Here is a 65,192-nt window from a genome sequence, read left to right as displayed (position 1 = left end):
TACAGAAGTGATGCACGAAACATCTCTGCAGCTGACTCCGTACAAACTTCTTTTTTTAAGTTTGTCTTCAGCAACTGCTCATTCCATGAGAGAATCCCTGTGGCTTTACTGTCAGGAGGGCTTAACAAACAGTGCAAGTTGCGCTGTCTTCTTTAATACCCACCCTCACGGAGAAAACAAATGAAATTTCTCTAATGTTCCCCAGCCCTGTTCGCGTTTCATTTTCCATTTAAAAATAGTTTGCCTGCACAGACCTGCATACTAAAATGAGGAAAAGCTGCAACATCAGTCACATATTGAATGCAATTCTGTGTGCGGCAGTGTGTGTGTGTGTAATTGACTATGACTGTGCATACTGCAGATTCTGTGACTCCATGATTCACCATAATAGTGCACACAAACTGAACGCTGTGGGATGATACAGCTCAGCATGCTTTGTTCCATTACAGTGGGTAAAGAGGAAAAAAATGTGGTCCAGCACATTTGTGCTCACTTGCATTAGCTGTGTATGCTCTTGCAGTGACACGAAAGGATAATTATAAAACTGATCATTGGTTTAATAAATAATGCATATTTTTTCCTTGGTTCATATTGACTTTGTGACATATTTTGACAGCTAAATGGACAACGTGCATCCAATTTGAATGTTAATCTAAAAGCCTGCAGCATGTAATGTTATCTGCATTACTTTATATAAATTAGGGAGTAGCATGGCCAATAATGCCATAAAAAAAAATGCACACAAGCTTACTCAGCTATGAGTAAATCATATATAGTGTAAATCAGTCCTTGAAAACCGCTGCCACTTGCTTATGTTTTTTGTTAGGCTCAGTTGATTTAATGCATATTCTCCTCACTGTTCCCACCAGCCATCCATGAAAGAATATTTTCTGACCCAAGAGACAGCAGTGGTGTAATCAATACACCTAATAATAGGTTAACAAAATACTTCTTTTTTTCCTCAATGTCTTGTGCAAAGGTTTTTGTAAACATGACAGAGCTCTGATGTGGTGATGAGTAATTGTGTTAATACTATTTTAAAATGAAATTCATATGTTCACCACTTGGTGGCAGCACTCTGCCATGTATTAGCAGTGATTCAGTAGAACAAGACATATACCCAGCTTTGAGTCCTCAGACCTTCCAAATGTTGAGATTGTTTAGGTAAAGTTTTGCAGAGCCCAGTCTTATTTCCTGATAAAGTTTACAAGGTTTGGATGGTCCGCTGCTGCCATTGATAACTAATATATCTCTGCAGATCAGGTATACAAGAAGCTTTAATCATATTACCCCAATGGTATGTACTCAAAGTGTTGGTGTAATTATTCCAAATCAATTTCAATTATTAAGTTGTGAACATGTTTACGAAGTTTTCTTCAGGAACTTAACATTTATACTGTTCTGCCATGCAGTGTCTGCAGTAGAGCACAAACATGCCAAAACTACAAGTAATTCAATCTTTCGATATTTAACAATTTTTTTTGTTTGTTTCAAGTTGAATCCTCCTTTTGTACAATCATACACGTTTGTGTGATTTTGATATGAAATGTGACGTCTGCAACAAACTGATAATAGTTGTCTGTGATTGTAGTGCAGTCAAAGGTTTCAAGCAGAAATTTGAAACAGTATTTGTGTGCATGCTTGTGTTCATATCGCCTGATTGCTAACAGCCAATCAGTTCACACATCACTGCAACTTTGCATCAACTTATCAACTGTTTCTGAATGTGTGATGTGTACATCAAATTGCTATTTCATGAGGTTAAAACACTGCTGTCTTAACTCCTGTAACTAAACTGACAGCCCACTATCCACATATCACTCATGCCCTTGAATCAATACAACTTCACAATGTATTATATTTATTTAATAACCATTTTTCTCAACGTTGCTGTGACATATTGAGATATAATTTTCAGTGTTATATTGAGTTATATATACATTAATGTCTTATTATTGTAATTTATTCTTTATTTAATAAAAGCACATTCCCATTTTTTTGAAAGAGTTGTTTTCATTAATGTCTCAACAATTAACATATGATAAACATTTATATAAGTAGGTTTGGTTTTTCATTTCTGAACTTACATGACACTCAGAAATCTCAAAGTCAAGAGCAACAAGGAAGGTTGTGGTGGAGGCTTTTATTATTGAGCGTAATATCTGATTACTGTAATGCCAACAAATAGTGGACAGTTTCGGTTTGATTTAATCAAACCTGAATCATCAATGAACTATTAAACCACTACAGACTGCACTGTTCTCATCCTACTGCTGAACTGCGTCCTTCAACCTCTGCTTCACAGTGTATGTCTGGAGGGCAGTCCCAGTAGCTGATTGTGTGATGAGCCGTGGTCTTAATAAAACAGACACTGTATACACAGATTCAAACTCAAACCCAATGAGCTAAACTCTCAGTGGTAGAAATGTCTCACAGCTGTACATATGGACATACCTGCAGGCATGTCTTAAATATTGTGGCATGTTAGGGGCTGAATAGGTGGAGTTTCCCAGAATGCCGTGGGACAATGTGGCCATGAGCCAAAGGAAGTTGTGTTTAAATGTGTTTTAAATTACTCACGTTACCTATTATGCAGTGATTAATGTTCGTTTACTTCATAATGGTTGTAATGGGTTGCGGTAAATGTTGGGACGTATTGCACCATGAGTTAAGTTGTGCACATGTTTAGTGACCTCCCGCCTGTGTAGCTATAAGAGGGTTGAGCAAGGAAGCAACTATGGGTAAGTACATAACATTTCCTATTTCAGCTTTTATCTCTCTACTTCTTCTGTGTTAGCAAATTGTCACAGTTGGCTACACTGGTGGCTGAAGTGGAATACTGGACTGCAGCCATGATGAAAGAGATAGAAGAACTTATCACACGCCTGCACGCTATTGAGGGTACCTGCCCACAGAGGACTGACCTCCTGCCCACTATGATGATGCATCCTGGGAAAAGCATAGCCAGCCTGTCTGGTGGAGCCAGAGGTGGGAGATCGTTGGCGATAGATAGCCAGCTTTCCTATATTGACATCAGCAACAAGGGACAGCACTGCCATTCCCTCAAAATTGGTGATGGCCCACACACCTCTACCCCTGCTGACAGCCAGTGACAGCGTCACCCTTGACAACGCGCTGCCAGCCCCACTAGTGCCACCAGACGGCTCCCGATGAGCTGGGATGAAGCTGCCACGTTATAATGGGGAGGAGCCACCACATACTTGCATCATTCAAGTACATCTGGCCGCTCAATGTAACTCCTGGTCAGCAGAGGAGACAGCAGTACAAGCTGCCCTCGCAGACTTCCAACCACAAGAGCGATTCAACTGGCCTAGTACTGAGAGATCGATATAGCATTGTGTTGTCTGCAGTGCTTATGCTGGTGATGCCCAGGACAAGCTGGACAGCTGCCAGAGGTGAGGTATTAAGAGTTTGGGCGCCTACACTGCAGATCTCCATCATTATGCACAGTAGGGGTATCCCACCTTTGACACTGCAGCACAGGAAGAGCTCACTCTCCAAGCCCTCTTCCCGAGGCTCCAGCCATAACGATCCCAAGAACGCATCCGCCTGTACACACCAAAAACCTTGGTTGAGGCCCTTACTGAAGCAAAGCGGGTTGAGCCTGTACTGGTCAAAAGTGACTGCCCTCCCAGCACAAGACACCAGGTATGCCAAACAGACTATGAGGGAAGCGAAGATGAAGCAGCATTCCACCAAGTCACCAGTGCACCTCAACGACAACCACAACAGGGAGCTGGAATAGATGCCTGCCAGTCTACAGAGGGATGTTATTGATGCAGAGAGCCAGTCCACATCACAATTCACTGCCCAGCACCAGCCTCAAGAAACCCAGTGCCTCAGCCATCAACAAACTAGAGCAGGGTGGCACAACGGGGGATCAGCGACCCATAACCATCTCCTCCCCCTTGCCAAGTCACAGCTGCGACTCATTCATTTACGCCATGCCAATGGACCGTATGTGGATCTCAACCTTAACGGCACTCCATTCAGAGCCCTGGTGGACACTGGGTCCAACATCTCCCTAGTCTGCCCTGGAACCCTGCCTGGCACATGGCTCAAGACGATGGAGGCCAACCAAGCTCCCTATCACCACAGTTACTGGCGAACGCTCAAGAATGATAGGAGAAAAATTTCTCTGAGCAACTGTTGCTAACCACATTGTTGGCCACAAGTTTTGGTTAGTCAACATACAAGACCACTGCATTGTTGGGCTTAACCTGCTGGTCAAATGGAAAGCTATGGTGGATGTAGCCAGAGCTACACTCTACCTGAGTTTTGAAGCATAGCACTCCACAACACAGGTGAAGAAGGACTGTGGCTCACCTCACTGCCAGCCCAAGGGTCCTCCACCCCATCACCGACAACCAGTGGGTCCACGGTATCGTTACCACCACTCAAAGACAGTGGGTCCAACAGATCATTGTTGCTAACCTAACTTCAACTCCATCATCAGAGGGGCCTATTGCATCACAACCACCATCTGTAGGGTCCCCCACACAGCAGCCAGCAGCCGAAGGGGCCTCCACAGCATCACAGCAACCCCAGCCGCCATCCACTGAGACCAAGCAAGCTATCAATGACCTGTTCCGCAGGAGCTAGGGCCTGGAGGTGGAACAGAGACGCCAGCTCCAAGGGTTACTGACCTGTTCGCTGACAACCTTGCAGCCAGGGATGAGGACTGTACACACACCAGCTTAGTACATGCATCCCTTACCTGGCTCCTCAACTTCAAAGAACCTGAAGGGCAGCTGGCCCGGTGGCTGGAGGCACTACAGGACTACAACTTTGAGATTTGCCACTGAGTCAGCTGCCTTCAAACCAATGCAGACACGCTGTCTCACTGTCGCCCCTGTGAGGATGAGGAATGCCAGTACTGCCAGGGCATGGAAAAACACGTTGCCCCAACCCCAATGATAGCAGCTTTACGAGACACTGCAGCAGATGATGTTGACACTCCCCCAGACGGTAGCAGTAATGGCCCCCATGCATCACCCATGATCCACAATCACAGCTTTGAGACTATCAATCTGTCCTCTCTAATGTCTAGGGATAGGTGAGGGCAGGGCAACCACCAGCATGGCCAGCAGTATCACCCCTGGATGCTGAAACCAAGTGGTCCAGCATCACCAACCATGATGGCCCCCTCCATTGCTGCTGACAGGCCCCCGGGGGCAACTGTGACATCCTCACATTGCCTCAGTAAGGGCAGTAAAGTACCTATAGTACCACCTCCATTTCTGCTTGCAGGCCCTCGGAGGCAACTATGACATCCTCCAACTCATGGTGCCTCACCAGCTGTGCCCCAGAGTTCTCAAGCTTGTCCACAGGAGTCACCAAGACCCTTTAACGCCTCCGGTCCCAGTTCTACTGACCAGGGTGTCGCCAGGATATTGAGTTCTACATACACCAGTGTGACTCCTGCACTGCCCCGAAGGGGCTGACCTCCCACCTGTGTAGATCAGAGAGTTGTGTGAGAAGTTGTGCTATTGATACTAGGCTTGTGCTGATTTCCGGTTTAACCGGTTCGGTCCGGTTTAAGAGCTCCACCCGATTTATCCGGTTGACGTGAAATAAACCGGGTGGGGGTGGGGGGGTGAGCTTTTCACATCAGTGGCGTGTCAAGGGACTATATTCAACTTATCTTGCATTGTAACATGCATTATGACAACTTAATAAGGTTTATGTATGTTTTTAAATGAAGTGGAGGAGCCTACAAGTGTTTTGTTTAGTGTGTCTCAGAGGCTCCGCTCAGCTTTCTGCTGCTGCCGCAAGAGAAGTGTCCGTCTGCTTCTTCTTCTTCTTCTTCTTCTTCTTGTGTAACCTTGTGTGTATTGGCGGTTAATATGGCATTATCGCCACCTAGTGGATTGGAAGCGCATTACACCTATAATGGGCTTTTATTGGGAAAAATAGCTCAAATGCGACCCCGAGTGGTAAAATTAGGTATATAATTCGATATATCGGTTCGGTTAGATATTTGGCTTTAAATCAAACCGGTTGGAAAATTTCCAAACCAGCACAAGCCTAATTGATACATAAAGAGCACTTCCTGGTTGAGAGTTCATCTCTCTGCTGTCCTCTTGTTAGCAAGAGTCCCCAGCTCGCTACAATATATAAAACCACAAGTTTTCACAAACTGTGAGGTTACTAACTGGTGTAAAGGAATATGGACTTTTTAAATCCATAAACGAAATATTGATCTGTGCTTGACCACAGGTGTCTATGAATTTTACTGTTTGGATGCAAAAACTCCCTTTCTATTAAGTACCATTTTGATTTAAATTAAATGCAATGCACTAAAACAACCCTCTGCTTTGTCTGTAATGACAATATGGTCCATATTTTTGCAGGCAATTCAGGTGACTACTTCTTAACCTTTAAACAGTTTTCAATGCAGTTGATCAATACATTCTTAAGGCAAAGGTCAACTGTTGCAGCGGACAGCAAACTTGCACGTTTGTTCTGTGCATGCATGAAAGTAAATAACTCTCCATACCAGCAGGCAGCGGTCGTCTGTATCTGTCATTCAAAAAGGGAAACGAGAAGACTGACAAGACGGGTGCAAGATTCTACTTAGTTAGCCAGTTATCCCATTAACAACACAACCCGATATTGAAAGAACAAATTTAATTTACTGTGAACTAGTGAACAACAACATTTTTTTCTAGTGAGCTCGATGGCTTAAAAAATAATCTTAAAGTTTGTTTCGATGTCACGCCCTCTTGACTTTAGCTGTTTGGCTGCTTTCTTTACTTCCGTTTCTATTCTCGTGCACCAAGTTGAAGTGCATATATTACTGATCTGCAGGGTTGCTGAATCTCCTGAAAAAAATGCCAGTGAGGGCAGAATAGTACTGATGGTACTGAGCACAACACAAAACTAGGGCAACAGATGCTCACTAGCCCTTTTTACACAGCAATCACGCAATAGAGCCGCTACGCAATCCCTTCTTTATGCCACCTTTGCATTTTTACACAGCTAAATGACTGCAGCATAATGCCGCTTCTGTGTGTGATTATAAATAGCATGCTAGCATTGCAGAATCATAGAGACATGACGGGCGTGACATCTAACACATCAGCGCTGGCTTCTGGTGTGACATATAACATACGCATTGGCAGAGCTTTACAAACAATAACAATGGCAATGTCAATAAGAATCATTTACCACCTACGTTATATGGTGGCTGATCTCGTTCTCTGCTCGGAGGGTAAGAGCTTCCGGCCTCATTGTCATTGCCAAACCCTGTTCCTTTTTCCTACACCTAACCACGTGCGCTTTTGTTGCCTAAGGAAAAAAAATGCCAGTCCGCGGTGTTGTACCAACGTAGTGTGTTTATTTTGAAAGAGACTGTATGTAAATGTTAAATTTTTCTGTGAAAATGAAAGTGTATCTTGAAAGAGGAGAACCTGACACAGTGTCCAAGAACATCAACAACCACGTACCCAGGGTACCTTCCAAGTCATATGTGAATGTAGAAAGTCCATGACCAAAATGTCAATATGTGGTGAGGTCGGAGTGAGAATGTGTTGGGCTCAGAGACAAGACAGCTCTGTCCCTCCATTCTGTGATCGTTCCTTTTACACAGAACTGTGAGGCGAAATTAGGGTGCAATATTCCCACCTTGAACAGGCAGTGTAAAACGTGCTACTGGCAGTCCAATATTGACCAATGGACAACCATCAGCTTACTGTGTCAGAGCTCTAACAGTATGGACATGCCCCTGTGGGTTTTATATCTGTCAGAATAGATTTTTTCTTGTATCAGTAATTAACTGCTTCTCTGTCTTGTGGTGTGCCACAGGGTTCCATCTTGGGTCCTATACATTTGTCTACAAATACATGCTTTTCTTTGGACAGTTTATTAGACACTTTATTAAAGGTCATTATTATCGAGCTATGACCTTTTATGATCATCACACTCAGTGTCCTTGAGTAATAAGCTACTATACTATTACAAAATAACCATACCGTCATATATAGTTAGCAGTCAGTGTGTGCCTAGTCAGTTCACAGCAGAAAATATATTAAACTTTTAATACTAAGAAATCTAATTTTGGCTTTTACTGTTTGTTTGTCCATCTTGAACAGGCAGTGTAAAACGTGCTACTGGCAGTCCAATATTGACCAATGGCCTACCATCAGCTTACTGTGTCAGAGCTCTAACAGTATGGGCATCCCCCTGTGGGTTTTATATCTGTCAGTATAGATTTTTTCTTCTATCAGTAATTAACTGCTTCTCTGTCTTGTGGTGTGCCACAGGGTTCCATCTTGGGTCTTATACATTTGTCTACAAATACATGCTTTTCTTTGGACAGTTTATTAGACACTTTATTAAAGGTCATTATTATCGAGCTATGACCTTTTATGATCATCACACTCAGTGTCCTTGAGTAATAAGCTACTATACTATTACAAAATAACCATACCGTCATATATAGTTAGCAGTCAGTGTGTGCCTAGTCAGTTCACAGCAGAAAATATATTAAACTTTTAATACTAAGAAATCTAATTTTGGCTTTTACTGTTTGTTTGTCCATCTTGAACAGGCAGTGTAAAACGTGCTACTGGCAGTCCAATATTGACCAATGGCCTACCATCAGCTTACTGTGTCAGAGCTCTAACAGTATGGGCATCCCCCTGTGGGTTTTATATCTGTCAGTATAGATTTTTTCTTCTATCAGTAATTAACTGCTTCTCTGTCTTGTGGTGTGCCACAGGGTTCCATCTTGGGTCTTATACATTTGTCTACAAATACATGCTTTTCTTTGGACAGTTTATTAGACACTTTATTAAAGGTCATTATTATCGAGCTATGACCTTTTATGATCATCACACTCAGTGTCCTTGAGTAATAAGCTACTATACTATTACAAAATAACCATACCGTCATATATAGTTAGCAGTCAGTGTGTGCCTAGTCAGTTCACAGCAGAAAATATATTGAACTTTTAATACTAAGAAATCTAATTTTGGCTTTTACTGTTTGTTTGTCCATCTTGAACAGGCAGTGTAAAACGTGCTACTGGCAGTCCGATATTGACCAATGGCCTACCATCAGCTTACTGTGTCAGAGCTCTAACAGTATGGGCATCCCCCTGTGGGTTTTATATCTTTGAGTTTGAACGATGCTGTGCTGTAGCCAATCACAATTGGGGGGGGGGGGGGGGGGGGGGTGCAGGTGTCCCCAGGAAATGTGTACCTACAGAAACAGCAAGCTCCGCGTCCATAGCAACCGCTCCACCCAAAATGTCGTGTCATCAACGTGAAAAAAATATTTTTCCAGCGGATGTCTTAGTTACAACATGATTGAGCAAACTGGAGTAGTTTCATGTCGTATCCGACAACGGGAGGCTTTTAACAGATGACGTCCTGATGTTAGCTTTGCTAACTGTCCCTGTCAGCTGCAGCCACTGCTGCTTTCTAGACATCGTGATTTCCCAAAACTGAATAAATACCACACATAGCAACACAAAACTGCTTTGCTAGCTCACTCATGTTGTAACTAAGATATCCACTGGAAAAAATATTTTATTCACGGACCGTTTATTGAGTTATTACCTTATTTTTATACAGTCTATGCTTATTACAGACACCGCTAACAGTTAGCCCAGCTAATCTACGATAACCATGTTAATTACAAAACACACAGAAATAGTAAAGTTTGTTCAATCATTGTGTTTATAGACTTAACAAACATCAGATTAGTCTACACGGTGATATAGTGACGTGATAAAATGTGATATATAGCTAAACTCTGCTGGTTTTCTACCTGAAGTATTTGTAAACAACACGGCGATTCCCTGGGGGCACCGCCGGATGTTAAGGGCGTGAGCCATTGCCGAGGCTCCTGCACTTCCGTTAGACAAAAAACTCCGGGCTGTGCCTCCAGAGGTGAGGAGGTCAGATGAGGAATCAAGCAAAAGACTGTTAAATCCAGAAAATGGTCAATAAATAACCTACAGTATGGTAAATATTATGTCAGTGGTATTCTCTTACCTGGTCTCTTGTAAGTTGATCAAGCTAATGAAGCTCAGCCTAAGTTCAATTAGGGAGACCTTTCTCATGCTCACCCTTTCACATTTCTCTCCATCCCACTCTCACTACTCCCTCTGATCAGCTGACTATGGGTGTTCACTCCTCTAATTATCCAATCACACTTTGCCATTCTCAGCCAATCAGGTGCCACTGCAAAATTTTAAATCTGCTCTCTCTTCTGCTGATGCCAGCCATCATTTTAGGTAGAAGCTTCACACCCTCCTCCTACCCCGGTCACCTCCAGGCATCGTATCCACAGTCCAGGACAAGCTCTCAAAGACTCATTCCTCTACTCATCCAGATCATCAACACTTTTCCACCTTCCTCTCATCTCATCTTCACCACCTCTACCACCACCAGCGTCTAGAACCTGGGGGGTTTCCCTATTCGACTATGGATTCATCACCCTCCTTAAATCAAACCATCTCTACGGGTTCTAATCGCCAAAGACTTTCCACTTTCCTATTCATATGTTCACATGTTAATAAATATTCTTTTGGGGCCCTTCCTACAGTGCACATATTTTTGGACAACAGACCTCAACATTGGTTCTTTCAGCAAAGGTCTTTTTGCCAAAAGTCAAATAACTCAACATCTCAGACGTCAGGCTTGGATGTTAGTTAGGATAAGGTAACTTACCTATCATTGCTCCAACACACCAATACAGCTTATTGTTTTGGTTAAATAGCTAATAATTATGTATCTCATATTGTTTTTCATAGTTATAAAAGTATGTTCATTTAGAAAACAACAGCTTAATAAAAAAAATCCTTGTTATGTGTGTTATATTTTTTTCTCTTAAAGTTTGTGAAAATCCCGTAAGCAGTATCTCAGATTTTGTATGTCGCTCACAGACTATAAAATTAAGTATGATATCATATTAGGTAAAATGTATTCACGCGATGCCTGAGTACGATTGACTCCCCTCTCCACTCCCCTGCCGCTCAGTTTTAACATTCAGGACTTTAAGCAGCAATGGTTGAAGAGACTAGTAGGATGTCTTTGCAGACTGGAGACTTTGACAAGGTAGCGTAACTACTTTGAATGGGCGCGGTAACTGTCAATCATAATTTTATTTGGCCAGTCAGAACTTTACAATCTGTCAATTAAAAATGGAATTCACCAATAGTAATGTGCCATGCCCCCACTCTTTATTGGGTAGAAGAAGCCCCTCGAATTTGACTGGCAGGACATTGCCCTGATCCAGGAGGAAGAGGAGAAGAAAATTGTAAAGATGAGAGGAGTAGTGGAACGCCCACTGAAGTCACCGCATTTGATGAGTTAATTGAGTAAATAAAAGAAAGGCAGAAGGTAGCCAAAGAGATAAGAGGATGTAACAAGGGGAACAAGAGAGGAAGATCGATGCAGATAGGGCCAAAGCTTAAGAGGCCAGAAGGAAGGCCATGGAGACGTTGGGCCAGACCAAACTGAGGCAGAGTGAGGATGGAGAGGAGTAGAGCAAACAGTGTAGAAGAAATGGCAATGACACAATTGCAATTTTGAGGGAGAGAAGTCAAACTGATAGGGTGGCAGCAGGTGGCCGAGATGATGCAAATTATGCAGCAACAGTATGTCCAAAAGCAGCTTACCCAAACCATGCTCCTTTAGCAGCAGTAGCAGTGTTGAGCATTACTTAGTCTGATTGGAAAAATTATCAAAGAAAAGTTGAGAGGAGAGATTTTGAGATGTTAAATGTTTTAATACTTTTAGTTGAATATTCAGTAATAAAGCAAATTATAATACTTGTATGGACATTGCTTTCTTTTTTTGTTAAGGTGAGAGCTTTGTACTATGTCACTGCTTGCGCTAGCATGTCTTCTTTCTCTAATCTATACAATTATGTGCCACTATCTTGCCATTGTATGACCGTATAGAATAAAATCATTTATTTTAACGCATTTGTGGGTTAAAGCTATAGCTCTGCAGCACTTGGTAGTCACAACATATGCACTTGACAGGGAGTGAATAACTAATGAAAAATGGTCCCAAATACTGTATGTGGAGGACCCAATTAAAATTTCTTTGATTTGTCTGATTGCCATACAGACAAGCAAGTGCATGTCTTAACAAAGCAGACACAATGTAGAGTTTACAGAACGCTACTCAACCCAATTCTTAAATGTCTAATACGATAAAACAACGAAGTAATGACATTTAAATATATACATATAAATATCCAAAAGGTGAAAGATCAACTTCACTGTGACATCATAATATTCTGCATAAAACACTTTTCTGGCCATTATGGCCAATGTTGTATCTCAGGAAGAGAAGGGGAGATACTTGGTTAGATACTGAATTGGTGACACTAATCTTGGGTGCCCACCTTGAAATTGCTAACTGTGTAGATCTGCCGTGCTGCCAGGGGGAAAATGTGTGTGAAGCATCCATGTTTTGACAGACAAACTGTAAGAGAAATTTGACTGGTGCGCAGAGGCATACAACCACAGGGAGGTTATTTCCTTTCGAGTCGCAGCAGAGCAGCAGAGTAGCTAGAGTGAGATTTCACTTATCACGTGACGGGAGTGATGGTGTGTTCAAACTGAATGTGAAGTGAATGTCGGCCTCATGTTAATCTCACTAATACAGTCACTGGAGTGTTTTTTGGTAGTATTGCGCAGCTGGCAAATATTTGCCTGTAATGGTTGTATCAACCAACCTACTAACGACTAACTTTGTAGTAAACTACAACCGATGGCTAGAATCAAGTGGTGTCATGTTAAACACAGAGACTCTGTGCTTTGAACCACTGTGAACCAATTATTTTATTATATTTTCCACAACAGTGCATGTTGTTTACCTTCCACAATGAAAGAGCAACTTCAATTACTCAAGGCATTTTTGTAAGAAGCAGCTCAACAAAATAGCTTACACAAGTCACAAATACATATTTTCAGAACTTATCATGTAGTCCTATGGCTTCACTAACTTTTTTTTCAAGCACTCTCCTTTATTGTTCTGTCTCTGCACAATACTGACATTGAGTCACAGAGCTCCGGTTGCCCACAGACAGTGACAATTAGTTTGTCTTTTATTTCCGATTCTCAGTATGCTGAGAAGAATCTCAACCATATCTCAATGCTGATAGGCTATCACGACACAGTGTCCACAGGAATTTCTTGTGGTGGAAATTTGCAACTTGTGCAAAAAGTGCAAATTTCGCATGTTTGTGTCATTCCTGTTGCCTGGTGCAAATTTGCATCTATTTGCATCTTTGTATTTATGTTGTATGTAATCAGGCCACGCAAAACGCTAGCTTTGCCTGTGAACACACCACAAGGGAAAGTTGACTGACAAGACAACGGCAAAGGATTTGGTTTCAAAATGAAAAGCAATGGTACCTATTTGGCAACAATTAGGGAAACGGAGTTGGATAATCTACTTCACCAAGAGGTTGGAGGTGTGTAACCTGTCATGTGCAGCTCTCTATCTAACAGTTCACTGTGGCTGCTCGTACTTGTTCCATTGCTCCCTGCATATTTCAAACTGATCTTCTGCCAGCAAATGCCAAAAATGATCATTGTCTTGTTTTGTAGGTGCATGTCTGATAGTTGTAACATACAATAACGTTTTTCACCAGTTAAATGCTTTTAATGTGAAGCTGCAGCAGTAAGAGGTTCAATTTGCATTAGCAGTGCCTTAACACAACACTCTACAGATACTGAGCATCATTGATGAATATTTTTCTTGTAAAATGTTCAGTATAATCAATAACACAGTCATATTATTAACTGGTAGAGAAATTGCCTGACAGTGGTACCCCTAGTCGCTGCCCAAATCACTGCATCACATTGCTGTAACGGCACAGAAGTTTCAGAGACTACTTAAAATACTTTTATTCTCAGGAAAGAATACAGAATAATTCACTCCTCTGAAGTAAACTTGCATGAATCTCTGGCATTAAACAATATTCATCAGTTCATCAACCCAGCAGTTTTTACAAAATGTCATAGGCCTTTGTAACCCACACTGTACAGGGTCATAAAAAGGTTGTGATAACAAAAAGGAAAAAAAGGTGTGAAAATTGGTCATAAATTGGTAGAAATGCAGAAGAATTGTTAACGAGGGAGGAAACCATGAGAGGGTAATGAAAGTCTCCTGGGAAAATCATGAGGTTGGCAAATATGTCTAGCTCATAGTTCATCTTGTGTTTTTTGTCGAGTATTTTTGTGTGTCACTGACAAAGAACATGGATAGAAGAAACATTTCACTATCAAGTAGCTGCTTGGAAGCATCCTGACACTAAAAATGGATCAATTTGTAAATATACGATATCTTCACTGTCATTGTTATGCCAAAGAAAGTCACACAAACACGAAACGATACGATTCCCACCACTGCCTCTAGATGTCACTAAACTAAGGACATCTGGACATTTTTTCTACTCGCATCTCAGATAAGTTCCTTATGGAGCTCTTGTCTTCATACACACACATCAGAGAAAATTTTGAAGAAAAAAAAATTGACAAGCAAGCACTTTACACCATGACTGGTCACTCAGTATTAACGGTGACAATATGTTCCAACGATTTTTCTCAAAAACAATATATAGATAATACAAAAATAAACCCTGTCAGTCATTACTTACAATCCACTAAAAGCAGACACAAACACCACCACTGCTGTGGTGGTGTTTGTGTCTGCAGAGCCCCTGCCCTCTGCCTGTATTTTCTTATTTTGCTGTTTTTGGGACATTTGTGGGTGTCACACTTTGGGCAGTGGTGTGAAGCCCCCAGCCAATGACAGCATGCAGGGTGTGAGGGTGGGACAAGGTAGGGACCAGGTACCAGATCATGAGCACACACCCAAGAGGAGCTATTGAGCCGGAGAGGAGGGGTCAACTTTGAATGTTGTGTTTTCAAACCGCAAAGGACAAATCCTGCTCTTTCTGCCGTAAACAAGTTAAATGTTACACTTTATATTTAAATCATTGAATTCCTCGAGCTGTATTTATTCTACGTTATTCATAATACTGTTACTTATTTGTTTTGTTTACGCACCCGTTCCGCTTTAGCTTTAGAGGTATGGAAATGTGTAATATACATCCCAACTGTATTTCTTTAATTTGTTATTGCACCTGCGACTTTTTTATTCTGATTTGTTTAAATCAATGATAATTAATAATAACACTTTTTTTCAAAGCTAAATTGCTGTGGCGGCAATAATTATAATAACAATCATTATTATTCTATATGTTTTTACCTATTTTCTTAAATCATATTTTGTGTGTAAGCATTTCAAGTATTATCCATCTAACTGGTGTTGAGTTATTTGTTTCAAGAATGGCTTTTATCTGTTTTTGCAAATGAACTCTGTTTACTGCTGCTGATCTGGGAGCTGAGGCTGTGCCTGCACTAGCTTCTTCTTGTATCCTCAGGGCGTTAAGGACCATAAACATCGCTCACCCATGTTTCAGACTTGCCACCCGTTAGCAAGTGTGCATTTTGACCAACAACACAATGAAAACCTGGTTGGTTATTAGTGGTACAGTTCATTGACACATCAACTTCAGACCTGGATTTTAAAATTCTGCCAGCCTGCCTTCAAAATGTCCAACCAGATGTTTTTATCGGTGTGAAAGGTATACCTGGATTACTGTGCAGGATTGTCCTTTCTGTTTGTAAACATGCTCATCAGCAAAAGTGAAAGTGAAAGCAGACCTCAGATTCAATTGTTTGGAGTTTCGCCTTGCTATATTTGCGTTTTTTCTGCATTGTATCTCTTGGATGCCTGCTGCTTACAGCACTGTGTCGCTACCTTTTTACAAAGCGCTGTACAGTACATAGTCATAAACACTCTCAACACAGAAGATAAAAGAAAATAGGAAAATACAAGAGGAGGGCAGAAAAAAAATACACTGTCAAACACTCGTAGTGGGTCGGAAGTGATGTTTGAGAGGGATTACTTCTGTATGAGTCTATAGATTGTTTTTTATGCAAAATACTGCATATCTTTAACATGTACATCAGATGGGCTGTGACTGAAACAGACTTGTGCAGTAGACCTTTGAGTAATAAACTGTGCATGGCGAGCAGAGGATGTTGAACAACCAAAAACTTTGGCGTGTCAACACGAGCCAAAGACAGCTGTTGTGTTCACTGTTGTGAGTTGGCATGGTTACAACATGAGGGAGTTCAGTGACCGTGCAGTGGGTTTTGGAGTCGGTTCAACTCTGAATATTGAGGGAATGTTTTAGCTTTTAATGGGATGGGGGGCAAACGTCCATATTACATATTTTGGGGCGGGCTTCAGCCCCCTGTCCCCAGAGGATTACGTGCTTGGGCGGCACATACACACCCTGTTAGATGTCAGTCTGCTAACCTCGCATTTTCAGCAGCTATTTTACAGCTGTGCAGTGGAGGTGGATCCTGGCCCTACTTGGACAGAGTCAGACAACATTCATAGAAAGTGGTCTCTTCATTAACTGTTGTCTCATCATTGTCCAAATTATTGTCCAATTTGTTATTTTGAACTATTGCGCCCTCAGTTGGCCTGATAAGGAACGCTTTGTTGTTTTCCTTTAGCTTTGCTTTTACTGAGAGTCTAAAGATCCTGGCACACCATGAGTGTCTGTGGCTAACTATAAACCGTTTTGTGGTGTGTCTGGCTCCTTTGGCGCTCATCTGCCCTCATCAGTGAGCTTTCTTGTTGAATTGGGGTTAAAGGCAGTCATTCTGTTAAGCATGGCAATTTTTTACGTGGAGTTTCTGCTTACTCTTCACTTCCCCTTTTTCCTTTCTTCCTCCACAAGTAAGACAACAAGCACATGCTAAGCAAAACCTAGCACTGCCTACACTTCACTCTCTCCACATTTTTCATGTCTATCTCTACTTCAAGGTAAAAATGCAGAAAATAGCAAAAAGGGGCGTACTTAGCTCATCGGCTTCACAGGTGCTTTAATTTACGGTAATGCTGACAGCATTGTGCTTATGTTCCATTTGAAAATGCACATAACTTTTCATTTTTTAAAGTATTACACAATAACATTCTTACCATTCAAATTTTTGTGGGTAGTCTATGTAGAAATGTTTGTGTTATTTCTTCTTCAACCATTGTGACGCCTGTATTCACGTTTTTCTTTTTTTTAACCATTGTTTAAGTGGGTATTGTAGCAGTTTCATTTGTATCATTGAGCCTCGGGCAGATTCATGTAATAATAGTCTTGCTTTATGTGCTGCCTAATGGAGCCTGGGTTCTGCATGTAGTGTACCCTAAACATAAAAGCTCTGTCACATTGAAAAAATGTCATTTCATTTTGTACTTCCTTCCATGTCGATGTAGAGGCGATATGCTACTGTGACGCCTTGCTGTATTTGTACACACACATGAAGATGACAAAGAGACTTGCCTAACCTCAGGGCTTCTTTCTTTTTGACTAGCACTGCAGACCCTATCTGGTGTGCAAGGGTGTGTGAGTGAGAAATCTCAGGGTAAAGAAGAGCACACATACCAACTCCTGCTCCACATCACATGGACTTTGGAGTACGGACACAGAACCTGCGAGGGGACTAGCTATGGCAGACTACAGTAGGAGCAAAGGTTTTTCCATGAGAGGAACATCTTTACGCTTATGATTAGCACATCACCATAACTCGCCCTCTGCTGGTCTCCTGGTGAAGCACAAATCTCATACACAGAAGTGAGTCAACAAAATGGCTGACTGTGCTGTATAATGTCAGGAGAGAGCTATACACCATATGTCCATGTAATGGAAGTGATCTTTTGGGAGCTAAGAATGAAAAGATTTGTCCTCGCTCTCCTCTCTTGTTGTGAGAGTCCATAAAATCATATTTAAAAAAAAAAAAAAAAAGTTCATTATTTGCAGCCCAGGCTAAAGGGAAAAAGGGACCTTTCCTGTCACTAGCTGTGTTAGTATTCTCCCTGTTACCTTGGGTTAGACCATTTTCTCATCTCATGTGTGCCATTTTTTACTGTTTTTAAAAAAAAAAAAAAAAAAATCATCATCAGAGCAAGCGCAAACCACTCAAGGTCACTCAAATGCTGGGGTGCACATAGCCTACAGTACAAATAAGACACACTGCATTCCTATGATGTGTGAAATACAATGACCACTCACTGTACTTTAAGTTTTCAGACAATTTTTCAGACTGTTGTTCAACCGACTCCTCCTCCACCATGATCCCTCCCCCTTTAGCCCCGCAGTTGCTCTCCGTCGGGGACAAAATCACAGACCCCTCCCTCTCGATGCTAATGTTCAGCTCCCTGTTGTCCCTGTTCCAAGTGCCGGCTCTGCTGCTCTGTAACACACTCATGCCAGTCCTCACAGACCCTCCATACAAACCGATCTCTCCCGTTCCCGGAGCTGTTCCTTCCTAACGTGCCAGTTGCGGCTTCAGCAACGTCGCCGGTAAATTCTGAAGAACATTAACGTTCAGACCGCAACGGTTGGTCAGACGCAACCGAATCTGTCGACCAACCGCCACCGACGGTGACGTATTGTAGTGGGTTTTGTGCTCAAAAGGAGGAGGAGTCTATTTGTTCGCGAGAGGGAAGAACAGCGGGTCGAGTCCGTTAAAGCAAAACTACACGGTTGTTTGGTTCACAGCTCGGTAGTTTTGCGGTGAAGGCTGTATGATTCCCACATCCTGTGACTGCTACGAGTTAACGTTACACACAACACGGTCCGGAAGAGCTCGACAGCAGCGGGAGGAGGAGCACGGAGTCTGCCTCAGACGAGACGGGAAATCGCGGGAACATCGTTAGGCGACGCGAAAAGTCGGTGAGTCGTGGCATTGCAGCTAGCATGCTAGCAAAGAACTTCTCACTTGCCTTTTATATTTAACACAAGCAGATAGTGTGCTTTTAGAACTTATTGGGCTTATGAATATAAACATTTGGTCATGTATTGCATTTTTTAATGATTTTGGTGCACATTGAGTTAGCGGTGGAGAAAGCAACGTTAGCTAGCACTTGCATAGATACAAGCTCTGCGGGTAATACGTAAGCTAAATAAAAAAAATTATATTAGCAGTGTTTTTTGCTCCTTTCATTTTATTTATTTATTTATTTATTTATTTATTACAATAACTACTTCTGCATCCCTGAAGTTTTCTCCTTTGTGAAAGCAGTCTCGCGAGTTTTGTGATCACGTAAATTGCTTCTATGAGATTAACGTTACTGAATTCTTTTTGATTTTACATTAAATATTACATTCAGGCAACCTTTTTGTAAAAGAAAGGTAACGTTAATGTGTCCTTTGATTTATTTGAAAAATGAACTCTCTTTTGCACACAACTGCTTTTAAAGGGTGTTACTTTGCTTGTGGCTAAGGAGTGGTAACTTTGTTGAAAAATGATTGTACGCAAATGCACATTCGAGCACATGAGCAAAAAGAAAAAAGGTGACCCAGATCCCACCACACTCATGTTGTCAATAGCTGCATATAATTAATCTAAACACTTTATTGTATTTAAGTGACTTACTTGCTTCACAGCTGGTAATATTTGCATTTCGGATGTATTTGTACCTCACTGAAGTCTTAAATCCCACCAAGTCGGTGAAGCAACTATGGTGCATTGGTGCTAAAACAGGCAGCAAGCACATCCAGCATGGTACAGAGGTGACACTTTGACAGAGGGGTATAAAGGAAGATAGATTTTGAAGAGAAGTTGACTACCCTGTGATAGTGAAGTATTCCAGGTAATAGAAAAATGACATTTTAGCTTTGTCACTTTAATTACTGCCCTTGGTCAAACTTTAATGGAGAGTTTGTGGCCTTTTTCATAAACTCCTAGGATTTAATGCAGAAGATTAGAGAATATCCCCAAATTGAAAAACAACGTGGAATTGAAGCCTAAATACCACAGAGTACAAAAAATGGGCTAAAGTGAAGAGGAAACTGCTGCATTCCCTACAGGCTACAGTGAAACCCCCCCTCTTGGTCTAAAGTGGTACAGCCCCAGTATTTTTCCATGCACCACATTGTCCTAGGATGTGGGTGTGGCTTAATATCAATGCATGCACAAGTTAAGCAGTTTTTCGTCTTTGCCTTGTCCTGTGGGTTTGCAAAAGAGAACAAAATCTGCATCTTTTTTGATTTAGGTGAAGTGATGCACAGATAAGTACCAACTGAATGTTTGCTCTATGAACCTGAGAGCCAAAAGTCAGAGTTTGAGGAATTTGGCACTTGGCAGAATTCAAGTGTTTTATCATATTTGTGGTGTTTAAATATATTTTTTTCTGCACAAACTGAGCTGTTTCAGGTTTCCTTTTACCTTTTGGGAACATGGTACATCCCTGTCTCTAGTTTCACCTCCCCCACCTCACCCAGTGGCAGTGCTCAGACGGTGCACTTACAATTCATTACACTATGTGTTTTTTCCACTGAGGAGGAAGCAGCCTTGAAAGGCTCCTCCTACATTTTTCAAAAGCCTTCCTGTAGATGTTAGACAGCTAAATTTGTCTGCCTCTCTTTAAATCAAACAATGACAATTTCCTATCGATCACACAACTGCTACAACACATTGCAGGGCTAGCTATATTCAGATTGATACTAGATGAGAATGTAAGAACATTTGAGGTTCTGCTTGGCTGTAGTTAAAAAATGAGAGTTCCAGATGTCCTCCATGTGGAAAAAAAAGATAAGTTTATGTGTCTGACAGTGGCACCTTCCTCAGCCCTGGTTTATACAGGTTTGGTCCCAAATGTAGGCTAAGTCAGTGCTGTGCAGCTGTTGCTCATGAGCCACCAAAGGTCCATTGAAACCCTAGCTATATGAATATTTTGTCTCTTTAATATCAGTTATAAATGTCAGTGATTTCATCCACATAAATGAGATGCATGTACTGTTGCTCACAATAAGCAGTATTAAAAAGAAGTATAATACCTTTCATTTCAGCTGAACTGCGTCACCACCACATTAGATCTCTGATAAATGTTAGAGGGCAAGTGATTTGTGTAACTCTAACTTTTACTATTCAAAAATAATTCCATATAATGGGTGAGAAATCCGCCATTTATTATTGGTAGAGGAGAGCTACAGTGTGCGCCGCCATAAATGTATCAGTGAAGGAGCCATGTAATATACAGCTTTCCACTGTTTCCAACACGTAACAAGCTGCGTGTGAATATTGCTTAAATTGCAGCCCTCAATCCTTGTGTTTTTGACCATATAGATTTGAGCTAAATTTACATGCAAAATTGACTGTTTTTTCTGCAATGAAGAAAAAAGCTGCAGTGTGTGTTTCTCATAATTGCATGAATCTCATAAAAGTTTCCAATCCTGTATTTTAGTTTTGATGATGGAAAAGTCCATATCTATAATTTCTTTTCTGATTATAAGTTTTTCAAATCATACCAAATACATCAGGACCGGTTTCAACCACTTACAGCTGGTTTCTTTGCTTCAACCTGTAAAGGAGAGTGATACGAAATATGATCTCGGTTCAGTATCAGAATACCCAATGTTTGTTATTCATCATTCATATCTTGCCATGCTGATAATTAGAAATACTGGCTTGTTTTAAATTAGTATTAGCATGTTCACATGTTGGTGATAATAAATGAGTCAGGCTTTCATATTTGTGTGTCTGTTTTAAAGGGGGCCTAATACAAATGTTAACCTTGTTTGTTACACTAGTGCATACATGTCTATATACAACACACTGATTTAATTCAATGATGTCATCATGTCTTTGATATTTGCCTCAATAAAACCCCTCTTAAAATTTTATACTAATTTGCCACTTTAAAAGATGTAGGTGATTTTTTTTTAGCATTTAAGGCTTTAGTGAGAGCTTGGTATAGGATTATATGTCTCACATGTTCAGGCTTGCACATACACCTCTGTCTCCTCCCACTCCCACTGCCTTGTGCATTATGTTTCAGTGTGTCTGCTGTAGTCGTGGTAGCTCGCTGCCTGAATTTTCATTGCTAAGACAAACATCTCTGCGCAGTCTTGCTCTATTTTTCAGTGTTTAGCCCCTTTTAGACATGCATCTTGATACTTAAGTGAAATGGCAATGTCATGTCGCTCATGTTTCTGAATAAGTGCCTAGGTCAAGGTGGCAGTCTTTCTAGGGTTGATCTCGTAAAATGTCTGACACACCCGAATTGCCGTTAGATTAACGTCAAGGCTACAGCAGCGCAAGGTAAAACACGCACACAAAGAAATTAAATGTACATCTTCTTGTTCACCAAGAGCACTATATAAAGTATCACTCAGTTATTATCTCCTTTTTGCATAAAGGGAATAAAATCTGTCTTACAAACCATGAAAAACTGTGAAGGAGCCTAAGTTGTTGAGAAGATTCTTCTCGCATTGGAACAGCCTTCAGATGTGATATTTTTCCCTCTTGCAGTGTGGGGGAAAATAATTTAAAAAAAACATTCACGTACAACCACAGCATTAATTATGAGACTCCCTTACAATATTTTCAGTTTCTACAAATGCAAGCTGCATGGATCATTAAATGAATATCCAGTATAATGCTTTACAAACAGCATCTAAGCAAATAAGAATTTAACAAGAGTTAGCAACTTGTCATTCTTTGCATGTATGCTGTTAGTCTTAATCAAATAGGTAGCAGATTTTTCCATATAATAAATTAAATTGATATGAAAACATATTATTGGATTGACTGTGAGAAAAGAAGGGATGAGAGTGCCTCATGTTCACAGTGGTAATTAATTTAAACTTAAATTTTAAACAAAAGAAGATTTAAAATCTGTCAGCCTGAGAAAGAACAGAAAACACTGTTCTTTCTTCATATGATTTATTCCAACTCATCGCAGTGTACTAGGTGCTAGATATTGAGTAAGCATTGGCCTGTTGGGAAATATCCTGTGACATCTGAAGAAAGTGTTGTGTGAATTACAATTAGCCATTACTTTAATAGTCTGCATATGCAAGTGAAAGTTAGTGTATGTGAACATAAAAAAAATATTTGGTCAAAGTGAAGGCTGGCAGAATACAATGACATACACACCAATTTCCAACACACAAAAAAATGCGTAATTCCCTTTAGCATAGAGCAGTCTACGAAATGTCCAGCTAGCAGCTTCTAAATTTTATCTATTTGTGACTAGGGTGGGAGGTGTGCCTGCCTTAGGGTCCTGGAGGCGTACAGGTCCTGGAGGGATGGCAGATTGGAGCCCCACACTCACACTCTTAAGGGTGGTATACACTGTGCAATTTTGGGTTGTTCCAGACAAAAGATGACCATTGTGAAAAAAATGTGGGGAAATCTTTGGCCGTGGCTCTTAAATGGGGATCCTGCGTCACACAGTGAGAGCTTCAAGAATGGCTGTTGTCACAGTCTTGCGATCAAAGACAGCCTTGGATAAAATTCTGACTGTCAGAAATTTGGGATGACCATCTCACTGGGACTGCTGTTATGACCTACATCTACTAACCAACCAATAGAAACACAGCATGAAATCGTGCACTGGTGCTAGACCCAAACAAACAGACAGATAGCAGCTCGCCATGGAGGCAAAATGCACTAAAAGAAATGTGTGGGATTCCAGCAAAGAGGAAAACCTTGTCAAGTTGTGGCAGCAGAAGCTTTGCCTGTATGGTGCGTCCTCCAGCTCTTACTATGATCGTGTAAAGAAGGACAAAGCATGGATGAAAATTGCGGTGGAGTTGCAGCTGCCAGATGAGCAACCTAGCAGCTAGAAAACACACAGAGACAGATCACTGTATATAGCGTCCACAAAATTTTAGGTTATTTATTAATGTGACCCTCTATGATGTGTTTCACTGTTGGAGAAGTAAAAACCTGTGCAGCATCCAAGCACATTAAGTATGGAAAGCTATCGTACACCGTACCCTGCAATTCAGGAGGCTCTGTCATTGTACAGTCTGCATACATCAAACTTGATGTTGTACCCAAATTTATTAGATCCATTTCACAAAGTGTAGCTTGCACTTAGCAGAACGAATGATAACGCTCTGGTCTTGTCCTTGGCAGTGGCAGCAGCATATCAGATCGTAATGGATGGGCTGAGGATGGATTTGATGATAGTGTAGAAGTGCACTGTCATGAGGAAGCGCACTAGCATTGTCTTTGGCAGGTTGGACTTCTTTGGCTGCTGCAGGAAGTACGTCCTCTGCTGTGCTTTTTTGGTGAGGAAGTTGATGTTCAGCTGTTAAGGTTAAAGTTGTGTTCTTCTGGAAATCCACAGCCATCTCCACTGTTTAAGTGAATCATTAAGTGTCCTGTAGGTGGACTCACCTTCACCAGAGGTGAGCCCAATAAGGGTGGTGTCATCTGCTAACTTCAGGAGCTTGACAGACTGGTGACTGGATTTGCTGCTGTTGGTGTACAGGGAGAGGAACAGAGGGTGAAGAGCATAGCCCTGAATGGAACCGGTACTGATGGTCTGAGAGTCTGAGGCGTGTTTCTAACAGTCAACCAGCACATACGTTATGTGCCTGCATGAGAGGAAATAACTCCCCACACCAGCACATGGCGGTTTTCTATAATCCGTGTTCAAAAAGAGAAACTGGAAGACCATTTTGATGCTAGTTAGCCAGTTAGCATTTGGTTACACTCCATCTTGACTTAAGCTCTTTCTTTACTGTTCTCACTTCCGTTTCCCTTCTTGTGTGCTGAGCTGAACTCTCAATCAGTGATTTCAATTACCAATGGGCTCTGCTGCGCCAACGCTGATAGAACATGTTGTTGGTGACAAGGGGATAGGTTGTGGGACACACTGCACTGACAAGGGCAACAGTCGCTCACCAACGGCCCAAATTTGACCGACAGCTGACCGTCGCCTTTGTGCGAACTGCTGTTGAACATGTCTAAGGACCTGCACATATCAGGAACTGTAGCCTCCTTCGTTTTACCAAAACTTGTCTAAGGACCTGCACACATCAGGAACTGTAACCTCCTTTGTTTTACCAAAACTTGTCTAAGGACCTGCACACATGCCACATCTTTACTTGCCTGGAAAATGTGAGGTCAGTCGCTGTGCGCTACTTTTGTGCCGTGTCTGTAACAGCTTTCAAGAACATGGCGGCAGGTTGTGTCTGAGGTTGCTAAGCACCCTTAACAAGCACTGTACCATAGTCCATTCACCTGAAATCCTGAGTGCAGAGCTAGTCTTCTTCCTGACATTGTATGTGGGCATGTCGTCCTTGGGACAGATATAAAGCTCTGGCAGCTCTGCACCAAAATGGCGTTTCCATATTTATCACACACTGGCATTTACGAAAGGAGGGGAAAATATCTGTCGCGACATGTTTTGCTCTGCATTGAAAACAATGAATTTTAAGAAGTGGCGTGTGTACAGCCCCTAAATCTTGGAAGACTAGAAACGATGTTCAATCAGCTGACTCTTTTCTATATGTTGATCTATGGCGAGAGAAGGAGAGGAGGCTTGTGCATTATAGTGAATAAGGACTGGTGTGACAGTCGGAAGTGGGTGCTGTCCTGTTGTTGCTCGCCCTGCACATCAGTGGCCATCTTGTTGAGGTTCAGAAATGTAGAAAAACTATGACCCATGCCCCCGGTGAAGCGCTAGATGGAGCCAATTAGAGTCTGGAGCAATTTCTCGGACGTCACCGTTGATGTGTCTGTGGTGAATTTAAAATGCAACAACAGAAGCAAGTGCACCCAAAACTACAGTTAATCATTACACAACCAGAAACCATGAATTACCAGAACGATCTGCGATGACATAAGCCAGTACAGCGTTCAGTCTAGAAACATAGATTATTATCTCATTCAGCCACTTGTTAGCAGCTGCATTTTTTAAAGGCACTATGTGTAACAATTTCAGTTGTTCTTTGAGAAAAACAAATTTTGCAGTCAAAAGTGTGTCCTAGCACATGTGTATTTACCTCCATCAGCGTATGTCCGTAAGCTCCGAAATTCTCATTTACATATATATTGCGACCGGTGTCTCATAATGTATGTGCACCATCTTGAAAATACAGGTACGTACAGGGACATACTTGAGAAATACAGAATCACCTTTCACGTTTTCAGTTGTTGGTTTCTGCCTGCAGGTAGAGTGACGAAAAGCAGCAGCAAGCAGGCTAGTCACAAGTGCTGGTGCATTTGAAAATCTCTGGCTTCATAAGATGGAGGATCATACTTATTCAGCTTCTTTACTTGAAAAGGGGACATCTGCAGCTCAACCTCACACACCTCATCCCTCTCCCCGCATCACTGCGCTGCTGTTAGCCGATGTTAGCAATAACAGTGGCTAACAGCGGCGCTGGCCTGTGATTGCATTACCTTTCTCCTTCTGCAGCTCTCTCCCCCTGGGAAAGGCTGCCCAGATACTGACCCTCGTTTTTTGAATTCACCGGTCACGTTGCCTTTTTGATTCCCTTTGCACTTTCTTGGCGACGATCATGGGAGCCGTCTCCCATGATGCTGCATATGCATGATCCTGCATTATGCTCAGAGTGGGACTTTGTTATGCTGCAGTAGTGCCAGGGCAGAAGCAGCGCCGCTAACAGCTCTATGCTCTATGCTCTATGCTGTCTGCAAGGGGTCTTTGCCGCTGCTCTCCCTGCCTTAGGCTTTCCATGTAGGCACATGGAAGGGCAGGGAGGTTTGTTGTCTCTACCTCAGGCTTTCCGTGTATACATGCGGAAGGGCAGAGAGTTTTGCTCTCTCTGCCTTAAGGCTTTGCACATAGGTGCATGGAAGGGCAGAGAGGTGTGCTCTCTCTGCCTTAGGCTTTCTGCACAGGCCCAGGGGCAGAGATGCCCCAGAAGTGCTAAAAAGCTAACTCATTTCCAGGTTTTAGGACTCATTCCTGTAGCACTCTCTTTGATTTTGAAGTAAAGGGTCATACTTACCCTTCCCTGACTTGCACACTGATGTCCCATAGCATAGTAAATACTGGGCTTTCGCTAGCCACTAACACTGCTGGCTGCCTCCACATAAGACAAATGCAACAAGTGTACTGTCAGTCTCCTTCTCCTTCGTGGTTAGGCATTGTAAGCAGTGTGATTCCCCAGTGCTAAGTTAAAATCTTTGTCACCAATAAAGCTGAAGCTGACTCACGAGAAAGAACTTAATAAGCTTACTTTCTTCACTGTCATTCACATAAGTTACTTGCTGCCACTTGCTTAAAGCTACAACACAGGTCCCGCAAACTGGTTATGCCTTAGTCCGCTGACTAGCAAATATTCGCATGACAAGATAGGGCCACAGTAGGTAGAGCTACAGAGACAAGGAGCTAGGTTTACTTGCACTGCTGTGGTCACTATCGCTCTGCCTCTGTTTCATCAGTAAAAATATACACCCTTGTGGCAAAGGACAGTAAAAGACTAATGAGGACAGGAGCGCTCACCTGTCTTCACAGAAAGGATAGGATAGGAACAAGAGCTAGACCAAATGGTCATCTGAGAGATGGTGCGGCCAGTCGCCCAAAGGCAAAGGAATGCAGTTGTCACGCCAGAGTGGTGGGTTTGAACATGGTTTGGAGCAGTACCTTTCACTTCCCTGTAGGCTAGCACTAGAATATAAAACTGGATGTGAGCTGGAACAGGTAGCCAGTGATAGAAACAGACAAGTGTAGTTATATGACAAATGTAGAGAGGTTGAACTCCAGGAGGCAGGCAGCATTGTGGACTTGCTCTAGGTGGTAGCTCAGAAGCCAGAAGCAGCAGCATAACAAGGGAGTTGCGGTCATCCAGTTGATACAGCATAGTATCGTGATATTTTGCGTGGCGATATTGCATTGATACAGGGGCTCCAAGTATCTATCTTTTATTATACATAATTATCTTTTGTAAATACTCAATGCAACTTTTGGTACTAGGGTACTAGAATAATAAACTCAATTGCTTGTTCGGTTGACTAGATGGTGCTGATATGTTTCTCCTGCTGAGGTCAGCAGAGGTCTCAGTCAGGTGCATTTTGGCAAAATGTTCATCGAAACAAAGATGGAGGCACCAGAGAAAGAAATCAGAAATGTGCCATTAGCATTTAAATCAAACGTTTGGACTTACTCTGGATTTTTCAACATGGAAGGAAAGGAGAACTTAGATATGAAACATGTTCTTTGCAAGCAGTGTCATATGAGAATAAAATACTCTGGGAATACTACTAACATGAGGGCCCACCCCAACCAATCAGAGATAGCTTTAGCTGCTGAGATCCAAGCGAATGCTAAACCCGCTCCGCCGAAAAAATCAACCAACAGTGGACACACTTATCTCGACAAAACTACCATCAACTCTGAGAGAGATAGGAAAAACACAGTCCATCACCTACTTCATGTGCAAAGACCTGTGTCCATACAGCGTTGTTGAAGACAAAAGCTTTTGTTACATGCCAAAAACACTGGAACTCAGCGCTACAGAGAAGTGAAGTATAAAGTCGAAGAATCTTTGAGTACAGCATAAGGCTGTGCAATTCATCGTCCGGTGATCGCGATTATGAATTTGAGGTCAAATGATTTCAAAATTAATGCAGTCAAGGGTAAACAATTTTTGGTCACAGATGCCTGGAGATGTTATTTTGTCTTCTACGGAAGCTGTGCATGTGCAGTTCATATGTGATTATAACTGCACATTATCTCACAGAGGACTGGCGACCACTGTTTCGCGTTCTCCAAACTAGAGTGGGAAATTTAAGTCACACCTGAACAAACATTGCAAACCTCCTGCAAGATGCAGCACAAGATTGGGGGATTGCGGTTGTAACAGACAACGCTTCTAACATGGGTGCCGCCATTCAATTAGTGGGATACCTGCATTTTAAGTGTTTCGCTCACACGCTTAATTTGGCCCAGCAGAGGGTGTTAAATCTGCCAGTTCAGTTTGTCAGGTGTATGCAGCATTTATGACAGGTTATATGATGCTGTTGGTCACTGCTGTGCATCACATTTAAAATGATGATGAAAGTCAGATGAACAGTTGCTAGCTAATTGTATGGCAATACTCAGCATATCGCAATAATATCGTATCGTAATAATATTGTATAGTGGGTTCTCTGGCGATTCCCACCCCTAGTGTAATTAGAAAAATAGCTCACAAGTGGTTGAACGAGACTACAAAATGTCATTACGCAGAACATGGCTTTACAGTCTCATTACGGTGGTGACGATAAGTAATGCGACTGTAGTGTACTTTGTTTTTAGGCTAACGTTAGCGTTTTACTTCTGTGGATTGCATTTATGCTTAAAAGAATCATTAAAAAAAGGAAAGGTGTTTATTTGTGGAGATTATCTTGCTGAACAAAATATTTAAGTATCATAAACTTTTGTTTGCCCCTTATCCTATTTTCTGCAACAAGCTAAAATCCAATTGGACAAACCCATTTGCTTTTAAATGGGGGAACCAGGGCAATGTTAACTTCCAAAGAAAACGTCATCCTTGTACCACTCTATAGGGCATTATTTAAACCACCTTGAAATTTTTCTAGCATGGCATAAAATGAATGGCCAATGAAACTCTGAGGTTAGAGAAACTTTCTTAAAGATGCATTTAAAACGATGAGAAATTCATTTAAACTAAATAATGTTTTGGATGAGTTTTGTCAGTAGTGTATAAAATAATTGTGGATTGATGTTCTGGTGCAGCCTAGCGAACATGTCATTTAGCCATTTAAGTAACTGCCTCGAAAAAGGTCATGAATGTAACTAAAAGGTCATACTGAAGTTGTTTTATGAATATTTATAATGATTTTGTAATGATAATAATGGTTACTGTTATTATTATGTAGAACATGGAAGTAATACAGAGACATAAAATAATATATGATAGAAATAAACATTTCAGGCTGAACAAAAGATTAAGATATGTCACCCATTTGCAGATCAAAAGGAATCAAAAACCTAAAGAGAGCAAACCAGCAGATGGAAAAGCAGCAGTATTTTTAACTAAGCGGAGTAACAGTGCAGTCACAGGCAGTGCAATTCAGCTGTGCTCATGATAAAAGGGATTCTTCCTGCTCTAAGTGCGTACAGCAGCAGCAGCCATTTTGTGCTGTAGCACTGCAAGCAATCTATCAAAGGGAAAGGAGTGGGGGAGGGGAAAGTGTCAAGTAGCTAGCTTGTTGACTAATTCAATCATTAAGCCCAGGAAATGTTAGCTGTTTGTTATGCCAGCTTTATCACAGAAAACAATCTCTATTTTTCTCCTAGCTACTTTCTACTCAGTCTGAAATGAGTGTTTTTGGCTGAGAGGAAAAAAGCAGTTTAAAGCGTTGGATTTATCCTTCCATAAAGACAGTAGAATTTTTGCCTCGACTTCTGAGAAATGTGCCATGTTTAGACATAAGAGGTGGTGTTGTTGCTACAGTGACAGAAATAAAATTTGATCGAGTAGCTCAGGGAGAATGAGCTGCTCTTTCAGGGCCAGGCTTCTCTGCAAATTTAGGAGAACTAGAATTCATTCAAGAGTATTGTCATGCTCAACATAGGCTAATTTAGTTTTGAACTTCTAAAACAGATTTACAATTGCTTAGAGAGCTTAAAATTTGTCATTCACCTCTCTAGCTCCCTCCCTTGTTTGTGAGAACACCCTTCTGCTGCAATGGTTTAGTCCATGCTTGGCTGTAAAACTCCAGACTGGAGCAGACTGCTGGTGTGGGGGAGGGGAATTGGCGCTCTGTGTAAGGCTGAGGACTTCAGCTCTGACTCTGTGGTGCTAGCTATAGCTCATACGATCTGATTTAAACTGTAGTTACTTTAAAGATTGTCTTTAGGTTATTAGAGTTGTGCCAGAAAAAGGAGGGAGTAACTGCATGCAGTTCAGTCCTGCAATTAACCAAAAGTATTATTATTACCTAGGTTACCTAGCTTACTTTAACATGCGCCTGGTGTGTGTTTTTTACTCTGCAGTATGTCAATCAACATTCATTGACTTTTCTTGTAGCCATGACAGGAGCCTCCCTCAGTAGGGCATGGCAAAAGAATCACCATGTGCTTTGCTTGATTCTCATGGAAACTCCTGGTTTTGCCCTCCCCCTCCCCCTCCCTATTTTTCTTCCCTCATTTCCTTCTGTCCAGCTCTTGCTAGTCTCCATTTATTCAAAAGAAAAAACCCAAAAGAAATCACGCGTACACTGTTTGGGCAATGGTAGCCTAAGAAGCAGTGCCTTCATACTATTGCAGAACAGGTTAACCATGTTTTGAGATAACTTTCCTTTGACAATGATATTTTTTGCATGTTTGAATTGTTCACCCTTTCAATCTGTCATTTGTCAATTCTCTCTTTAAAATACTATTAGAGTTCATATTATTTTACAGTGGCCTGAGGTAGAGGCAAGAGATTAACTAATGTAGCTGCTATGATTAAGTGGTGTGTCTATAACATTTGGAGGGAAAATACCCACCCTGAATGGACAACGGGTTACAGACAGATATACAAGAAGCAACGTCGCAGGAAAGATCAATAATCAGCTCCTGCTTATAATAACCCAAAGTCTTTGCTCCAAAAATAGCAAAGATAAAAACTGTCTGATCATATGGGGAAGCAGCAGGATGTTTTGGGATTGTGTTAAGTTTTCTGCAGGACATGAGTGAGATTTATATGAGGTGAAATGGGAACAAGTGAAATGGGAGCTATTACACTTCATCAGGATTTTGAATTGTATGATTATAATTTACTTCGGCAGGCAATTTACTTTGTGTTTATATTTATTATTGATTATTGACCTACAGACAAATGCTGTCTTCACACCAAATGCAAAGCGAATTTTTGTCTTGTTTTACTTGCTTGAAGGTTGGCTAATGGCAGACTTGGTTCGTAGTAAAGTACAAACTGTACTTTACAACTCAAAGTATTTTCATACTTTTTAAGGCAGAGCCTACTGCTTCACTTATTCCGTTGTTAATCTGCTACAATAAAAAAGCAACTTGAATTACTCAGAGCGATATGCTAAGACGCACCTAAGCAAAATAGCTTATCATGTGGTCCTAAGGCTTCACTCACTTATCCTCGAGCACTCTTTTTTTTTTTATAATACTAATGTTGAGTTCCACGTGCCCACAGACTGCGACATTAAGTTTGTCCTCCATTTCTGATTGTAACATTAGGAGAATCTCAACTAGATCTCAACACTAATAGGTTTCTGCAACAGAGCATCTTGTGAACGGCTCGCCCAAGTTAAAAGATTAAACTTACAAGAATGCGCTAATAGCGCAAAATTTTCATGTATTCGTCGGCTGTGAGTCATGCAAATTGAAAAAGTTTCAACTTCGCAAATAGGAAAAATTTTGCGTGTTTGCATCATTCATGTTGCCTGCTGTGAGTTTGCTTCTATTTGCATCATTGCATTGACTTCGTTTGTAATATCAGTCGGAGAAATGCTTGCTTTGCAATCGGTGTGAAAACACCATCAGACCTTACACCTTGTAAAAAAATGTGTCTCGTATCCAGATTGTATCTAGATATGATTTATCCTGATTACATTTAATCAGAACCATCTGTAGCTATTCTTTATTATTTGCTTGGCTATTGCTTCATAAATGGCTTGGTTGTGATATGAATTGCCAAATTTTGGTCCTTTTGTCAGACCAAATTGAAAGCAGACACTGTAGTCCCGTCTTGAGTCCATCCACGAGTTCCTTGAATGTCCATATGCTTTCTTGCTGCTTTCTTGTTAGTAGTTTAGTTCACAAACAGGTTAATGGTGGCTACTCCACTGATTTGTTTCACACGATAATTTATTTCTGCCCACATAGTTGCTGTTGATGGACTAGAAACTCAATTGCATTTACTCTGTTTATAGTGTGACCCTGACCACCTCTGGAGGTGTTTTGGCCGAACAGATCACAATCCATCCTCAATGTATTTTGGGTGCATTTACACTCATAGCCTACTTTTTGTGGTCCAGCAACATTCGATTGCAGTTCGTTTTCTCAGTACGCATTTACTGCAGGCCGTAAATGGTGTCTCGGACAGCCTGCCTCGTTAGCACTTGCTAGCGTATCTAGAATGTATTACTACAGTGAAAATCCGGTAAGTTAATGTTTCTCTTGAAAATATTTTCTGCTTAACAAATTTTCCCTTTCAATGAACTTTTAGTATGTTTTTATGCACCACCGTGAAAATTGTGATTTCACTAAGATACAATAACCACATTTTATTTATTCATTTCTTTAACAGTTTTGAATTAGTGCATTATACTGCTTGTGGGAATTTACATTTAAGTGTGTCCACTTTCTTTCTCTGAATCTTCTTACTCTGGGCACTGAAGCCTCTTCCTGTATGCATTAGGGGAGAGGCAGAGTATCCTTTGTACAGCTTGTCAGTTCGTCACAGAGTTAATATCTATACAGACAAACACATCCACACTCACTTTCACACCTCTGGGCTATTTAGAGTTTCCACCTGACTCACATGTGTTTAGACTGTGATCGGAAACCACATTACTCAGAAAAGACACCATTCCTGATTACACAATCACTGCTTGTAGCCAAGAGGTGTTGGGTAAAATAATGTATTAAAAGAATAACAATGGAGAGTAGTCTGACTGTAATCATGTTTTTTAGCATGTATTGAGAAACAGCCTGAACAATATACTTATTAAATCAGTATCACAATAATTATAATAATAATGATACAGATTTAATGCTCTACATAGGAAATAAAAACAGTTTTTACAGTTACAGCAACTGAATGTGATGATGTATGAGTTGCTTCGGCTCTGTGCAAACAGTTTAATAGGGTGAAGCTCAGATAGGTGCAACAGCCTCATAGGTAGACTACGTGCTTTAGGAGAATAGTGCGAAATTTTCTTGATTCATTTAGCTAAATATTCTAGTAAGTCCATCAACTGAAATTAAATGTCTTGGTGAGAATTATGCAAATAAAAAATACTTTAGAAGACGTTGTGCTGCCGCAACATAAGATGTTGTGCTAGATATAGCAGGCTCTAAGGGCTCTGTGTAGCTGTGCTCAGCAGACCAGGTGGCCATTTTGAGTTTCAGTGAATCCAGATGCAGGCGGTGAGAGTGGGGGAGGGGAAGACTGCGCACTGTGCGCAGTAATGTTGGAATGCAGGCTCTGCTCTCAGTGGCGACATCTTTTTTTCACACTCAGTATTTAGCCTCTATAGAAGATTTCTAATATTAGATTGCTGTTAACATTTTTTTTTAAATCAGGACTGACAGCATCCCCTGTAAGTGACAGTTGAGGACAGCTAAGTGTCAGGTTCACTGTTTGGCATATTGGTTGAAGCACTAACTGCAGCCGGGAGGAACAAAATTATTTTAATATCCAGTTATCTAGACATAAGTTCATCAAACATTTATCAGTTTAGCTCTGAATTGATGTGAGATGAAAAATGGAAGAAATTGGTTTTGTTAACCCACCAGCCATGGCTTATGGTGTTCCTGCTGAAAGTGACAGGCATGTGGGCTCTTTGCAACAACAGTGAAACTCTAACCCAGGGTATAGAGGTGGTCACAAAGACTCACAAAGACATGTTGAGATAACATTATTTGAAATCATTAAATCACATTTGCTGTTTTAGAAGTAAGTTTTTTTAGTTTTCCCCCAAGATCCATGTATGAGTATGGAGATTTCTGCAGATAGTCGTTTTTTTTTTTTCTTTTCCTTTTTTTTTTTTTTTTTTTGGAGGCGGAGTTTGTTATATGAGCTGCTCAAGCCTGTGCTCAGCATGCTGCTTGCAGCAGCGCTGGTGGCCATTTTGTGTTTAGTATCAGAAAGGGGGGCTGGGCAAAGAACGCATGGCAAGGTTTTATTTACTCTCACAATAGGGCTTTTGATGAAGACAGATGAAGGTGTCAAATTAAAGTTCATTGTAATTACACATTACATTTACAGTGCAGAACCTCTTCAGCAAAACATTTTTCTATTTTGAGTCTAAACCAGTCAAATCAGGAAATTGTTTTAAATAATGTATTTTGTGAAAAATCCATGAAATCCAGCAGTGCAAACTTCAATAAGATTAATAGTAATGCACAAAAAATAGGGGATTTTTCAGTTTTTAGGTGGGTGTTCTTTGTTCCTCCTGAGTAAGGAGCCACCCCCGTGTTGGAATGGTTCAGTCCTAACAGCAGCCCTCCCTGCTCTGGGAGAGGCTGGGCGGATAGAGGCTGCTTATGTGTCATGCTGTGCTCTAGTTACTTGCTGTGCGCAGCTAGCCTGAGACTTGAGTGACTAAAAAGCGATTTTTCTTGCTTGCAGATGAAGAGTGCTTAACAAAAAAATAAATAAACTGAGATAATCTTTCTATCTCCAATGTGGTTATTTTAGTTAATTATAAAAAAGCATTAATGTTTCTGAGAAAAGTGTTAGTCTGGCTTATATTGACTTGTTTTAAGAAATTATATTAAAAAATCTGAGCGAAATAAAACTTGCGTTAGTATTTCACTTGTTGTGTGAAAACCCAAGAAAATGAAACTCCTAGCCCTTATTTAGCAAATCTGTCACAGCCCTTTGACTGTTCCATTACTTGAGTACTTCATTTTATCTCTTTTGTTTTTATCGCACCACCCCCATTCACTCCCTCCCCCCATCAGAATGGTTGAGTCCGTGTCTGACTTGGAGAGCTGAGAGAGAAAGAAAGAGAGAGTGTTTGTGTGTGTATGTGTGTGAGAGAGGGAGAGAGAAGGAGAGATGGGGGAGGGTGGGTGCAGCTGCCTCTACGTTGAGTGCTGTTGGTGTGCAATTTAGCGCTGGCTGTGCGCCGCTAGCTAGGCCCTGACTAAAGTGCATGTTGTGCTGCTTTGTTATGTTAAAAGTGGCTTCATTTGTTTTGTATGTGTTTAACTGGTTATTGTTTGATGGCACATCTAATAAGAGGTTTTCTGCTATTTGGTTTGTGACTGTTAACCACAGATAGACCTTTAAGAGGGCATAGTTGCTGTAAAAAAAGATCAGAGTTTTTAGTTAGATGGTAGACCGTTGACCTTTTCTTTGGCTGTTTAACCATGTGGGCCATTGATAAGATCAACAAATTATTAATCTAACCTCTAATGGATTGCCCCAGATTTTCAAGCCCTTCTCTCTAAGGGGATCTTTTCATCATTTTAAAAACATGTTTTTCATCAACATTTTGTTGAACATTGAGTTTTCAGTTTTGTTTTCATCTAATTTGCTTCTATTAAAACCTACTCTGCTAGACTGGGTGATAGAGCTGCTTGAGAGGATATTGCAAACTCTCTGTTTGGTCACCGTTAAGGCTACTTTTTGCACTCATAAAGTCAAAAATAGACATTCTCTGTTGAGATTCTGTCTTGTTTTTTTCCCCCTAAGTGGTGACAGTGGAGTAAGAGCAAGTGACATTCATGGAAGATGCAAGGATGTGTAGCAGGATGGTTCTGGAGGATAAAGGAGGATGTGGTTTTGTGCTGTTTTAAGAAATAGAAACATTAAAGCAAACTGTAAAACCATCAAAGCCACTGATTTTCCTCAGTTCTTGCTTGAAACTATTGAGATACAGTGGCTTACCTCACCATTAAAAAAACAAGAGTCATCATAACCAGAAGGGGATCACTATTCGTATTTCCAGAGTTTAAAACAAGTTGAACTAGTCATAGTGAGTGTTTAGATAAATGTAGACTGTCAAATGTATTCTATCAGGGCCTGATAACCTAGCTTGTCAGACAAAGCATTTTCTGATATTATTTAACCTCCTCATTAGTTAGCTTTTTCAGCAGTTCAACTAACAGCAGAATCTTGTTAGCCTTTACCGTGATCTATAAGAGAGCTGATATGTGAGATCATATTCCATCCTGGGTAAGCTCTGGTCCGCAGTGGTCAGGTCATTAGAGACATAGTAGTAGGCTGAGGCTAACGTGGTACTCTGCTCAGCCGCAGCAAGTGCTCAGTTTATTGCACACGGTACCTCAAGTGACCATGCCGCATACGCAGTTCAGACAAAATCTGTCAGAAGACAGATCAGGGAAGACAATACACATTTCACTGAAAGAAACCCTGGCACAGTTTTAAATAAACTCTAATTTTGTCTTTTGTGAGAGTGTGGTGAAAATTAACTATTGTAGCACTAGAGGAAAACAGTGACATGCAAATGATGGCTTGAAACACAGCTTTACATTTCAACCCAGTAGGTGGTGAACACTCAACAAATTATTAAGGTCAACCTCTGCACTCCAGTAGCATTTCTGTGAGCTACAGTGTTTTCCCTTACCCTTTTTTGTCACTTACTTTGATTTTCCTATGGTGTTATTTTAGAAAGCAGAGTCACCCCCCTGCCCTTTGTCAGAATGGTTTAGTCTGTGCTGGCTGTAGCTTTCCATACTGTGGTCTAGTTTGTGCTAGAGTTGGGGGATGGGTGTTGCTAAGCAACAGTCTGTGCAGTGTACTTCCCCTCTGTCTGTGCGGTGCTAGCTAGTGTTAGTATTGATAATCACCACGCTGTAGTTAAAAATGTTGTAGACACAAGATTTGATTTGTATGTATTTGTGGGACCTTCAAGTATATCATGCACTTACTGGGAATCATCAGACATAAAAAAATATGCATTTTATTTTTTGGGTTTACTTAATGGCAGACTGCTGTGTCAGGAGCTTTGAACTGACTGTTCTTTTGAAAGGGTTTGATTAATGCTCATTATAGAGACATGTAGGCCTCACACCCTTTTTAGAACATACCCCTGCAAGAAACAAGATGGACTAGTCCTAAGTGAGCCCCTCCTCCTTCCTTTAATGTTCTTCTCAGGCCACTCACCCAGCTCCCACAATCAACAAATACATGGAAGGCCTCAATCCCCACACCTCCTGCTAAAGGTTCATGTTTCTTTGTATTTAAAGCATGTTTAACATTTCTCTCTGTCATTTAAGTCTAACTCAGTTTTTGTCATTGCAGCTTCACACTCTTCTCAAGGTTAAGGTTAATTCTCAAGGGCAGTAAGCTAGATGAAGAAGGCAGGGTTTTGGCTTGTTTATGTTTTTTTATGTTTTTGGGGTGGTTTTTTGTAACAGGAAACATTCATTTTGGACATTCTTTATATTTCAGTTTCTTGCAAAGTAGGAGACAAATGTAGCCGATGTCAGTAAGCATTTTGTTAGTTGCAGCAGAGTGCGTGACACCAGGAGTGCGCGTTCTTTTTAAACATTTGTACCTGGTCGCACTCACATCTTTGGGCTCAGTAACGAAAGTTGTTAACGTGAGTCATTCACGTTCGGTGTCCATACACGCTTGTGTACTTGTATGTATTTATAGCACTGTCAACACATTTATAGTTGTTCAATAATGTGACTCCCACGGATTCCACAAAGGTGTAAAGCATCTCGCTTACTATTGTTATGGCAGTTACTTTTAATTTGTATCTTTAAACTTTATGCAGCGCTATCCAGCTGCTAAAAACCATTGCATTCGTCCAGTTAGCAGTTCAATTGCTAACATTATTTGTTTAATTATTTTTTGTAATCAGGACCAAGGTGGTCATTTGCTGTTGTTTATGTCCTTCCCGTTGGGGCAGAAAGCTTTGAACAGAATCTTGGCATCATCTCATCATTCCTGACACAAACTAATTATAGAAGCAAGTACAGTTTTCAAACATGTTAGAGCCATAGTGCGCCTGCAAAATTGTTCTTGAATTGTTTTTAGCTCTTAGTGGCCCACTTGCTGTACTTGCTAACACACAGTCACTGTTCTAGTTCCAGTGTTTCAATGGAGCTCAGTGATGCATTTTTAAAAGCTGGTGCTTTCATGTGTACCAGAACCTGTCTAATTTGTCAACCAGTTACATACGTATAAATAAGTAGTATCAGAGAGAAGTGATTTATTTAAATCATGTATCACAGTCTGGATCCTGTACTGGGGAGGCCAACATGCTTTGGCAAGTTGCACATGCATGTCCATGTACTGCATTCCAACAAGATATGACTTGCACTTTGGGTTTATGATCAACTTTTCCATTGTCTTCTTAACAGCTTTGGATCATGTTGGACAAGATTTGATGAGCAAGATAAACCGCGGAATTATGGTAGCATCTTCCACATTTGATCCAGTATGTGATACTTTAGCCTGAAAGAGACCGTTTGGATGTTCTTGTGAGGAAAGTTTTTTGTTTGCTTGGTGTCACAGAGGCTTAAACTTGAGTCCTTCCGCTGCAGGACTGAATCCCTAGTCACCCTATCTTCTAGTTATTTGGAGTTAAAGAGACTTACATGTCTAGTTTGACAGAATCACTGTGACTTTGTGACATTTAACCAGCAACTAACTCAATGGCTAGTCACCTTGGGTTAAAAAAGTTTCTTGCAGAAGCAACGTTCTGAGACTACAAGGATCAAAGTTGTTAAAATCCAGAGAGAGAGAGAGGTAGACATTTCTCCTTGTCTCCTGTTGTTGATGCCTCTAGCGTCACATAAAGGGGTATGTGGAAAATTCCTTCGTATGTATGGTAGCCTGCTTACCAAGTACATGACAATAAACACAATCAAGTCAAGCAATATTTTTAATTATTAAAATGTGCTGGAAGTTGTGTAAGCCCTCTTTTCTTCGCAGTGAAACTGGAGCATGTTGGGATTGTCGACTCCACTTACATGCCATCTTGCGGGACCTAAATTTCACAGAAGGTGCATGATTTTTTTTTTACCAAAAGGCTGAGACATAATGGAAGTCTGCCTAATGTTTTGAGTCAGCAGTCAGTGGATAGTACCACAGGAAACAAGCATGACTTGCCTGTAACAGCATTATCGGGTGTAAATTCAGATCACCTCAGAGACATCAGTTTGTCTGGGCAGGGAATACAATCTGGGAATTGATAATCCTCTGAGTTTGTCAAGCTATCCTGAGAGTTTAAGCACAAGTCTGAATCTATGTGTATCTCTGTCTTTTTAAAAAAAAAAATGATGTAGCTTTTGAGGTGCGCAGCAAATGCCACACCCAGTGTGTGCATACTCATCTGACACATGTAATGATTGTTTTCTGCATTTCTCCTAGTCACGTTCAGCAGTGCACTCACTGACTTAGCTCACGATAGCCTCATTTCTAAATATGGGCTAATGAGCTTTCTAGAAGATGGAAAAAAAGAGAATGAGTTATTTCACTAACACAGTGATTTTATAGTTTATGTACATATAATGTATAAACTATAAAAAACACAACTTAAACCATAACTGCCTTAATATTAAAACAGTCACCCAGTGCAATTAAAATGGCTGAGGAGTAGCTGTAGCATGTATTACAGGAGTTGATAGATTGAACGAATGGGGAAAAAAATAAACAATTTAATAATGTTTAATTTTGGTTTATGTAACATTTTTGTTAAATGTTCTGAAAAATTCTACATCCTGTTTACTGTGCCAACTTGCTGAAACATCAGGCTGATAGTAAAATTGTGATTAAGCAGGGTGGTGCTGCAACCTGATGTCTGATAGAGAATCCAGTTCAGCTAGCTACTGAGAGCTCAGTCTGGCAGCAAACAGCAGGGCTGACGGCCATTTTGAGTTCTGCACAGAATCCAGGCGCAGTAAATGAGGCCGTCTGATGGGGGAGGGGGGATATTGTGCTCTGCGCAGTGTGCAATAACACTGGAATGTGAAGTGCACCAGTGATCGTGAACTTATACCGCTCTATATTTGTTTGTTTTTATTTATTTTTTTATGCTGACTTTTGGCGTGATGCTTTTCTCATGTTAAATTGAAAGAAATTCTGACAAAATATCTCCTCACTTGTTTCTACAATCAGGAGTTTATTATCATTACAGGAAGCATGGTTTTTGATATGAAAGCAGAATAGGACTGACTTACAGTGTTGTGCGTATGCGCCAGCATGTCAGAGTGCTGCTCAGTTTTACATTGTAAAGTGTACACTCGGCCCAGATCAGTCTCCTAGTGGAGTTGCATTTTTCCATGTACATGTGACAGCCTGCCAGGTGGCAAAATACACATGTCTAAATTAAACATTGTTGGAGGAGGAGGCCTTTTCAGGTGGTTGTGTCAGCTGCAGTCTTGCAGGTCAGCAATGCAGTAACAGAGCTAACCAACTTTACAGCGTAAAACTGAAGCGGCTTGCTCTCATGAGATAAGATTTTAAAGGTTACTTATATGATAACTGGCTTTGCGTTCTGTTCCTGCACTGCAAGCAATAGAGACATTTACCTGCATACAGTATCTACCATTAGAATATGACTGCTTTTTGTGACAGCATTAGAGTTATGTTAACAGACTGATGGATCTCACTAACGCAGTCAGCATTTTAACAGAAAAATGAATCCCTGTGGCTGCGTATTCTTGAGCTCACCTTCACTAAAACATGGGGTGGGAAAATGTATGAAAGCCTCTTTTCTGCAGTTTCATGCCTCTCTCTGTCCGTTGTGCTGGCAAAATAGTTTCCAGTTTCCTGTGAATCTGTTTCTTCGCCACGTCTTTGTTTGATTGGTCGGCATGTCATGTTTCTAATTGGGTTCTCTTGCCGTCTTGCCTGCAAATAGCTTATTAATCAGCTGATACAGTTTTTTGTACATTGATCCTATACGCTTTGTCCTAATACTAATGCTAAATAGGAATGTGCATCAACTGTATGAAATAATCATGTCTTAATTGTTTGGGGAAAAAAAAACATTTTTTGCCAAAATAAAACTGTAAAAAAAAAACTTGCACAAATGTGACATAAAGTAGGAAGAAATTATCCCTTTGTAAAGATGTGTTAACAAGGTGAAGTATGACTGTAGTAACATTCAGATGTAACAACATGGCTCTCAGGAATCTCATCATTGTTTGATATATACTAGCTTTTTGTATCCAGATGCGTGGTCAATCAGTTCTTACTAAATGTGGATATACTTCATTGTCATCAACATAATTGTACCTCCAGTTTGATGAAATTTGCAGTAACCTTACAGATGTCTCATTTTGAAGCCAAGAGCTCAGTTACAGCATCAGGGATGGAGATAGACTGCTTAATTCAGAGGACCTAAATTTAGGGTTACGCTTTCATTTGTATGGTCTATGGATTTCATACATAGTTGATGTTGCCTCCCAAGTTTCAAGCAACAATACAACATTCAGTAAAAAATACGTCTTTTTTTTTTTTCCTCAGGTTGACGAAGAATTCTGTGGTAAATCCATGACTAGGAGCCTTTCGGGGTGAAGGTGAGTTATTCATAGATGATTTAATTAGTGCATGCACCGCATTATTTAATATCATAACACATTTCCTCTTTGCTACTGAATGTAAAATGAGAATTTTACTGCAGCCAAGCACAGTCTCCTGCAGCACAGAGCTTTAATGCATTTCTAATTGTGTTTGACTCCCATAAATAGAAGTTTAAATCTTTACAGACATGCATGCATATAAAATGAATCTAAATGAAATGAATACATATGAAATATGACAACTAGCTTCAACACTACAATGTGTGCAACAGTCAGAACTATGTACGGAAAATCCTTCAGGTTTTGCATAACCTCTTTACTGCTGCCAACACAGCCTCGATCCGTCCGCTCTGATTCGCTGAGGGTTGAACCAATAGGAACGTGGGGGGATGGGAGGAAGGTTGGGTTGCTGCTATTAACTTCAATGTCATTTCTGTTCTCTGGATCGGGACTTAGGTAAACATGAAATCCATGGTTTAAATAGGAAAATTAAGTAAAGGGGCATTTGTCATAGCAGTTAAAGCTTTTTCTGACTGACAGGCAAAAGTCCTTCTGGCTTACTGAGCTGCACCTTCACTGTTGTCACTGCAGGACAGATAGAGCAATGTGTAATCAGGCAGTCAGGATCTTTCTGATTTGGCTTGGGTACTGAGTCAAATTTTAGTAAAGAAACAGGCTGTTGGGGAACCAAACAGTTAGGTATGCAGATCTCTGTGAAAGAAGAACCCTCTAGAAAAGAACAAACAGGAAAGCCATAGGGCTCTACAGTGACCTCTAGTGTTTGCTCTGAAACTCTGCAGTCATTTCTTTACTATGCAGTGCGTAACGTCCAGGACAGGTTCATAAGCGGAAGAGGCTGTGCTGCTTACTCTTGCAGCTATCACTACGGTTTGTAGATCTTTCCCATATGCATCATGCCATTTGATAGCATCTAATCTCTCCTTGTCACTCCACAGACAGCAATGGAAATTGTTGTGACTGAGGAGAAGAAGAAGATTTTCCGTGCTAGGAAAACCATGAAGATCAGTGATCGACAGCAACTGGAGAGTCTTCACAGCACTCTGTTGACAGCAGCTCCAGGTTTGTCTGACACTTCTCCGCCACCCCTAATGAACGGCACACACAAAGAGGATGGACAAAAAGCGGGGGACAAAGAGCAAAACAACATCTCGGACTCAAACTCCCCACAAGCTACATCCCCTGCTTCTCCTGCTCCTTTCCTGTCCCTAAATCTATCCCCTTCCCCAGCTTCTTCACAAAGTCCAAAAGAAAAGGAAGAAACTCCTACTTCTCCGGCATCACCATTCCATTCTCTGAACTTTGAACTTAAAAAGATGGAGGAGGAGGACGAAGAGGTGAATGAGGAGAAGAAATGTTTGCCATCTTCCTCACCGAAGGAGTCTGTTACACCAGCTTCAACAGAATCCAAGGAAAACCAGGAAACAGACACTGAGGCGACTCCAGAAACGGAAAAGAAAGAGGTAAATGCTTTGAATTTTTTAGGAAATTGTTAATGACATATAGCGGATTTGCTCAGACTGCCAGGGTTAATGCTAAAGTGTGGATAGACTGAGAGTCCAGGAACCTTTTAACTAATCAATGTTTAATTTTGCTCTTCCTCAGGAGGCTCAGACTACTACAGAGGACCCAGCTGTGGATTTGTTGAAGGATTCTGTTAAAGGTTTGGCTCCATGTTCGCCTGTACCACCTCCAGTATCTGACTGCACAGAACCAATGGATACAGATAGTGACACTACAAAGGCCAAGGACTCTGGGGCCTCCACAGCCAAAATGAAAGATGAAAAGCCATCTCCCCCCAAATCTCCCACTACCACTGATTCCTCTCTTCCTTGTCCTTCCCCGTCTCATCCAGCTCCCTCTTCTAAGGATCTAAAACAAGAAAAGGAAATCAAAGAGGACAACATAAAAGAAAAGGAGGATAAAAAAGAGGGTGCGAAGAAAGCATCAGTAAAAGAGGAAAAGATGGAGGTGGACTCTGTGAAAGTCGAGATCAAAGTGGAAAAAAATGAAGTTGGACAAACAAGAAAGCCATCTCGGCCATCATCCACTCCACCATCTAATACAGGTATGAGAGAGTGGACACTGTGCCTGATAGCTTCAGGGTAATTGCTCCATATTGATTGAGTTTAGTACAAATTCAAAGGAAATTAACCAAAATTAGTCACATTAGACATCAGTCAAAATTTTATACAGGCAGTTTTATGTTCTTGTTCTCAGTGTGTCAGTGTTGCCCCAAAATGGATGGCAATGGAAATTTTATGATTCTATTACACAAAGACTCTTTTGCAGTTGAAGGCTGTGTTACATGATAATAAGATACCATTTCAATCAGTATTTAAACAATATCTTTTGTTAGATCCTCCATACCTGGTAAATACCCTTGACCTTTTAACTCCATGACCACACAAAGATTTGTAGTCTACAATCCCAAAATGAGATTCCCGAGTGATGTCACTTGAGTGATGTCGTTAGGCTTAACAAAGTTGTTTCGACAGGCTGTAACTTACTCCCTGTGATTCATAAATTGATTTTGATAAAATCAAGCTTCATTTAACAATTTTACAAAATATTTTGCAAGTCTGTAAGTTTAATAAATCAACCGTTAAGGATGTTAAGAACACTTTTATGTTGTATTAATTGGCAAGTATTACCAAGATCAAGAAAATAAGGGAGATGTAGGTGTTTGCACTTTGAAGCCAGAAAATGTACCTTGATCTTCAGAAAATGATTCCTGATGATTTTGAGTTTTTATGGTGAAAGGAACTAAGCATAAAGTAATGAATACGGGCGAGACCATCCCAAGGCACCAGAACTTGTAAGGCTGAATCAGAGTTTCAATTCCTTTTAACTTAGAATTGATGCATTTAATGTGTGTAATTTTCATATAAATGGGACATTTATGAGTGTGTACCCCCACAGTGCTCAAGTGATGTCAGGGCTTTATTAAAAGGTAGCTAGACTGTAAGCAGCAGATGTCCAAGAAAAAAATCCTAATGTAGCGAGGTGGAACACCAAAAGTGAGTGAATCTGGAGTTGGCTTTGACTCTCACTTTAGTGGGCGAATGTATTTACAAGAGTACCTGACAATCCTGCATAGTATACCTTCAGTGTAAATCAAAATTTACCAATTTGGGGAAAAAGACTACGTGGCAACATTTTGTATTGACAAGTACTTTACATTACATTATTGCTGCTAGAAAATAATGTAATTTTTTGAGTGTTTTCTTTGAGAAATCTGTTTTGCATGTTTTATTTACTGAGAAAACAGAATAGTGCCAGAAAGCATAAAAGATATAGAGCAATGAATGGCAACCATTAGGTACTAGTTGGTGTTTGTCTTTGTTTCCTGAGCAGTGCAAGAGGAGAAGGGCTCCACCTCGGGACTGAAGCGCACTTTATCAGTAGGCTCTGAAAAAGATGGATCACCTGTTAAAAGAGAGGGGAAGAGGCCTAAGATGGAGCGTGAGGAGTTGGAGGCACAACTGGAACTTAAGATCACTGCAAAGGCTGGCAGTCACCATAAACTTGAAAAGGTTTGTATGCAATTATCCTGCAGCACAGATTGATTTCTTAAAATCTAAGCCAACTGCTTTGATGCCAGTGAATACTTCATAACTTAATCTAAACTTTTACCCCTTTACCTGATTTTCCCAGATTGTGCAGCAGCTGGTAGAAGAACGGTTGAGGGCCTTGGAGCAGACCTTTTTCGACAAACATTTCCAAGAGTTGAAGGACAGAGTAGACAAAATTGACTGTACCACCAAACACCAAACCGCCATTAGCACACTCCAAGTAAGTAGATGGTAATACTGCAATGTGAATGTCTGTAGGAAAACACATGCAGCAAAGTAAAATGCTCTTTGGCTGATTAGTACTGTGTAGTAAAGCAGTTGCTTAAATTAACTTTCCACAGTTTGCAAAGCCCAAATCTTAAGTCCCTCTCTCTCCACCATTTGTTTAGGCCAAGATAAACCGACTAACCAAAAAGTTTGGAGAGGCCAATCAGGCATCCGAGAACAAAAGGAAACAGAAGGTAAGAAATATGTTTCCTTTTGTTACATGCTAATACCTTTTCAATTTGTATGCAAGTGACTGTGCTTAAGAATGTTCTGACAGCATGCTGTCTGATTTCCTCAGGCACTTGCTGCTGCTACTGCCGCCACCGCTGCTGCTGCTAATGCTGCTGCTGCTGCTGCCAAGACTGCAACTGTTGCAAGTATCCCTCAAGTTCAACGGTAAGTGTTAAGAGCAATTTCTCCTCTAAATCCCAGTCAACCATACCATGTGTGTTAACTTTTTAATATAGAAATTGGGTTCTTAGGGTTTTTTGGAAGTGATTTGTATCACTTCACTGCAAGCTCACAAGTTTGCTTAACCATTTCATTCTGTGACAAAGTTCACAGTATAGATGTATTGAAACATGTTATTTTTTAATCATACAGCAGTCTGTGCACTTTGGTATTTTGTGTGAATATAATTTGGCTTTTGTATGAACGTGACAATACCGGACTGAAGCCAGTACTACACACGGAGCCGTTCACAGCATGAATAGTTGACATTGTCCCAGGTTGCTATCTGTAATTACTAGAGACTGAATTTAAATCTAATAGACAGAATAAAGAATCCCTACATCCTCCAAATCCATACCGTTTTGGAAACCCAAGATTCAATGTCCCTTGTTCGGTTTGTCAGGATCAACTTTTTAACTTTTAACATCCAAATATTTCTTAAGACTGGTTTGGAAATAACAAACACAGTCTGTGTTTTGCACCTGCAAAGTAACCCCGCGTGGGTCCAGGTCCTGAGTCTTGTGACGTTCTACAATGTGAAGCCTGAGCGTTTCCTCAGGCAGTGCAGAGTGTAGTTAAAACTGCACCTCTCCTCCCAACAGCGTGCTCCGTCGGCAGACAGTAGAGCCGCAGCCTGAGGAGCCCGGAGAGGGAGTGGCGCCCTCGGGTGGCAAGACTCCTGTACTGTCTGTCAAGAAGGAGAAGGAAGAGGAGGAAATAGAGGAGGAAGAGGACAAAGATATGTCACGTCATATTGCCATGGCAAAAAAGCTGGCAGAATATCATGAAGGAAGATGCAGAGCAGACATAAAACTCCGCACAATCAGTTCCCACTTGGAGCAAGTGCTGTACCACAACTGCAAGAGAAGCTCAGGGAATCCCAGGCCTGACCGCTACGCATCTTATATTTTCCGCTACCTAGTCCCATACGACATCTACTGTGAATGGGTCGCAAAGGTCAACTATGTTGGATTAATGGGCAAGGAAGCACTGCCCGGAAACTTGAGGAGAACAATGAGGATGTACATTGAGCAGCGATTCCCTCTACTGTCTTGTGACAGCTGGAGAGAGATTCGTGACGTTATCAATGAAATACTGCGAGTGAAGAGAAGACCTGAATTTTTTCGAGAATATCATGAAAGTACTGATGCGTCATTTTGATGGTCTCATAATACAGGAAAAGAAGCATACTGGGACAATTGTCATTATGCATCATTAAAATGATCAAAACATTACTTCTAAATAGCATTCATTGCACCTAGATTCTCAAGAGTGTTCACTGAAACTGAATTTCATATCGAAAGGGATGTGAGTACCTGATGACTTGTACACAAAACGTGGAATTGGCTTGAAAACGAACTATACTTACACACTGATAAATGCTTTAACGAAAACCTCTGACATGTACTTCAGTTATAAGGTGGAATCTCACCACAAGTTGTTCAAATATGACTGTATGAAATTGAATAAAAGGGTATGTCAGCACCTAATCACATTCAGTCGTCCTCCATTTGTGGACATAAACAGCTCTAAGCATAAGAAATCTTTCTAAACAGGCCAGTCCGTACTTCCATGGAGGTAAAGCAGATTCCAACAACTGTTTCTCCGTCCAGCACAGTTGGTGAGTAGCAGGTTTTCCTTTATGCTGGATGTTGTGTTGGTCTCTTACCTTAAATAGAATAACCCGAGGCATGATGGTTGTGGGTTTTGAATCTTGGTCCTGTTTCTTTTCATATGGAGTTTGCATGTTCTCCCTGTGTTCATGTGGTTCTGTCTCAATGATGAAGTTTCCCCCAACAGTGCAAAGAAATTTCTTAAAAGACCAAAACCAACAATGAACTGATCCAACTAACAAGTATTGCTTGTGTAGCCAAGCATGGAGGGACATGTTCCTTCATTACCTTTAACATCGGTGCTGCAGTTTAGTTTGAGTTAATTCAATATGCGCTGTCCTGCTGCAGTTAATTCTCACTTAACATATGGAATCTGTGGCTAAAATTAAACCCCATCAGTTTACTATTGTACAAGTGTACATTAGGAACGAGAGGCACAGAGCTCAGTGTTTCCCATAGATTGATTTGGCTTGTCCACCAGTTACTAATTTTATTCCTGTCTTTTTTGTCCTCTTTACAATGGCTAAAATCTTATTTCATCGTAGAGCTGCATGCAGCACATTGATTCGCTCTTCCTTTCATCATCAGACCACAAATCAAATGAGCCGAGAATTAGCTAGCTAACCAACACACAGTCCCAGACAGACCTTTAGTTAGCAGCTGTGGCAACTCAAATTCAGCCAGTGCAAACCCCAGTGCCATGGGTCACAGCACCAGTGCTTGGTCTAACCTGTGTAACAGCAGCAACAGAAAGTTTGCTGATCCTTTTGATGAGTTGGGGCAGTTCAGGATCAGATCTCCTGGCTGAATTCGAGTGCTAACAGAAGATCTGTGCCCAGGCCCCCCACGCCGGTCAACTACCGCCACAACTACTAACTCATTGTTGGTTTTAGTCTGGGATTCATTGACAGTGACGGACATAAAATCTGCCAATCTTATCCTCTAAGTGTCCTGTAGCGTTTGCATGCGTGGGAGTGAATTTGTTTGCATGCCAGGATAGGTTTTACCTGCCATGACTGTTGCAAGCAATAAATAATGGATACTTATAATGATGACTAATCTGCTCCTTTTTTCTGCACCCATTAGCAGACTTTAAAGGGTAACTTCAGTATTATTCAACCTGGACCCTGTTTTCCCAGTATTAAGTGAGAGGGCTGCAGCCAAATGTAAACACTGAGGGTATGTGCGCTCTGGTAATTTATGTTGAAAGAAAGGTGCTTGTTTTTGCCATTGACAGGCTTAGATTATTATCTAAGAGTCTGACAACACCATGGAAAGGATCCATACAGAGATAGAGAGATGTGAGAGATTAAGATCCTTTTTGTTTAGCCAGACACAGCCGTGAAATCACCATAAGCAAACCTGCCAGATGCCATTAAAATAAACAGAAATTTTATCATAATGAAACGTGTTTCATTCAAAGTTGATGGAACCAAATAAACCTCTCAAAAAACGTCTTTGTTTGTCTTTACACTGTTTCAAAAATGATCATCTCTGGTTTGATTGAAATAAACCCTTAACGGTGTCTCTATACATGCTAAAATTACAGCTTGTTTAACTGAGTCTGGTGGATTTGGTGATAGTGATTGAGGGGCTGTATCTGGTTAAACAAAATGGATCTAACTCTTCAATAAGAAAGTCTGTCCCAGTAGGATCCTTTCCATAATGTTGTCAGGCACTTAGTATACCAATCTGAGCCTGTCGGTAGCAAAAACAAACCTTTATAATGGACGTAAATTTAAGGTGCGGACATGCCCCTGAGTGGTTGCATTGCAGCTTATTTTGGAGCGCCGGTCTCGCTCAGTTCTGGACTTCAGAAATAGTTGTTCCCATTTGTCACTTAGACACAAAACCTTTGGAAAACAGGTCCAGGTCAAAAAATATTGAAGTTACCTCTAAGCAATGAGGAGCAGATGAGGAGCACAGACTGCACTTCATTTTAAAATCTCCGTAAAACTTCCTGTTACATTCTGAAACATTTTCTTATTTTCCTCAGCAAATCCAGCCCCGCTAGCCCCACCAGCTTCTGCCACAGGTCCAGTCCATACATCCACCTCCACTGCCATGGTCTCACAGGCCCCCATCCTCCAGCTGATCACCTCCACCTCTAATGCTGGCAATACCTTGGCCACTGGCATCACTACTCAGAGCCCCACAGGCACCCTGCTGCTAAAGACAGCCTCCGGGAGCAGCATGGTGGCTGCGGGCCAGCCGCTGCTTATCCAGCTGCCTTTATCAATGGCTAATGGCCAGCCAGGCACGCTGGTCAACATCCCTGTCTCCTCTTTGCCTGCAGCCAGCTCACTCAGCAAGGCCAAAACCACTGCTTCCACCACTACTTTTATACTCAAGCCTGCTCCCGTTACTACCACTTCATCAGCCTCTACCCCAGCTGTTGCCACTGCCCCAGCACTCCAGGCCTCCACTGGCCAGATGTCCTCTGCCCAGATCTCTCTTGCCCGTGCTGTGTACCAGGGTGGCGCTGGGGCGATAACCACACCCAATGCAGGGGTATCCGTGACCACAGCCAGGACACCGGCTCAGTCTGTGTCTGTAGCAGGAGCTATGTCTTCAGCCTCTTCACCTGCAACCTCTGGGCCGGCAGCAACAGGTTCCACCGCTCCAGGACCGCCTCAAGGGACGTCTCTGACATCAAAGACAGGTGGGGGTCTACTTTGCTTGGCATGGCTGTTGTCTTTAGCAGTCAGCAGCTCGTAAAACTGAAGTCGTTAGTCATTTGGCTAGTCCCAAACATGTCTGATTGGGAAGTTAAGATTTAACACTTGGCTTTCCTTAGTTTATATGAGGTGTATTATTATCACCGGTAAATTGTGTTGCCTGAAACATCATCTTCTCCTTGGCCAAAAAAGCAGTGTGGTGTTGCTGGCTTTTTCTTTTCTTGAAGTTATCTCAACATTTATCTTTTTTTCTCCTCTCTTTTTTTCAGATAACCAAGCTACAGGATCCACTCCATCCAAAGCAGCTGCTCCAGCGGCACGACCCAAAGGCTCTGTCATCGATCTCACAGAGGATGATGATGATGTACAAGGTAAGGTTAAAAGACACCTCCCTCCCCCATACAGTAAAACTGATTTTTATACCTGACTATGCTCTGTAATGAAAAGTGGCTGTTTGTCTAATTATTTTGTACTTCCTGTTATATCCAGTGACAGGTGTGAAGAATGCCACTGTTGCAGCTCCCTCACCCACCCAGCGTACTAACCCGGTCACCAGCATTCCCAACAGTAAGTCCACCACATTGTATTGAGGGAATGAAAGAGTTATTTTATTTATTTTTATTTTTTAAGATATTATTTGGGGCTTTTTAGCCTTTAATGTATAGGACAGACAAGCGTGAAGGGGGGAGAGAGAGGGGGAGTGACATGCAGCAAAGGGCCACAGGCTGGAGTTGAATCCGGGCCACTGCGGCAACAGCTTTGTACACGGGATGCCTGCTCTACCACTAAGCCACCGGCACCCCATGAAAGAGTTATTTTGGCAGTTGGGAGAAATTTTCCTCAAGGGCTTTCCACCAGAAAGGGATCTCTTGGTTAAGGTTAGAAAAAAAGTATACAATTATAGATTTCTGTCAGAAAAGGCATTCTGGGAGAAAGCGTACAAGGAAAACCTCTCCTGTGTGTATCATTTTGTGCCTGCATGTGATAATGTTACAAACACTTAAATCATGGCTCCAACCTTAATGCTGGCTGTTGGGCACAATAATGATGATGATGATGATGATGATGATGATTTATTTAAAATTTATATAAATTTAAAAAAACATAATTAAAGTGATTAAGTGTATATATTTGGTGTTTTACATGTAAATTATACATCTGTAATTTTTTCGTGTGCTCTGCCCTCAGGTGCAGGAGCAAGGTCGTCCCCGCAAAGCAATCTGAACTCTCCTAACAATCCTCAGTTGACAGTCCACCACCGCCCCCCACTGGTGAGGATTTATAACTGCATTTTACATGTTTTGCTCAAATGTAGTTGTCCAATTCTGAAACTTGTATGTCAAGTCTTTGGTAACTGTTATTTGCACATGTTATGAAATGTGAAATCTACGGATCCTGAGAAGGTTGCATATAAGGGTACTGGTAGACCAATTTAAAACACATTTCTGACTGTAAAAGCTTCATCTGACAGCTGTTTGGAAGTTGAGAATTTATTTATCTCAGCCTATGAGAAACTCTCCCCATCACTCCTCTAGACCCACTTTCTATATGAGCGATTACTGGGTACTTTTTATATTAATCAAGAATTAGTGGTCATAATCATGTCTAACCTGTTTTGCTAGAGGAACAATTCATGACAATAATTTTCTCTTTTTCAGGACTCTCCAATGAAATCCCGCACTGTAACCACTAGTACACCAACCCGGGGCTCAAGCATGGCACTGCCACCTCTCCCTGCTGCACCCGCACCTCCACGCTTACCCCCAGAGGCTGAGAGGACCTCACCACCTCAGCAACCTCAACTGAAGCTAGTGCCAAGCCAGACCGGTATAGTGCTGTCCTGGTGTGTGGCAGAAACTGATCGGACCTGTGCAGCTGTAGACAGCTATCACCTCTATGCCTTCCATCAAGACAACTCTAACAGCAATGCAGCGCAGCAGCATTGGAAGAAGATTGGGGAGGTGAAGGCCCTTCCTCTGCCTATGGCCTGTACACTGACCCAGTTCCAGCCGGGCTCCACTTATCATTTTGCTGTTCGAGCCAAAGACATCTATGGGCGCTTTGGCTCCTTCTGTGAACCTCAGTGCACAAATGTCACCAGTTCCAGCTCTAGCTGAACACTTAAGGAATGGAAACCTTTTTTTTGCATTTAAAAGTCCTTGACTTCCTTTACTTCTTTTTGTGTTAGGAACTCAAATATCGTGCATTGAACACATACAGTATCTGTAAATATCTCTCTACATAACAACTGGACTTCTGACTGACTTGGAGAATTGAAGCGGCAAACAGTTGGTTTTGTCTGGTTAATGTATGTAATGTATTTTCTGTGACTCAAGCTGTTCTATATAATTCAATGACATTGCCCCCTCTACCAAGTCAGATATTTATGTTGTTGTCTCCTGTTACCCTGATTCGGACGTCGTTTGCTTTACTTGAGAATAGGTGACAGGACTGTTCGTGTAAACACAGAATTGCACAGAAATGTATAAATGTGTGGTAGAAACTGAATGATAACTTTTGTAAGTTTTGTCTGGCGACCAGACTTTGACAAACACAATAAAAGGTTTTATTAAAGTCTAGGCTCACTAATTTTGTAACTAATTTCATCTTGCGTTTCTTTGGTTCATTGTACTGATCTTTATTCGAGCTGTCCCTCAGTTGTTTGCCCCGCTTCCCACATATTTTTAGCAAGCCCTTAATGGTCTGGCTCCATCTTACATTGCAGACCTTTATTCATTTGGTTCAATTCCACCTTGAATGTAAGTGCCCCACAGAGATATTGCCATCTTGGTAACAGGATACAAAGATGTCTGTGACATAAGTCTCGTGTTTTACCAGTTCCAAATGGATATACAGCGCTGTGCACAGAAAAAACCAAGACTTTATTTCTCTTGCATGGTGATCTACATAATTGGGCTGATCTGCTGCAACTTTGTTTTCCTCAGGAATCTCACAGCTGCTCTACATAGTATCTGGCAGCCAATGATGAACCACAGGACTGCCAACATTAGTAGTTACAATTTGAGTTATCTGTGATGGCGTAGACCTCTAGTGGTGCTAGGAAGCTGTTTTCTTATGAGTGGGACCCCGTTTGTTTATCTCGTGCAATTGCACATGCATGCGGGTGACATGACACACAGTCCTAACAATGGTGTACCAATTCTATTGAAATGGAACAGTTGGCAGTAACATGTTAAGATAAGCTTCAATGCACCAGCAAAGACGAGGGTAGATGACCGGTAATGCTAACAACTGCTTACCTGTCTAGAACTGGTAACATCTTGGCTTTCCCACTTGTACTGGAATGCGGCCACTTGAGTGTGATGTCATTCCGAACTCCAGCCTCCAACTTCAGACTTAAATGAAATTCAGCATTACATACTTAAAAAAATGAGCACCTCAATAATATACACAATACATTTGGGTGAGAAACACTCAATGTAAACATACATTTTGTTTGTTTACAGTAAAAATCTAGGACCTCTTTAATTAGTTATGTTTCAATTTGTTGCACACAGACTACAAGAAGACGTCAGCGTCGAGCATACTGGTGCATTTCTCATTTTAACTCTACTCATTTCTCAACTGCAGCAGAGGAGCAGAGGAGGAAAGCAAGTACATTGGTGAGCGTGAAATCAATCAAACCTACATCACTCGATAAAGTGCAGACCTCGACTTAAAGTAACATAGCCTGTTAACCATATCTTCTATAGTCAACATTGTTATGCAAAGTATATGCATCCAAAATCAAAAGGAACGTGAATCTTGGTGCCATCAATGTGCACAGCAAGTACTGCACATTTATAGCTTACAGTTATGAAACAAACCTTTGAAAAGTAAATGTTAGCCCTGATGGTGGCACTAATAGGCTGTTTTGTCTGGGAAGCTTGATCACAGAAAACCTGTTCAATTGAAAATTGAGAGTTTGATCTGATGGTGGTGCTAGAGCAACAACATAGTCCAGATATTTAAACCTGTTAAATATTTGGGCACATCCTCCTGAACCTGGCGGGAGACGCTCAGATCAGAGGGGTATTCCAGAGAATCCATAAGAGGGCCGTGACCAAAGGGAAGTCACAAGGTCTAGATGGTTTACCACATGAGCTTTATTTGTCCTTTTGTCCCCAGTTGAGCCCTTTTGTAACGGGTTGTGTTAGGACCCAATTGCAGCACACAGGAAACCAGGAACAGTTGGTAGTGATGTTTAATGTCACATTCAGCAGGTACAGGGCAGGGCAGGTTAACAACACACAGTACAGTTCAACACTAGCAAAGTCTCTCCACAAATTTTCTGGTAGCCTGGCAGGTCTGGCTGGGTGAACCAGGCTGGGAACCAAGGGTTGTGACGTTTGCCAAAACACACACCGTTAATTCAGAGGAGCGGGCAGGAGACATAGTCGTAGAGGCTGAAGATCGACAACCAGGCAAGGACACAGCAAGCAGACGAACCAGTAGAAGACAAGTAGGTCGAGGCCAGGCAAAATCAAGAGGTGAGTACTCACAGGACGCACACACAATAGCGAGTGTGGCGACATGTTGTAGATCTCATGATCGCAGGAAACCACAGGTAAGAAGATGGGAACACTCGCACTGTAGCGTCATCGTCGGATGGTAATGCCAAGCAGCCACAAGCAAACAGGAATCAGGGGCGCAGAAGCAGATCTAGGTCAATGACAGAAGGCTTGTGCATTTTGCGGGAATCAGATGAGACAGGTAGGTGAAAGGCAGGCCGGCTCGGCAACGGGAAATAAGGAAAATGTGCTGGAGAATGGCATAAAACAATCTGGCGAGGAGTGTCTATGAGGCTGGGGTACATATACTGGCTGTGTGTAATCAGGAACAGGTGAACTGGGTTGCCTTGATGAAGTGGTCATGACTGATGCTGAGGAGCGGGAAAAAAGGGGGAATGGAAATTTACTGAGTAGGAACTGGGTGAATGGGCATGCATAAGTGAGCAGGTGACCAGTGATGCAAAACTGTGACACCTCTTATTCACAAAATGATTTATTCTGCTCTTAAAAAAGACTCTTTCTCTTGTAACAATAACATAGCTTTTATTTCGCTCTTTCTGAAAAATGGCAAGGACCCAATTGTCTGCTTAAATTACTGCCCCTGCCAGTTTTGAACACAGATATGCCAAAACACTAGCTTCTCAAGTGGAACCATTTATGATATATCTGGTACATGAGGACCAAATGGGCTCATCAAAAATCCTCTTGCCTCGGACAACATACAAGGCCTCGTCTGTGTTATGGAATATTTAATACTGCAGAAACATCTGTAGCAGGAGCAGGGGTTATTTTTATGTAGTATTGTCGACAACGCCAGCCAGGGGAATTTCAACCCCAGGTAATTTTTAGAACACATAACCACTTTAGGAATTTAAAGGTCACATGGTGTGGACAAAGGCACAGACCCGAAACAACTGTGCTATAAAAACACAAACAAAAGTGATAGTGAAGTAAAACCAATCAATACAAAGACAAGGACTGAAGTGTAGAGTATGGAGACAGAGACATAACTGTGGAAACAAAACCCCATAGAGACAGAATGAGGAGTTGTGGAGACACGTAGAGACAAAACAGCAGTTTCACTCTGGATGCTGGGACTATGGAGCAGACCACCACTGTGATGCACAGTCTTGTAAACAAGTGACGGCGAAGTGCATGGAGAAATTAAAATTACCAACTAGAAGTTAAACTTGATATTAAAGTAGGCAATTTCAGATTTGCCTATACGTACAAGAGAGCGAAGATGTTGCTTTTCGGACAAAAGGAGGGTGAGAGCTGCCAGACCGTTGCTCATCACTCTTGATGACGGAACAGAGACCAAGGCAAAGTTATGCTTAGCTGCAGGCCATATAGAAGCTACCTAAGGTTAGCAACAAAAAACACACCAGCCTACCTCCACAACAGTGAAGATGCATTAAGCAAAGGCTAGAAGCAGAAAGTATCAATCTGGATATACTGCAAGACAATGAGCCAGGTCCACCACATAACAAGGAGCGTAGGCAAATATAAAAGCAATGATACACACTGAATAATATATTCCTTACGATCTCTGAAAATGACACTAACATGGAAGCTAGGCAGGAAATGCACACCAAAGCAACAGTCACTTGGCTGTCCAGCAATTTGCTAATTTGCTAATTGCTTACAGTACCAGACACCATGTATCTCATCACCATGTATGCAGATGATATACTGATCTTTATTCGAACTGTCCCTCAGTCGTTTGCCCCGCTTCCCACATATTTTTAGCAAGCCCTTAATGGTCTGGCTCCATCCTACATTGCAGACCTCTTAACCCCCTATTCTACCCCCAGGTCCCTCAGGTCAGCTGACCTGGCTGTTCCACGCTCCAGTCTTAAGCCCAGGGGTCATTGTGCCTTTGCTGTATCTGCCCCCAAACTGTGGAACACTATCTCCCTCCCAATCAGATTGGCCCCCTCCATTGACTCTTTTAAGTCAAGGCTCAAAACCTACTATTATTCATTACATTTGAGTCCCCTTAACGTGGCTTTCTCCGATGCCTGCCTGTGTATGTTGTGTTTCTAAATGTGTGAGCTGTGTATCTGACGGTTATGTTGCCACTCATGTATGTGTTTTTAGCATCATATTTCTTTTGTACAGCACTTTGGTCAAAATCAGTTGTTTTTAAATGTGCTTTATAAATAAACTTGAGTTGAGTTGAGAATTTCAGCCAGATCTCTGGATACAAAGTTAACCAGGGAAAATCTGCCCTATTGCCCTTTAATACCTTTAATAGACATTTGGCTACATTATTAAACATCTCAGTTGTCCAGAACCTTATATATTTAGGGGTCTTCATACACACATCAGTTACAAGCAAAACTGAATGGGAGCCTGATTTTATGGACCCACAGAATATGGGAGATGTGATCTTTCCCTACTGAGAGAATGACAATTCACTCCCCTTTCTTGTTCTCTGGAACCAGGTGGTTCAGAGATTCTTTGGGAGGATTTGGCTCTGGGGAATTTAGGAAATGGTGAATTGCACACAAAACTTTGGAAAACAGGTTGACTGAACTGAACGAGACATACTGCGGTGAGGCTCAAAAACAGAATAGAGCAACAGAAACTAAAGCAGGTTCTGACAGAAGGTAATCCAGACACTGGCTGTGGTACAGCTACAGGATTTAACAGAGAGACAGATTTTGAGGGGCCTGAGTGTTGAAGATCAGGGGATATGAGCTGTAGGTTACAGAGAAATTCAGTTCCAGTGATTGAAGAGTTGAAGTACATGAAACCAAGCTGACTGCAATAGAGCACAGTCAAGTGGGAGGCAATGAAGATAGGCCACCTTGATGACTGCTAGTGTGGCATCTAGTTGACTGTAGGGGTGGCCATCTTGAGGAGTGGTTGACGGTGGAGAGACTGATTTACTGGGTTGCATCAATGTAAGCCCTGGAAGATGACAAGGCAGGACTGGAACTTATGTTGGCACTCCTGCTGATCCACTGAAAGGTTGACTGGTTCAGAATCTGACTTAATAAGGTAGGTTTCAGGTGTAATCCCTACCTATAAAGTCTTAGAACTCCACCTCTGGAGGATTTTTTATTCATCCCAGGAGAGAGGTTGAAGTGGTAGCCAGAGTGTTATCTATCCCTGTAATGACACCAAACTAATGAATGGACATTAACATCTAAACAAAGGCATCCATCTTGAAGAGGCCCATTGGGTGTGGTTAGATTAGGATTAAGATTAGGTTAGGAGGCCAAACTGCTTAGCCCAGGGGAGCTTATGCCATGGTGCTGAAAAGGACACACTGGCAGAGAATGTGAGTCATGGGATTTTGCCCATCCAGCCAACATGTGCTTGAGGACCTGAATTCAGTAATTATGCTGCATTGTTTGATTGGCACCTCTGGCTGACACATTCACACTAGAAAAGAAAACTAGGGGGCAGATAGGTACATTAGAATGAATCAATTTCAATTTCAGTTTTATTTATAAAGCCCAATATCACAAATCACAATATGCCTCTACAGCCTTTACAGCATACAACATCCCTCTGTCCTTGGACCCTCACACCAGATAAAGAAAAGCTGAATTACAAATCACTTTGCTGATTCAAAAAGCTTGTTCATTAAAAACATAAAAAACACAATAGTAAGTTCAGTATGGCAGCACAGTGGTGTGGTGGTTAGCACTGGCGCTGTACAACAAGAGGGTTCCTGCTTCAATCCCAGGTGTGCGGAGTTTCCATGTTCTCCCCGTGTCCAGGGTATACCCTGCCTCTCGCCCAATGTTAGCTGGGATAGGCTCCAACCCCCCGCATCCCCCCCCCCCCCCCCCCGACGACCCTCAAGAGGATAAGTGGTTAGAAAATGGATGGATGGATGGATGAAAGTTCAGTATATTGTTGGTTCAAGCAGGTACTTTAAGTCCATTACAAAACTAGGCAATGCAAAAACTGTTTATCAGTAGATCAGCAGCCACCTATTTGTAGAGTCATCACCATTCATTTTGTTTTTTGCAGCCCCTCAGTAGGTTGTAAACCAGGCAATACTGTAGTGTTGATGGCTGAGCTGGCAACAATGCCATCAGTCACCAGTGAGGGGCGCAGTGCAGCTAAAACCGTCTGATTAATTAGTAGTCTGAGTGGGCGGAATTTCGCTGCATAGATCAGCCTCTCATTGGGCGGAATGAACCACCCGCTGAAGTCCCGCCCTACCACCTCTGGTTGTGTAGCAGTTTTCAACACGACCTTTACTAACTTTTGCGGTGTTTGGTCTTGCCATTTTTCTGCCATGGTTCACGTCCTGTAGGCGATATTTTTGTGGGCGTGTTACACCAAAACCTGTTTCCCCCCGGCAATATTTTGCAAGCACACCGTTGCTGTGGCACCACCCAGAACGATTGTGATTGGTTGAAAGAAATACAAGCAGCCGGGGCGTTTTTTTCTCCAATCTTAAAGTGAGAGTCGGCCCAGCCAGCTCTTTCTTTTCTTAAGTAAGGTCTGGTGAGCGAGACTAATTAATTAGTGACATGATTCCGTTGTCAGTTCAGTTCGAAGATTCGGTATAGAGTGCCCCAGGAATGAGTCCTAAAAACTCAGAAAGGAGTTGACATTTTAGCACTCTTGGTTCCCTTGTCTCAAAGTCAGAGGGTTTTTTGACTGGGTTTTTTGTTAGATGCTTGAAATAAGGTCTGTTGTTAACACAAGCATGAGAAGTGTTCACGTTCACGTTCAGCTGATACTTGACTTGTGAATTTTTAACCCTTTAGATGTCTCAAAAAAGTGTGCCAACAAGTGGCTAAATAAAACATGGCTTTACAGCCTCATTATGGTGGTGACGTTAAGTCATGCAACAAAGGTGTAGTTTGTTTATAGCCTAACGTTAGCTTTTTACTTCTGGCAATTGCATTTAGGCTTCAAAAATAATAAAAGTGGTGTTCATTTGTGAAGATTATCTTGCTGCACAAAATGGGTAAGTGTAATAAACTTTTTTTTTTCTAAACAGCTTATTTTCTGCAATGATCCAAAATCCAATGGAAGAATTTGATAGGCTTTTTGACAAGGGGACCAGGACGATGCTAGGATCTGCGTTCGGCTAAAACTTCACCCCTGGAGCATACTATTAAGTTAGTACATATGAACTGAACACCTCTAGTAATAAGATTATTAGTGTAGCCAGACCAAAACTTATTCTTTGAGGCCAATTCTAGTATTGCTAATTGTGAGTTTATTAATGTGTTGACAGTAATTTTTATTTGTACATAATCGCACATCGTAATTATGACCAATTTCAAGCAAGAAATTCTACAGTCGAAAAATCAACTTGTCATTGGTCCCTGGTGGACAGTCTATGGAGGGATGACAATAGCTGTTTCCACCTGGTTCTGCATTTCTGTAATGTAATTTCTTGTTACTTTTCAGCCTACATGTACAACAATATAACAATGTTATATTTAGCTAATAATCCAAAACATTGGCCTGCCTGTTTTTTGTTCTGTTTTGTTTTGTTTTGTTAAGATAGGCTGACACAAATGAAACAATGAGATAAAAAATAACATATTTGAAAGCCTTTTGAAATTACTTGTAATAATAGTCATTATAATTTTAAGACAAAAAGGACATTGAATTATAAATAGCTGAATATAATTTCATGATAATTATACCCTTTGCAAATTTAATGTAATATATATATATATATATAGGCTATAAAAAAATATATACATATATATATATATATTTATTTATTTATTTATTTATTTATTTTTTTTGGTGTCATGCGCCACAGAACGTGTTTACGTAGATAGGTCGCGGACGTTTTCAACTGCTGCAGGTCCGTTCATGTTCACTGTCACTTTATGCTCAGCCGTCAATAATTTAACTAGTTGGCATATTTTTATTATTTTGTGAAGTGTTACGTGGAAAGTTGGACCACGCCGAGTGTCCCACAGAACTGTTCCTTCATTCAAGACCATTAACAACACGGTAAGTCTGTTCTGTGTCTGTAACTTGTGTCTGACGTAACTTGTGAAAAGTTGGAAGTGTTAGCTAACCTAGCTAACGTTTGAGGCTAACGTTAGCTTATACAGACTCTACGTTTAGTTGTACTTCTGTTTAAAAGTTGGAATGTTTTCATGGGAAAACATACTTAAAAATGAAAGTACTGCATTGAATTTAAAATAAGTTACACAGTGTACAGTATGGATAGGTGTTTTTAGGGAAGACATTTTGACGTCACAGAAGGCACAACACAGGTGTAAATGATGAAACTAATGACGGCTGAATTCCATTTAGCTGCTTTGATTTCAGATTCCTTGTATCCTGCATGTTTGTTCACTGCCACTCTCCCTAGAGCACTTGACTACCACAGAGCCATTGTTAATGTTATTAGTAACACCTGTGCTTTTCTACTATGACAAGTCAAAATTTTTGCTGTGAGAAAGTCATATTTGTCATGCAGGATTGTCCAATTAGGAGTCTCTTTCTCTCTCTCTTCATATATATACACTATATCTATCTATCTATCTATCTATCTATCGCTATATATATATTACAATAAAGTAGTACGGCAGGCTGGCATACTCAGTTTGCATTGCTTGGGGGCCACGGTCACTTTTGCAAAATGACAGGAGGTCCGGGTCCAGTCAGCAGCCCCGCACATGTATGCAAGGGCGTTTCCAGGATTTGAGGACATTTGTCAGGGGATCTGGAGGAGCCTCCCAGGCACATTTTTGATAAACAAGCTATATTTTGATGCTGTTTAATGCACTCTGGCACCTTAAGCTGCTTTCACACTGCTGTGCTGTAACTAGCCACAGTATCCAACATGGCAGTAGGGGTATAAAGCAGTTGCTACCCATGTTAGTTGTCATGTTGTAGTTGTGAGGGCGGTTGCTGTGCAGCAAGGCAGCGTAATGTATATCAAAAGAAAATAAGTTCTCAGTGTGAATCAGTGTATTTTTCCTGTGAATTAGAAAATGGTTTGGGGGGCCACCCAGCACCCTAGTGGGAACCACATTTGGCCCAAGGGCCATAAGTTGAATATCACTGTAGTACGGTTTAGAAATCATATTTTAGAAGCTGATGTAACAAATGTAATTTGTTACTTTATAGGAATTTATTACAGTAAGTTTACATGTTTTTCTTCCCATAGTGTGTTCCACATAAAATTTCAAATAACATTTGAATGAAAAATTCAAATACATTTCTAAACATCTAAACTACATTAAGCATTCTGGACAGCAGGTGGATGAATTTTCAAAATGAACAAAATGTAAACATTTCTTCAACCAGCATGTTTTACGTAAGCCACTATTGGGCTGATATGAGCTTAAATAAACAAATTATTAGCACACAACAAATACAATAATTATAAAAGTAATAACAATAATGTAGGTGCTTTTAAAATTGCCTGTTAGAAAAATGTTTGCAGAGGCATTATTCTCAAATTGATCTTCTCAGATTCAACCTCATAGTTGACCATTTTATTTTCTCCTCAGTGTAACAACAGAGGGAGCCATTGCTTTCTTTGTAAAAACAGTTTTCTTGACAATTGTTGCAACAGCTCTTCTTTGCTGTAGCATCTCTCTAATTCACAATCCTATAGAGGGACCCACCTCCACATCTCTCTCTCACTCTCTCCCTCTCTATCTGTCGCTCCCTCTCTCTTTCTCTTTCTCTCTCTCTCTCTCTCTTTCTCTCTCGAGGAGGGGGAGGAGAGCGAGTGAGTGCAGTAGGAGTTGTGCTCTGCGCTCTATGCCAGCCAGAGGTGTCTTTCGGCTCTACTCTCTGTATCTCTGGGTAGCAGCACCCCACCGTGCAGCCAGCCTGAGTGCCATGTCCAACAGCTGTGTTGGCAGAGGGTTACAGATCATCTGAAGGGGAAAGTAGCACCTTACTTTGAGGAGGACAGAAGAGAAAAGAAGACTGACCAGTTGCAGAGAGAGGGGGGATATAACTGACAGTCCCCCCCCCTCGCCTCACTAAACAGAGCAAAAACGGAAGGCTTTGGAGTATTCAATTTTTTCTTTCGTTTTATATTTTTCTTATTCCTCATCGCGGTGCTGGGAGGTGCTTCATCTTTTCATATAGTCTCTCTCTCCGTCATTTGCCTCCTCATCTATTTCTCCATCTACCTGGTGTATAATTTTTTCTATTTATGAGTGAGAGAAAAGAGGAAGGAGGGAAGAGTTTTGTTTTAATTTTTGACCTCTCTTTCCTCCTCTCCACTCTTCCCTCCCTTTCACCAAACCATATCATACCTGTCAGTCCCTCCTTGCCATTCCATTTCTAGCTGCTGCCATCAGTCCATTATTCCCCATCCTACGCCTCTTTCTGTCTCTAAACTCTGATGTTATATGAACTTGGATGATTTTTCTTCAAAGACAACTAAAAAACTCCTCATGAATGACTCTTTTTTTCCCTTTTCCTTCTCTTTGGTCCCTCCACAACCATTTTCTTTGCATCACACTCTTGCGGGATTCTTAAATGTTACTCTAGGTAGGTTAACTATCGTTTAGTGTCTGTCCATCTGTCTGTCTGTGTGTATTTGTGTGTGCTTTACGTATACATAAAACACACATTAACACACACATGCACTCGCACACTAAACTATGCCTAAAACAACAGTGTTTAGTGGGTTGATATCGGTCTGGTCTGGCACTGTTTTCATACCCTTCTCATCTGTTCTTCTCATCATGGCAAAGTGCGCCCATTTTTAATCGTTGTCTCTGAGAATTTTTTTTTCATGTGCTCACACGTCTTGTCCCCTTTTCCATCTAATAAATAAATACATTTATTTTGCAACCTGTTGAGGAAAACTTAAGTTTAGACCTGATGGAGAATGAGATTAATCTTTTGACACTTTGGCATATTGGTATGTTTGATTATAATCTGTCAAAGTTGGGTATATATCGTCTTAACGAAATGACACTCTTCTCATGCTATTTATTGAGCTGCATTCAAAGTTCAGTGCTAATGGCCATCTCAAGTCATTAAGAGTGTATCCCATTTCATGCTTGATTTGTGCTTATTTTCATCCTGCCAGTCCATCAGCAGCCATTAGTTCTCATATAACCTGCCCAACACACACATACACACAAACACACACACACAATCCTCAAACCTTAAATATGCGCCTTATCATCATCAAAAATATCTCTCAGAATTGAATCCTCGTGCCTCTGCATGTTTTCAATTTTCCCTTCCTTCGCCATGATTAGTTTTCATCCAGAACTGGCCATTTTTCATCCCTGAAGCTCTTCCCCCTCCACTTGTCTTCATTCTCATCCTCTGTCAGGCAAGAGAGACCGGTTGGCATTAGTTGGATGTTGAACAGTGGATTAAGTGGGTAATGCCTTGTGGTGGATTTGAGGTCTAATGGACGGTGTGCAGGTTGTAAGATAGAGACAGACTGATAGACAGATAAAAATAGATAGCACTTAATATCCAATCTCATCACTACCTTTTTCCTTTCCTCACATTTCCTTCCTTTCTTTACGTTGTTTTTGATGCTTTGTCTCTACTTCTCACTGTCACACCTTTTTGGGAGCGCTGTTTTTAATTACACTGTCAGACTGTAAGTTTTTAGCCTATATATCCATGGACATCAACCTGTGCACTCAAAAATTACGCCCAGTAGCGTAGGCCCACACCAGCCACTTTAGTCTCCCCTTTTTCCTCATTTCTTACGGACTGATTAAGAGGCTTAATAAATACCTCTTTTCTTGATTGTTCTGAGAGTGGGATGTCGTCATGAAGGAATATGAAGGACCACTCGTTTTGCTCTGTCTTTGCTTTTGTGTCTCAACTCTGCTCCTCTGTAAAACATCTCCACTACAGTCTATAAATTATGTGTTACAGAAAAGAGTTAATTAGGTGAGTAGTGAATTAATATAGCACTCACTTCTTCTTTGTAACTGAATGTATGCACATGCATGTAGGTGTGTGCACTGAATGTGTGTGTGTGTGCAAGATTACAGCTTATCGAGCGTGCATGTGCTTGTGTGTGTGTGTGTGTGTGTGTGTGCGCGTGTGCGTGTGTGTGTTTGAATGTCTGCATGATACTGATGGAAATGTA

At 41.2% G+C, this 65,192-nt stretch overlaps 2 protein-coding genes across 9 annotated transcripts in view; both read left to right on the top strand.

Annotated features, from left to right (window-relative positions):
- Positions 1 to 18,567: 18,567 nt before the first annotated feature.
- On the top strand, positions 18,568 to 53,210 carry atf7ip (activating transcription factor 7 interacting protein). 3 transcript variants are annotated; one of them, XM_033623984.2, is made up of 15 exons: positions 18,663 to 18,801; positions 41,980 to 42,032; positions 42,992 to 43,516; positions 43,659 to 43,716; positions 43,909 to 44,121; positions 45,411 to 45,589; positions 45,711 to 45,848; positions 46,018 to 46,089; positions 46,194 to 46,291; positions 47,902 to 47,966; positions 49,955 to 50,620; positions 50,906 to 51,007; positions 51,126 to 51,203; positions 51,825 to 51,907; positions 52,295 to 53,210. In XM_033623984.2, the coding sequence occupies exons 3-15, from the start codon at positions 42,998 to 43,000 to the stop codon at positions 52,751 to 52,753; spliced, it is 2,730 nt and encodes a 909-aa protein (XP_033479875.1). In that variant the 5' UTR covers positions 18,663 to 18,801; positions 41,980 to 42,032; positions 42,992 to 42,997; the 3' UTR covers positions 52,754 to 53,210. The 3 variants fall into 3 exon arrangements, with proteins under 3 accessions (XP_033479871.1, XP_033479875.1, XP_033479872.1); XM_033623980.2 differs by having other exon boundaries at positions 18,568 to 18,801; positions 43,659 to 44,121; XM_033623981.2 differs by lacking the exon at positions 18,663 to 18,801 and adding an exon at positions 37,682 to 37,718 and having other exon boundaries at positions 43,659 to 44,121.
- Positions 53,211 to 62,835: 9,625 nt separating this feature from the next.
- Positions 62,836 to 65,192, top strand: part of grin2bb (glutamate receptor, ionotropic, N-methyl D-aspartate 2B, genome duplicate b) — a 140,883-nt gene continuing 138,526 nt past the window's right edge. For 3 of the 6 annotated variants that reach the window (XM_078164883.1, XM_078164882.1, XM_033624413.2), the window contains exon 1: positions 62,836 to 63,184. The gene's annotated coding sequence lies outside the window, so the exon portion shown is untranslated. The other 3 variants (XM_033624414.2, XM_033624417.2, XM_033624415.2) reach the window with 3 other exon arrangements.

Source organism: Epinephelus lanceolatus, chromosome 3 (genome assembly GCF_041903045.1).
Source record: "Epinephelus lanceolatus isolate andai-2023 chromosome 3, ASM4190304v1, whole genome shotgun sequence".
Classification (NCBI taxonomy): Eukaryota; Metazoa; Chordata; class Actinopteri; order Perciformes; family Serranidae; genus Epinephelus; species Epinephelus lanceolatus.
Note: the sequence above shows the minus strand (reverse complement) of the source record. Positions and strands in the feature narration are given on the sequence as shown.

What these genes read in the sequence shown, in the direction of transcription:
- atf7ip (XM_033623980.2), top strand. Translation starts at nt 42,998, where the DNA reads ATGGAAATTGTTGTGACTGAGGAGAAGAAGAAGATTTTCCGTGCTAGG. An exon ending in CCGCCATTAGCACACTCCAA is followed by an intron (nt 45,849 to 46,017) that starts GTAAGTAGATGG and finishes CCATTTGTTTAG; the next exon opens with GCCAAGATAAACCGACTAAC. An exon ending in AGAACAAAAGGAAACAGAAG is followed by an intron (nt 46,090 to 46,193) that starts GTAAGAAATATG and finishes TGATTTCCTCAG; the next exon opens with GCACTTGCTGCTGCTACTGC.